Source organism: Ammodytes marinus, assembly GCF_949987685.1.
Source record: "Ammodytes marinus genome assembly, chromosome: 19".
In the NCBI taxonomy this organism is placed as follows: Eukaryota; Metazoa; Chordata; class Actinopteri; order Uranoscopiformes; family Ammodytidae; genus Ammodytes; species Ammodytes marinus.
In genome coordinates, this window is record NC_137223.1 from 12,815,246 (window position 1) to 12,887,334 (window position 72,089).

General features: G+C 39.3%; 4 protein-coding genes across 7 annotated transcripts in view; all 4 read left to right on the forward strand.

The window, feature by feature from the left end:
- Window positions 1-2,740: 2,740 nt before the first annotated feature.
- LOC307265603 (dihydropyrimidinase-related protein 5-like) lies at window positions 2,741-18,370 on the forward strand (the record flags this gene model as incomplete). Its single annotated transcript, XM_080047372.1, has 13 exons — window positions 2,741-2,851; window positions 4,577-4,726; window positions 10,488-10,646; window positions 13,005-13,184; window positions 13,321-13,389; window positions 13,863-13,907; window positions 13,995-14,070; window positions 14,176-14,332; window positions 14,859-15,000; window positions 15,917-16,059; window positions 16,667-16,874; window positions 17,895-18,078; window positions 18,184-18,370. The coding sequence occupies 13 exons, from the start codon at window positions 2,741-2,743 to the stop codon at window positions 18,267-18,269; spliced, it is 1,710 nt and encodes a 569-aa protein (XP_079903498.1). The 3' UTR covers window positions 18,270-18,370.
- Window positions 18,371-21,225: 2,855 nt separating this feature from the next.
- Window positions 21,226-37,829, forward strand: LOC307266419 (microtubule-associated protein RP/EB family member 3-like). 2 transcript variants are annotated; one of them, XM_080048436.1, is made up of 8 exons: window positions 21,226-21,315; window positions 26,457-26,524; window positions 27,142-27,269; window positions 27,371-27,516; window positions 29,374-29,533; window positions 31,836-31,972; window positions 32,486-32,638; window positions 36,337-37,829. In XM_080048436.1, exons 3-8 carry the CDS (start codon window positions 27,149-27,151, stop codon window positions 36,403-36,405), a joined length of 786 nt encoding a protein of 261 aa, XP_079904562.1. In that variant the 5' UTR covers window positions 21,226-21,315; window positions 26,457-26,524; window positions 27,142-27,148; the 3' UTR covers window positions 36,406-37,829. The 2 variants fall into 2 exon arrangements, with proteins under 2 accessions (XP_079904562.1, XP_079904563.1); XM_080048437.1 differs by having other exon boundaries at window positions 27,145-27,269.
- A 3,257-nt stretch (window positions 37,830-41,086) lies between these two features.
- Window positions 41,087-59,475, forward strand: tmem214 (transmembrane protein 214). Its single transcript, XM_080047607.1, has 17 exons — window positions 41,087-41,355; window positions 48,095-48,288; window positions 48,708-48,858; window positions 49,412-49,546; window positions 50,303-50,385; window positions 51,121-51,226; window positions 52,629-52,710; window positions 53,078-53,179; window positions 53,831-53,972; window positions 54,584-54,675; window positions 55,428-55,476; window positions 55,647-55,754; window positions 56,226-56,343; window positions 56,495-56,591; window positions 56,682-56,850; window positions 57,481-57,632; window positions 58,238-59,475. The coding sequence occupies exons 1-17, from the start codon at window positions 41,214-41,216 to the stop codon at window positions 58,362-58,364; spliced, it is 2,049 nt and encodes a 682-aa protein (XP_079903733.1). The 5' UTR covers window positions 41,087-41,213; the 3' UTR covers window positions 58,365-59,475.
- A 2,689-nt stretch (window positions 59,476-62,164) lies between these two features.
- Window positions 62,165-72,089, forward strand: part of ncoa7b (nuclear receptor coactivator 7b) — a 17,166-nt gene continuing 7,241 nt past the window's right edge. The window contains exons 1-4 of one of the 3 annotated variants that reach the window (XM_080047605.1): window positions 62,165-62,201; window positions 63,250-63,409; window positions 69,684-69,841; window positions 71,535-71,608. In XM_080047605.1, coding sequence (XP_079903731.1) covers window positions 63,372-63,409; window positions 69,684-69,841; window positions 71,535-71,608 — 270 coding nt within the window. In that variant the 5' untranslated portion in view covers window positions 62,165-62,201; window positions 63,250-63,371. Of the gene's footprint in view, window positions 62,202-62,528; window positions 62,657-62,735; window positions 62,840-63,249; window positions 63,410-69,683; window positions 69,842-71,534; window positions 71,609-72,089 lie in introns of those variants that run through there. The other 2 variants (XM_080047604.1, XM_080047606.1) reach the window with 2 other exon arrangements.

Consider the following 72,089-nt stretch of genomic DNA (forward strand, 5'->3'; position numbering starts at 1 on the left):
CATCCCTCATATTTACCACCATCACTTTATCTTTCATTTCAAAATAATCATCCTCTTATTCTCTTCTCCATTAGTGGATTCCTCTCTTGATTCCCAGTATTTTTTCCCCATCAATCTTCTTTGAGCTTGACATGACTGTGACCTGGTACCAATTGATTTCTGTCAAATGCTGAACCAAAAGGCTCATATGCCTCAGAGCTATTTTTTGTATGAATAACTGCTCTTTAATAATCTTAAATCATCCTGAAATTGAGCTTGACCCACATTTCTGTGTTAAGGCAAGACACTGCAGGCAAAAACTATGCGCTAGAAATTAGATGTTTATATTATTCAAAATCCGACGGACCAGATATACTTCCATAAAAACATGTTTTTTTCAAGCCCTGGTCATAACATGTCTTTCATCGTAGGCCTAAATAAAAGGTCCAACATACAGTAGATTAATGTGTTAATTCTACTAAACCTTGTCTGTTTGCGCCTGTATATTTCTGCTATACAATAATCATTTTTGACAGGTGTGTCGGAGGAAGTCGCAGTAAAACTATAGGAAAAATAATGATTTATAGATTTAAATTTTATGATTTATAAGATGGATAAAGATGTGTCCAAAGTCTGCTCTGTAAAAACATAGGACACAAATATGTTGTAAAAATGTAATAAAGATTCTAAACATTTCAGAAAATTTGTAATACAAAATAAAACGATTAAATGTAAATGACCAAGTTTCATGACATCTTTAAGTTAAAAAATGTACCCTATTCACCTTCAGTGTCTCGCATGGTAAATTGAACTGACGAACAGAAAAACTAAAACCTAATGTATTCCTATAGGTGAGAGTTCCTGCCTAATAGTTCTCCAGCTTTTTGGACTAATTGAAGCCTTGTCTGGTTTGGATGTTGTACAGATTCATCTCCTTATTATTCTGCTCACTGCTCTCTTTCCTCCCCCATCCTCCTTCCCCCCTCCATTCTCTCCATCTCTTTGAGTTGATACTGTGTGACTGGGATGCCATTGTGTCCAGCCATCTAACACATTGCATACAGCCATCCATGCAGAATACACACACACACACACACACACACACACAAAGAGGGATGTTTGTAGAGGAAGCTCACAGTTTGATGATTACATTGGATTTACTCAAGCTGTTTTGCTGTTTAATAATCATCTAAAAGGCTCAAGAATTTCCTTGCCCATTAATGCTGCTGGAATTGTTGCGCATATGACAAATACATCATCTTGAATCTTGAAAGTTTCACATATTTGGATAGATACCCAGGTGGCAAAAATATCATACCAACCTATACATTACAGAAATGCCACATCAGTTCCGAATTTTAGAATATTTTTTTAAATTCAGCATTGAGGCCACATTAAATATATTATAACTGGCAAGTAAAAATGTCTCTCATTAAAATGATTAAGATCTGGATCTTTTAAACAAGCTGCTACTGCATTATGTACCTGTGGTGGCAGATATTGAATGTTGGAATGCTTATTAATGTAATAGGAAACATTGTATTTATCTTGTATTACTCCTGTATGTCTAAGGTTAAATTCCTCAAATGTGTATTGAAGAGTACTCTCAGACTTGTGTCGATCAATTGTTTCAGCTCTAGACAAAACGGGCCGATCCATTATGGTGCATCTAACCTGTCCATTAAAACAGAAGTTATACTTGTTATCCTCCATCCCAATCAATCTCTAGTAGCAAAACCAGTGTAGATATATATTGTATAAAAACAGCTCTCTTTCTGTAGCCTGATTCAGTTCATGAACTTAAAATAGGGTTATGGGCTTTGGAAGCGGGCAAAAAACTTTGCCTGCAGTACTTTGTGATATTCTGTCGTATTCATGCAGATACTATAATAGATTTTTAAAATTATAAATCCCCTAGTTGCCTCTTAATATTTCAAAGACGGAGCTAAGCTGATACACTAAAAGGTGGGGGAAACAAAAAATAATGTGTGTTAGAAACTCAGCAGAAAACAGCAGAAGAGACGGTATGTTCTGGCGATCCGATGCAGCGTCTTTACCGATCTGCTTTTTGATGAAACCTTTTCTGACAGGATATACCATGACACACACTGTGAATCACATTCACTGCCACAGGCCCTGACACCACTCAGGATGCTGTGTTCAGCCTTTGGCATTCATTCTGCTTGGCACCGGCTTTAGCTTTGTTGTGGAAAGGTCTATGAAAAGGATCTTTAGAAGGGCACATTCCCTGCAGTTAAAAAGACAGAGATGCAACAAAGCCATGTTTTCAAAAAAATACATCATCTACTTTATTATAGTATTTTGACAAGGTTAATAAAAACAAATCTATACTGATTCAAACGTATTTCTCCAGTATTGGGGGTCGGGTTATACATTTAGATTGATATAGGAAAAAAAACTATTTCCACTTACAATATTTAAGTTACTTACTTATTCAGAAGCGTTTAGCCTTGAATATTTTATTAATCTGTATTAATTTATTATTTCATAGGTCAAGAATACAGGTACATAGAGCCCTTAAAATGTCCTTATTTCTCCCTCTCTCTCATGTCTTGTGTTTAGAACAAACAAGTCATTTACAGTTTTGGCTGCCTCTCAAACATATACGAAATTGGTCGTGCTGCAACTTTTGGTTATTTCAGATTGTACAGAACTCTGTATTCAGTGTCTACATTACGATCTTCTCCTTTGTAATGTCATCTTGATGCTAAATGTCTTTTTCATTCCTTTTGATAGGACTATGTCTGCCAACATGGGGTCGATGCGCATCCTCATCAAGGGAGGAAAGGTGGTCAACGATGACTTCACCCAGGAAGCAGATGTCTACATTGAGAACGGCATCATTCAGCAGGTAGACCACATTCATCAGATACACGTATTAAATGTACCTTTACTCCTACATTCTCTCAAGATAGGCTACCATACATATTCATTTAAAATGTATACTGCATCCTTTTTCTCTTCACATATTCTGCCATGCACACACACACACACACACACACACACACACACACACACACACACACACACACACACACACACACACACACACACACACACACACACACACACACATAACACACACACACTTTGACCTGTCCTACACCCATTGCTTTCCAGTGTATCCCCAGCTGTTGGTGTGACTCATTTCACTGATACAGTTCTAAACCGCTCGGTGAACTTTGTGGCTTTACATGATGAAAGTGGATGCTATAATTAGCTCCCTGATTGTTGTCATGGAAATGAGCTTTGGTTTATGTGTGAAGAGGATGCATTTGACTTAGAAACCTGGAAAGCTACGCTAATCTCAATCACATAAACTGAATAAATAGTCTGTGCCATCATGTTAACAAATAATTTTCATAATTTTTTACAATTTAGCATTAAATGCCTGCAGTATTGGAAGACCCTAAAGAATACACATCCTAGGCTGTTAATTCTGATTTGTCAGTGTTACTATTTTTTTAGGCATTACTTAGAAGTGGCAATCTTCTTCCAGCTCTGTAATACTCCACACAGTTCCAAAGTACTGCGTGTGTAAGTTGGCAAAGTCCTTGTGATTAAATGTGAATTTACAATTCAAACACAGTTAAAGAAGCCACAGCCTGTTCACATCCGAAATGAGTTACCTTAACAGACTCATCCTCTGGAGATGAATGTGTGTGTTGGATTTCATGGCAATTCATAGTTGTCAAGACATTTCACTCAAATGTTGAAGCCTTAACCATGATATCTGTTTCAGCATTAAAAGATGTTGTCACAAGTATGCCTGTAAGTATTCCTGGAAATGAAAACTTGGACTTTCTGGTGGCGCTAAGGGAGTCAGGGAAACATAAGAAGCAGTAGGATATACAGTACTATATCTTCTAGACATCACTTTTTTTTAAAACATTTAATTTCCACTTAAATTTTTGTTTACATCACAAACATCTATATAATGAATTTCCATAAACATTTCAATAGGGAACCAACATAAACAGTTTCAGGGGCATCTCAGGTATATGAGAAGTTTCCTGACATTGAATTTCAAATTATTTAATTAGTTGTTGAGATTTTCAGTCTCAACCACAAAAAATTAAAAAATTGGATTCAACACACAATCACTCCTGGAAGACATATTTTATGTACAGGCAAAATAGAATTATTTGGTTTCAGCATTGGCCTTTTTGAATGATTGAATTTATAAAATGTATTGTATTTATGGATCTTGATGTATAAGGCAAACTGTTTCCATGGATTGAATTATAAACCACTGTGTTGGTTTGTATATTTGTAATGAGCAACACAAAAATATTTATTAGCCTAAAAAAAAAAAAAAAAAAAAAAACAGATTCAGGTTCTCACTGTTGCGATGTTATAATCTGCCATATAAAACCTCTGTAATAACCAAAGCACCCTTTGTTTTGGCCCTATTGAATATTGCCACTGTTCTCAATGTTATGGACTACATTAAGACTACATTAAGGCTACATTGACCCAAACAGTAATATCGTTCATAGTCGTAACATATTCCGTGGTCCAGATGTTATTAGGACATATTGTTAAAGTTGTATAATGTGTGTTCTCTGTGGCCCAGGTTGGTAAGGAGCTGATGATCCCGGGCGGTGCCAAGGTGATCGACGCCTCTGGAAAGCTGGTGATGCCGGGCGGAATAGACACCAGCGTGCACATGCAGCAGACCTTCATGAACGCCAGCATTCAGGAGGACTTCTACACTGGGACCAAGGTACACACACACACACACACACACACACATACATACACACACACACAGGAACGTGCCATGACGTGGCTCGCCAGCATGCCTGTGATTACACACTTTAGGAATCTCTAGACAGCTGTCAAACACACATGCTTTCTCTCTCTTCTTTCTCTCTTTCTCTCTCTGTCTCTCCCTCTCTTTCTCTCTCTCTCTCAAACTATCTGCCCTGTGTTATATTCAAATCTTCACTCTGCTTTCCAAACCATACGTTCATCAAGACTAATTCTCTCACTGATCCAATAGGAATCAAACCCAATCAGCTGTCACGCATGTCTGGTTGAAAGCAAATACTTCTCTTTTTACACTCACGCACGTACGCACGCACACACACACACACACACACACACACACACACACAGACACAGCTGTTCAGGCTTAATTTTTACTAGGTTTATTAGTTGATTGCTTATGGATGTTCTGCATGTTTTCAACTGATCCCATGAGACTTGGAGCTGACGGGATGATTTAATAATTAGGAGATTTATAAATTCAAAAGAGGGGAGTCTAATTGTTGCCTACAGCTGTATTTGTTGTAGGATGTTGTATGCTGTTTTTCTCGTTGTGGCCTGACCTATTTTTATCTGTGGGGGGTTTAAGTATTATTTAGCATCAACTGGGTGTATGAAGGCGTAGCTGTTGTCGCTATACATATCATAAGGTGGGAGCAGGGATCAAACAAATTGACAAGAATCCATTTTATAGCCTTGTCATTGCAACACTAGGTCCACAAGTGCTGGTTAAAACGTTCTTATTATCTTCTTATCATTTTGAGATTTGTATGAGCACATTTTTCTCCACAAGTAGACCTGTGATAGTTGGTTGTATTAGACAGTTCACATTTGTATCAAGCATGAAAACCCTATATCGTTTCATACATAAAGATAACAAAACTACATTTTTCTTTAGCTTTTTGTTGTTTCTTCAAATATGTCAGACGGAGATAGACGGAAGTTCTCTATAAAAAAATTGATTTTGCTCCTAGTGCTGTATTTGACTCAAGCCCCAACCTCAGCGATTTTTACCAGCATCCAATAAGGAAGTGACCAAAATTGTAGTACCTTCCGGTGGCCACAGGGGGTGGTACCAAGACTGACCAATTTTACTTTGACTCACTTGTTAGACAGGCCGTTTTCAAAGTCTTATCAAACCAATTTACAGCCTGGTCCACAAAACCATTCTAGTCTGTATGTTTAGGTCATATCTCCATGACAACACTGAGAGGGGTGAATTTTTTCTAGCAGGCTAGTTTTTATTCTTTTGGAGGTTAAAATGTATTGGCGCGATCTCTTGAGTGACAGCTCTCCGCCCGTTGTCCCTCACTTTGCCTTGGAGGTACCAGGATTATTGGATGCCGTGTGAATAACTGAGGTCAGCACGGCTGATACATCCATATTATATACTATCTATGATTTGACATAAACTATGGTACTTAACAGTAAGAAAAGAAGTGCGGATATTGTAAAAAAATTCACCTTTTTAAACTGCAATTAAAAAACTAACTTATTTTTCAGCCTTTTCATCCAGTGTAATTCACATCAGCTAGGCAATAATTATGTTCTTTATTTGTTTGTTTTTTATTATTATTTTGTATTTATTTGAGTCCTGCATGTTTGTTTTAGATCCAGTATATGATAAAGTAGTGCAATTTAATGTTTGAAACAGCACGTCTACTGTCTTGATTTTATGGGAAATGATATGAACTGCAGGGACTCTGCAGCGCTGTGTCCCTGGGAAGCAAGTCTGATGGAATGCCAAATGAAGTGGGGCGAGAGGAATTTGGGGGGATGAATCCTCCGTATGCCAGCTTTACCCCAGCAACCCCTGAAACGCCAACCCCTACCCACTGACCTGGCTGCCATGGCAACTAACCCCCACTTATAGTGTGGAAAGGGAGCAAGTGTGTGTGGGTGTGTGTGTGTGTGTGTGTGTGTGTGTGTGTGGGTGTGTGTGTGTGTGTGTGTGTGTGTGTGTGTGTGTGTGTGTGTGTGTGTGTGTGTGTGTGTGTGTGTGTGTGTGTGTGTGTGTGTGTGTGTGTGTGTGTGTGCAATAGTGCATGCTTGCATGTGTGCATGTAGGACCATGCCAGTATTGTGCTGTCTCTATGGTGACCGTGGTACTGCAGCAACGGCTAACGTGCAAATGTGATGAACCCCAAAACTATTTGTTGTGGTGGCATCCTCTCCCCTCCCACGGCTTTGTCTCAGCCTGCTCCCTCTCATGCTTCCCTTCCTCCCTTCTCCCCTCTGTTTCCTCTGCTTCACCCTGTACCCCCTCTGGCACAGACTCATAATGACCTACGGTGGGAGGGCCACTGGGCAGTACAGCTCGGTTTGGTACGGCGGTATGGTTTGGTACCGAACGGAGCGGTTACCCTATTGCATTTCAACTGCTGACAGTACCCATACTTGATAAGGGGGGTTTATGCAGGATGGCAATAGTCACGGACAGAGCCGTTGATCTATGTAAGTATTGTGACATCGTAGCAGCAGGACACAGTGTTGCCTGCCAATAAATTCAATGAAGAAGAAGAAGAAGAAGAAGAAGAAGAAGAAGAAGAAGAAGAAGAAGAAGAAGAAGAAGAAGAAGAAGAAGAAGAAGAAGAAGAAGAAGAAGAAGAAGAAGAAGAAGATCAGACACAGTAAATAAAGAGCTGAACACCAACATTTTTCTCAGAACACAAAATTATTCAGAATTTCCTGAGTGACTACACACTGCGGTTTACTCTCCCACTGTTATCCCCATCAGTGCTGTACAAGTCAAGCATATCCTTCAGATTGACTGCACTAGATCAGAGCTGACACATATTTTGCTAAATAATACGTTCAGCCCAGCTCTGTATGTTTCCCAGCTCTGTCACTACGGATATAGTTTGCATGTCTGTGTAGCAGGCAGGAGAGGAGGAGGAGGAGGAGAGAGGTGGAGTGTTGAGCTGTAATGTGAGGTATGAGAGGTGCTGATAGCAGCTGATCACAGAGCTGCAGTGGTAATCGTTTAGACACTTGACAGCCTCTCCCAGAGTCCAGCATGCAGAAATCCTCTCATCCTCTCACGCCAGTCATGTCTCTCTCACACTCTGTTCTATATACAGTAAATGTCACTTTTCCTGTGCTCACTTGATCTAATTTCTTTGTAGCCTTCTTATTGGTCCTTTTTGGAGTAAATTTGAATATTGAACTATAAAAAAAATATGTATTTTCATAGCAGACTGGAGACTATTCTGAATTCTTTCCCTTAACGTTTCGTATCTTGATCATTTTTATAATTAATAATTTACACTGCAACCAATGTTTATTAACAGTACCAATTAGTCTGCTAATATTCTTACATTTTCAATTAATAGTATACAATGTCAGGAAATGGTGAAGAATTGTGAATTTTTGCTTCTTTTGCTTAATAGATTCAACAATTATCAACACAATAGTTATTTTCTTTTGATGGACTAATAGAATATTGAAATAATTATTTGAGCTCAAATACCCCAAAATGTATCAAATTACATTGACATTATACAGAGTGAGCTTATTGTTTGCTTGATAATAACACTTGTAAGTAGTTTTCTGTCCAAACATTGATTTCTAACCGCACACAATCACAACAGAATTTCAGTCTCTCTCCTCCATCTCTCTCCTTCTCTCTTTGTCTGATTTACTTTCTTGTTAAGGGATTGTGTCCCAGTAGGGGGTCGGGGCTCTTGAATAGAGTGGGGGATTCATGGTAAAACACTGTTTGGGGTTTTTGTGTCATAATCCACTTGAGCTGTGCTGTCAAGGATCAGTTATACAGTATGTTTAAGAAACCAAAGAGGGGAGTGCAGTATGCTGAATTTACTGTTGCTTGAAAATAGACCTGTTAGAATAAAACCATGTAGATGATATGATGGTGCAGTGTGTTATAAAAGCTACTCTGTATGTGTAAGCATGTCACATTCTATTTTTACCATCACTGCAGCTGCAAAATAACACGTTCAAATCATATTAAAGAACTATTATAGCTGTTGACATTTATCTCAACTCACATTTGATGTTCATATTAAAATTAAAGTCCAGATGTCTTATGAAATACTATTCTATTGGACATTTGGCATCTTGAATGGAATCAAAAACTAAAGTATTTGGCTATACACATCTTGTCCACTCACAACCCTGTTATGATGGATTTGGGTGAAAGGTCAAAAAAAGGATAAAAAATTTGGATTTACCAGCGAAATCTGCATAACAGATTTTCCCTAATGTTTCACACCAGTCCGGGTAAGTCCGGTTTCTCCAGGTTGTTGGATGAGGGTTTCATCAGAACGATACAGACTGATTGTGTTTCTTGAAACGGTAACTTTTCACTGATTATTTGGTTCTTTATGGATCGATTTAGTTTATTATTTAATTAAGAACAGTCTAAAATTGTTTAGTTAGTTTATTTGAGTTTCAGATGCAGCCTTAAAATAGGGCAGGATGAAAGACATGTCATCCTGCAGACAGTTTTTTTCTTTTTTGCAACACATACACACGGCCCTACAAGGAAGCAATAACCACAAAAAAAAAATTCACACACACACACACACACACACACACAACCACACTCACACACACACACACACACACACACACACAAACACACTCACACACACACACACACACACACACACACACCAATGACCCCACGCTGACAATGATCGATGCCACTACACTCTGTCAGTGCTGACGCTGCAGATGATTCAGACTGGTTACTATGGCAAAATAGGAAACCTGGTATCTCATTGGTTGGTGGAACTGTCACTCAAAAATAAGCCCCATCCCTGTCTGCAACATGTCTGGAGGAATGACTCGACGCTGGAGTGATTCAACATAGTGACATTTCATTCAGGCTTTGCTCCAGAAATGATAGAGAAAAATGCTGGTTTTGGTGCTGAATACTACTGACTCTAGTCTTTATTTTGACTTTAATTAACTGAAAATGAAATTAAACCCTGCGTTGTCCTGGGAAAGGACATGTGACGTGTTTTTATCTCTCTTTCATTTCCTGTTTTAGAAACTATTATTTTCAGTTTTCTGATCACTCCTTGACTGTAATATTCCTATTAGACTCTGATAGAGGATATTGAATGGGCGACTGGATGGAGAGAGGAAGAGGAGGAGGAGGAGGGCGGGGACATGTGACAGGCATGGCTGAGCAGTATCTGTTGTCATGGCTACACACATTTACCATTCAGTCGACTGCAGTCCACTCCCTTCACTTCACCAGTTCCACAGCCTCAGTCATCTTCTTCCTCCATCCGTCCTTTCTCTCATTCTTCTCTGTGTCTCCTGCTCCCTAACTTTCCCTTTTCAACTCTACAATACGTCAAACATCAACATTAATATAAGAAGACATCTTCAAAACACACATTTTATACATTGAACGCAGAACTGCAGGAAAAGACGGAGAATGAATGCTATACAGGCTTAAAGTTGATCCTTTCTCTGAGGTTTTCTGGCTAGCAACGCATCTAACAGAAAATGTTTTATAAGTAAATAGTTTAGTCAGTCTTTGTCTCACATTAGTAACGGACGTAATGATGATGAGATCACAGTCCATTATGAAGGATAAATGCTTGTTGTCACCAGGACAAACAGTGTCTATGTGCTTTACAGTGGCATCATTGTTCTCATGTCTATAATCACTCTCTTTTTCTCTTCCTCTGCCTGCCATTTTCTTCCTCTCCCTACCTCCTCACCTCTCCTCACCCACTCAGGCTGCTCTGATGGGTGGCACCACCATGGTGCTGGCTTTGGCCCTGCCTGAACAACACTGCTCCCTGCTGGAGGCCTACGAGCAGTGCAGAGCCCTGGCCGACGCCAAGGCCTGCTGTGACTACGCTCTGCATGTCGGTGTCACTTGGTGGGGACCAAAGGTAAGAGATGGGGTCAAACATGTGAGATCAGTGAACGACATAGATATATATATATATTAATATATATATATATATATATATATATATAGTTTTAGTTTTTTAGTTTTATTTATTTTGCACAATTAAAAAAAGAAACATACACAAAGAATGGCAAAGAATACAAATAACATACAGTGCAGGGAGAGGCAGAAAACCCGATGGGCTTATTTGAAGCCTCCACCTAAATAATGTTAAAATTTCACAAAGTTATAAGGAAACACAAAATAAACTGACTATATATATATATATAGCCCTTTTCAAGGTATATATATAGCTCTATAGTACTCAAAGACACTTTAAAATACAATTAGTGCACAGGCAAATAAAAAACAGGTGTAGCAATATAGCCAACATACAATAAATAGAAGCAAAGACACGTATATTAAAAGTAAAAAGTGAAACATTAAAATCATCATCTTAAATCCATTCACGTCATCTTAAAGCCCCTATCCTCGCTGCACGGATAATAAAGCATTTGTAGTTTTATGGATGAAATGTGTAATGACCTAGATTAAACCCTTACAAGAACTAGGTTAACGCACATGCTCCCTGGGCTCGTTAGGCAGACTGTAGGAGTCAACATGCTTCATTCAGCCTTTGGCCTTAATGTCTCTGCTACATCATCTGCTCACTGTGTGCACATGCCACATCTCATTACATATCGTCAAATAATTCATTTCAGAGTGGCTTCAAATATTGATCATTGGCATTGTCAATTAAATGTGACTATATTATTCCAATGCAAATGTCTATGTATTCTACTTATTTCATATATTAAAGGTAATATTCTACTTTTCAGTTGCATTAAAAATGATACAACTCTTTCCCACTTTCCATATTTTATATTTAACTATATCTACTCTTGATCGATCAACAATTTTGTTTTTAAAAGGTGAGAAATGCCATTTGAAAATCTGCAGAGCCCACAATGATGTTTTCAAATGTCTCCTTTTACTTGACCAACAGTCTTAAACCCTAATTACATTCATTTCACAAAGATTCAACACATTGTTCCCGCTCTAATGGCACCATGATGCTGTTTCCTAAGTATTTAATAATTGCCATTTTATGGCCTGTGTTATTGATCTTTAATAATCCCCAGCCAATGTTTGAAATAGCTCACACTAAATATACTATTAACTCTTCAGTCAACACTCAATATTACTATATTACATGAGTATTGTTACTGCAACTGTAAAAATATATAAAACCTGCATTCATTTTTTCAGAAAACCCTCTGTGTTACAAAAACTTTAAATATATAACTGAACGGTATTTGGTTAGTCAAATTGATAATGTGCCATGTGTTCAATATGCATGCTTCTCTGATGACAGTGTGGCTTATGTCTGCTCGAAGGTATAATGACCTTTTTAAATAAAGGTACTGCATATACAGTACTACTTAAATATGGATGAAGTGACAAACTACTGTCCTTAATTTGTATTTTTATGACCCATTTTATTACAGTGTAGTTAGAATATGTCTTCTTGTGAGAACCATATGGTTTGTGTTAACTGCATTTTAGTGCATCAAATCATTTTTTTTCTATGTGGTTAATGTCTTTGTGGGATTCACCAGTGTGATCTCATTCTGGCTGCTCTTCAAGCTCATTTCACGCCCCATATCACAAATATACGCACACACAGAGTTTCTCTTTCCCTGCGTGCCCACATTCACACCGGCTAATGCTCTTAACTGTCTGCCTTTGCCAACACAAACCACAACTCCCTCAGTCCTCAAAAATGATTGGCTGACAGTCTAGATCAAGGCTTTGGTTGGTATCTGGTTTTACCAGTCCAGTCTGGTGTACGGGCTTAAACCGGTTTACTTTTATGCAAATCAGCTAAACCGGCAATTGTCATTATGTGAGATCCTGGCAAATTGAAAGCAAATGTGGGTGTGGGTGCTGCTGCGTAAAAAGCATGGCCAGGGCCACTGTAGTTGAAAAGTTCATTTAAAATGTAAAATTGTTGTGAGAAATAAAAACACTTTCTGTCCAATATAAACATGTGTGACAACTAGTGGGGAAAGTCCGGTATGCTGGTCTAGTATTTGGCTTAAAGGTGATGTAAGTGATTCTGGAGAATATTTGTTGACAAAATCACTCTTTGTCAAATCAGTGATTATCTCCTCACAATCTCCTACTTGTCTGTACTGTGTGCACTGAAATAGAAAGCTGATGTGAATGTGATGCTCTGTAAACTGGTGGCAAACATTTTCCAGAATCGTTTACCTCACTTTTAAAAGCGGTTTGAAAAAACCCTCATTAGAACCCATTCAACATCCTTGACCTATGAGCCTTTTTGTCCTGCGATCAGGTGCGTAGTGAGATGGAGACCCTGGTGAGGGAGCATGGAGTCAACTCTTTCCAGATGTACATGGCCTACAAAGACATGATGATGCTGAGGGACTCTGAGCTCTACCAGACACTGCAGACATGTAAGGACATCGGGGCCATCGCACGTGTCCATGCTGAGAACGGAGAGCTGGTGGCAGAGGTCATTAAACATACACATTGTGTCTGATGTTAGCTCATTTGTAATCATCTTTACACGTTTTTATATTAACGGAAAAGTTACGAAATGAAACTTATGTTGAGGTGTATGTGTGATGTGTGTGTGTGTGTGTTGTTAGAGTGCCAAAGAGACTCTGGATCTGGGCATCAAAGGACCGGAGGGGATCGAGATCAGTCGACCAGAGGAGGTACTTTTACATTTACAATTATTTTTCATTGAAAAAGATACATGAAAGGAAGCTCTCTTACTGCTTTTCCCCACGTTTTTTTAAATATGGATAGTAAAACAGTTTAGGATATTAAGGTTATTAATTGTATTATAATAAAAAATGATAAAGAGAAATTGGTAGCCTGATTTCACAAAACGTGTAGAGAACATGATCTCTGATGCTTAACTTAAAAACACTGTCTGACATAATGGAGATTTAGTTTTTTTTAATATGCAAATGTTAAAAAGACTCCTTTGACCATGTTAAATTAAATCATATGGTGCCACAAAGATGTGATACACTAATTAGTCAACAGTGAAATGTTTTCATGAGGATAAACCTGGTGCATTTGAATAGAAATCATGATAAAGACCTGATATACTGTATAAATGTATATCGAGTGCTTTCTAAGGTCTCGTTGTGTGACTATGACTCTTTGTTGTGGTCTACAGCTGGAGTCTGAGGCTACTCACAGAGCCGTCACCATCGCCAACAGGGTAAACAAACACATTTTAAATTCCTGTGTGCGGGCAGGTGTCCTTATTTCAAGGGTTAATGAACGATTGTTACACTTGTGATTGCAGGCTCGCTGCCCGATCTACCTGGTGAATGTGTCCAGTGTGTCTGCTGGAGACATGGTGGCTGCTGCTAAGATGCAAGGTGAGAAAAAGAAAGAAAAAAGACACAAGCATAAAGGTTTGGAAAGTAATGACCAAATAAAGAAAAATAACGACTTTGGTTATCTTTTCTGTTTTGGCTGTGTAGGTAAGGTGGTCCACGCAGAGACCACAGTAGCTCATGCGGTGCTGAATGGGATGCAGTACTACCACCAGGACTGGGCTCATGCTGCCGCCCACGTCATAGTCCCTCCTCTCCGCGCCGACACCAACACACCCGGATACCTCATGGGCCTGCTGGCCAAGTAAGTGTCTCATTACAGACATTCAACCTCCTACAAGGAACTTTTTAAATGTTTATGAAACCTGAAAATCTTTCATCTGATGGTCACACATGACCTGCAACAGCGAAAACAACATTGTTTTTATATTAGTTATGCCTTAGTTTCCGCTGTTTTTTCCCGGGTAACGTACAAAACGATTTGCGGCAGGCAGACCGAAACAACCTGTGTTTCCAGAACAGTACTAAATCAACATTTAATATTTTTCATACATAACATATTCCTATTAATAATATGACATGATCACATATAAATACATTACTTCATGGCCCTGCATCCTGCCGTCTGTCTTTCCCTCGCTTCCTAAACAAATGCAGCACTGCCGGCACATGCTTGGGCGCTGGGGTAGTCAAAACATTACCACTTTTGTCCAAAGGTGCTGCTAGAATCAATAGATATGGAGAGTGCCTCCTAGCTACTTCAATGTGCTGTTCCTGTAAAAAGTTTCCCTAATACCCATGAAAACTTAACATGCGTATCCTGTTGCCAGTGACACTCTGAGTGTTGTGGCATCAGAGCACCGTCCATTTAACACCAAGCAGAGAGCTCTGGGCAAGGAAGACTTCACCAAGATCCCTCACGGAGTGGCTGGAGTCCAGGACAGGATGAGTGTCATCTGGGAGAGGGGAGTGGTACGTACATACATACATATACACACACATATTCAATTCAATTCAATTCAAACTAGGTCAATTCAGTTTGAGTCAACCAGTTGTCATTTAAAAACAGCGACAAAAACAAAGAAAAAAAGAACCACAATCAATAATACATTAAGACACCCTGTCAGTGCAACAGATCAGCATTGAGCTCAATAACTATTCAAATAATCACATGTCATGGTACAGTTTCTTACAATGAATATTATCTAATCTGAGTGTGTCCCTTCAGGGGGAATAAAGGAATTTGCTTATCTGTTCGTTTTCTTTTTGGGGCATGGCAGTGCTGTCTCAAGGGCATAAAACTGAATTTGTTAAAATGTGGTCAAAATGACTAATGACCTGCCTGGCTTTTTGTACCACCAGTTTTTGCAGAGGGAGCTCAGGACTGTCAACTGTACTCCAATGATTTTGGAGCAAAGCTTTACGATGCTGCTGAGGCTATTACTGGCCTTCACAGATATTCCATAAAACCTGCAGACTGAGAAGCGCCCCTGTCCGTTCCACGTCATGGCCTTGGCTCAACATACACATAAACACACACACATATTTTTAATAAACGCATTATTTAATATTTACAGTAACAGGAATGGACCATATCAAACATAATTGCTGGTGGTACCAGTGTCTTAATTTACATTCTATTTCAATTTGTTTTTAAACTGCTGTATATTTACTCTAATACAGTAATAAAATACAAAATATGATATAAAAAATGAATCCAAACTTTTTGCCTAAAACAAGCAGCCAAATCAATAGCCACAAATTATACTGCATTGTATCTTCTGACAATAACTTGAAATCATAGATTAATGATGAACTCTATAACAATTTTGAAATATCTAATTATTATTATTGTTAAAAGTTTTTTTCAATGCTGTAATACCTGCAGGTCACAGGAAAGATGGATGAAAATCGTTTTGTGGCAGTGACGAGCTCTAACGCTGCAAAGATCTACAACCTGTACCCACGCAAGGGCCGCATCATCCCCGGGGCTGACGCTGATGTGGTGGTGTGGGACCCAGATGCAACCAAGTACGCTTTTATATCTACACTATGAAGACATGGCTCGCACACACAGATCAATCCTCATTACTGCTTTTTATGGGCCATGTCCACACATACACGGATATATTCTTTTTTTTATGAGCATTTTTCACCCCTTTGTTTGCAGAAAAATGCCCGTACACACAACAGGGTTTTAGAGTATCTCTCCGTACACATGACAATGCAAAAAATAAATGCAAAAGCTAAATTATCATGCAAGGCCAATAAGTGGCGATATAATGTCACGTCAAACACCATTTAGGAACATTGTGAGCATGTGCATTGAGCATCTCCTTGAGCGAGGTTGGCACATGCTCAGTAGATGATAGCAATTGCCATGAGCAAAATTAGATCATGGCAACAGCGTTTCTCAAAACTTTCGGTTTTCCCTGCCTTCACGAATGTCTAAATAGAGAGTTTCCCAAAATCTCCATTTTGGGCAGAGGGTTAAAAACTATCCTGTTCTAGTTTTGCTGTTGACAAAAGGCCAAAACGCACAGAAAAAGATAGTACCCATGATAAATTTGATAGATGAAATACCAATATATGTGTGGACATGGCTTTAGTGCCTAACAAATGTCTCTTCTGTCTGCAGGACGATCTCTGTGAAAACTCAGGTGCAGGGCGGAGACTTCAACCTGTACGAGGGGTTGCGTTGCCACGGCGTTCCCCTGGTGACCATCAGCCGCGGTCGTTTGGTGTGTGAGAACGGAGTGTTCATGTGTGCTGAGGGCTCTGGAAAGTACTACCCACAACGCACCTTCCCCGACTTCCTCTACAAGAAGATGGTTCAGAGGGAAAAGGTGGGTTCAAGTTAATTCATTCATTCACATCAGTGTATTCCTTTCCTCGGACAGGATTTGATGTGAATGAAATTTATCTTAAAGTAAAAAACACATTTGAAATAAAACATAAAGGTCCATAGAGAAAATAATGATATTACACAAAATGGAAAGCATAACGATATCCATGACATGAATGATAAACACTTGATGATTTGGGTCAAATGTCCCCTGTCATTATTTAATTTTTTTACTCATACAAATGAATAATTTTACTTACTAGGATCACTTTATCTGAATTAAACTGTTAAAGGAAAACTTTCTCAGAAAGTTAGATAATTTTGTTAGCACACCGCATGCTGTGCCATGCCAGCTGACAGCTACCCTACTGCGAACAGAGCCATCATGCTGTGTCTAACTGCCTAGATTTGACGCTCCATATAAAGGCTTGAATGCTCATCCTCCCTCTGTATGCTGACACTGTTTTTCTGCTGAGCTGCTGTCTGCAAAAACCTCCTCCCCCCAAGCCTCTGCAGGACTTGGTTCCGCTCTGTTTTAAGTTTACTGGATGGTTAATATTGCTAACTTATGGTATTTACTCCTCTATGGACTCCTATTGTATATTTATTCTCAGTATCAAGTCATTTTGTTTTGCTTTAAACTTAGGGCTTCAAGAGCAATGTTATGAGTGGAGCTTACAGAGCTTTTCGTTTCAGTAAAAATGAGGCAGTAGCCCATTGTCTGTCTCGCGATAATAGAAAATATATATTGTTTGGCTTTCAATAACGTTTGGCTTATGACTTATCGATACCGGAAGTTCGGGTATCTTTCCAACTTCCCGAAGTTTTTCACTGATCGTGTTGTACTACTGAGCAAAGCATTGGCTGTGGCACCTTTCCCGTTCTAATCAAAGTACTGAACCAATTTAATTTGAACTTTTGATGACTCTCTGGTCTCTGCATTAAAAGGGTTTAAAATCCTGACTCCAAGCTTGTATCCAATGATTGTTCTTTCAATCCACCTCCTCCCTCTGTGCTTCAGACTCAGGCTCACAAAGGTGTGTCCAGGGATCCCTACTCTGGTGATGTGGCCAAGGTTGCAAACAGCATGAAGAAGGAGCTTGGTTTTAGCCCCATGGACGGAGAAGATGTGGCCAGTAAAGGCGGTGTTCCTCGGGCCAACCAGGGAGTCCGAGACCTTCACGAGTCCTCCTTTAGCCTATCAGGTACGACTGGAATAAAACTGCAATGTGGTTGTTTAGTCAAAACCCTCATAACGGTAGTTTTTATTTGGATAAACTGAGGAAAGAATTTGTGTTTTTCTCTCTCAGGGTCTCAGGTTGATGACCATCTCCCCAAAAGGTCCTCAGCTCGGATCCTGGCCCCTCCCGGCGGTCGCTCCAGTGGGATCTGGTAAACACTGGTGCTGGAGCCTCAACTGTCCAACTTTCCTTGTTTTTGTATAATTCTGAGCAACCAGAAAAACTGCACTGATTTTCAATCACATGATTAAACTTAAGAGAAGAAAAACTAATTCAAGCATGTGTCCGTGATTGGTGAAGACTAAAGATCATCGATCTGCCAAAGTGACTTTTACAAATCTAATTTGTGTCTTAATTGGAGTGACTGACCTGATTATTTACACGAGAGTGAAGGGCTACCTATATGAATTTAAAATGTTTTGCGAAATTCAAGCTAATCATTATAACACTTATAAAGTCTGCTCATTACCACTCTACTCGTATCCCATGAGGATACTCTAAACTAAGCTGTGAAAGATCAAAACCAGTACAGTTTTTGATGGTTTGAACTATGGTGATGTCGACTGAATTATTTAAAAAAAGAAGAGTAGAACTGGTTTCAGTGAAATATCTATTATACTCCTGTTACTCAGACAAACGTGCAGCACACTATAGACACCATATAGCTTTAGACTCATATGAATATGTGTATGGATCCTGTTTTGTGACTAAACACCCGCTGGGCTCGGCTTCCTGCTGCACTGTGGGTTCTTTCTCACACTGTTTTAATTTCCAAACGGATGAACTGCGCTGTGTGGTGATGAAATCCAACTGCTTTGAACACCGTGTGATCTTACCAGCGACACTCTCTAGACTTGACCTTATCCATCCTTATGTTTCCACTGCCTCTGACTGAAACAAGTACACTTACATATATCCCACAAACATCCCTGCCACAATGCTATGCAGCAATGCAAAGAGTTACTAGACTGAAAAAGGTCAGTTCAGATTATTAAAGGAAGGATGAAGAATGTGACACAGCTGCTACTGATAATACAGAACATGAGAATAATGCTTGATCTAATTGACAACAATAAAGGAAAATGCAGTGCCTTCTCATTCACCAGAGCGATCACTTCTTAGAGCCTTTAGGAACTGTTGTACTGCTGAAAACACACCTGGGGTCCTCATTTATCAAGATGTGTGCAAAACAAGCTGTAGTTCTCTAGAACTGCTAATAGAAAACAGAAATCAATAGAAAAAGGTTACATTCAATTTCAATTTGCATGAACAGCTAATTTACATAAGGAAAAGTGGTTCAAGAGCAAAAAAGTTGCTACATTTACACAAAACACACCTGAAAAACACTTATGTATAAATTGTGTGATTTATCTGTGACATTTGTTTACCACAATGGGGCTTGTTACACACTCTTGAAAAGTAGTGGTTTTAAATATGTATGCATCATCAAGCATAAGACAACATCTGATTCGCTGCCTGGAAAAATTGTGTTCGCACTTTATGTGCAAAGTTGTCTGTATATTCAGTTGATAAATGAGGCCCCAGATTGTGCACAGATCACTCTGAAATAAATGATATTATGTTGTTGAGTTTCGGTAGCATGGAAGTACATAGGATTGTTATTATGGCAGAGTGTCTCCACAGAGCAGGAAGATTGAGCTGCACAGGCTGAAGAAAACCTTGTCACCTCCTGATGATATCTCATTCCTGCCTAGCAGTATTATATTTATACATGATCATGTATTCTTGTCTGTGTATTATGTATTTAGAATTGTATGTATTTCAATTGAAAGAATAAATGTGCCAATGTGACTCACCCTGTGCCACCCTCACCACACACCCATGCATGAAGAGCACCTCATGGAGTGAAACTGCTCCTTAACGCCACAAGTTCACAACAACTGGTGCTGTTTTTTTTACAATTAGCTACAATGATGTTATTTTCCTGTTGGATGGTTTTGTTGTTTCGAAGGCACTGTGACTGGTCGGTGGCTGTGTGTGTGTTTGTAGATTCTTGTTGTGTTGGACAGTGAACCTGTTGAATCTGTAAGTGGCTGCTTGTTTCTTACCACAAAAGTAACTGCAAAAGAATAAAGTTAGAAAAATAACGTGACTCTTTCTATGTGTCAAAATGTTTGGTCACACTTGTGTTTTGTGAATAAAATAGTCAAATTTAGCTAAATTCAGTAATTAATTAATTAATTAATAGATATAACAATAATATAAAATTAATTAAATGTGCCTGGGATGCTCTGTGTCTAAAGTGACGTAAATATAAAAATGCTACAAATATTAATAGTAACTTCTGCTGTATGTCCAGGTTTTTTTCAAAGCGAGTAGAATCAACAACTGAAAGATTTATTGGGCGCTTCTTGGGAGCTCCTGCACAAGTTTGTAGAGTCTGTCATACAGAAAAATACATACATATAAAATAGAAAGTTTTCATATAAAAGTGTTACAAATGTTACAGATCTCATAAACACTAAAAATTGCGGAAATTTGGGGTTTCTTAACTTTCTTTATCTATATAAAAAACGCAAATCGGTCCTATTTAAATCCATGAAAACCCTTGCATGTAAAAGGTTAACACATCTTAAAGGCTACAAGGGCTCAAGCAAAGATAGAAGCAATTAGCTTCATTTAAGTTGATATAACAGCCTGGTTGACCTGCCTTAAATAATAAAGCAGTCCTAGACAACATTGGACATCGAACTGCAGCTAAGACAGCCATTAGAAAAGTAAAACTTTGCAAATATTATTATTATTATTATGGAAGCCTATAGCATAGCCTACTGTGCTGAATATGACCTCAGTTGGAAGCAAAACAGATATAGGGTTATTCATACGCGAAAATAAATTTTAAAGTTGCAGTAGCAAAATAATAGACAAATAATAAACACATTTTCATTAAAAAAGGTACAAAGATGCAACTTTTTAGAAATTGCGAATCACAATCGTGTTGCGTACTATGGTTGCGTAGGACCACAGGACCCTGTTTCTCCATCATGGCGGCTCACGGGACACCAGTTTCACTGAAAGTAATGAAGAAAGTCTGCAACTCTACTGCGCATGCTCACAGTCAGCGGCTTAGGTCGAGCACACTATCACGCAGCTCGCCGAGGCAACAGTACTACAGTCGTAGCAACGGAGAACAAGCCAAGCCCATCAGCATACACAACGGGAAGACGCTGCCGCACTACAGTGAGTAATATTAACTCAACTTAACTCAAAACGCATTCGTTCACGTTAGTAAACCATTAATTTGACGGGTTGTTTGAGTGATGTCTCACGCCAATACTAGTTTTATCCGGTGCTGAGCCGTTACTCCGTCACTAGTAAAGTGCGTTATCGTAAGGGCCTCATATGGAAGAGGAGGGGCAGTGGGAGGCTTTACCTTACACAAAGTCCCGTATTCAGTTACACATGGACTGATACAACGAGTTCGCTTATGTAATTGAATGGGAATTAAATTAGATTGAACAGCGACAACATTAGCAGCCAGCGTTAGCAGTAGCTCGTAGCTAACAGCGCCACTGCACAGTCACACATTTTGGCACCGACCGACCCGAATGACGAACAGTCAAAACACCAGAGAAAACGACCAAACTCAGCACAACAGCGGCTGTGAGACTCGCTTACAAAGCGTATATAAACAACTGAAGTGTTTAGATGAGTTACTACGCACATTCATATTTATTTTCTTTCTACGTAGCACATAATGTTGGTCATGCCACTGCAGCAACATTTGAATAATAATTATTGCCTCTCCATCGGTGTTTTATTTTAACTCGATTTATTCATTCTGTCCAATAAGAACATGGACTCCGCCCATCGGCTTTAGCATTGCTTCTCAAACTATTTTTCAATAATTTACCCCCTTAGAAATATTTTCTGAGCCCAGTACCCCTTTACCTGCCGAAAATACATTTTTGATAGGATAAAAAAACCTATAGGCCTAAATAATTAAAATACGGGGCTGTGCAATCAGTCTGATTTATTAAACAACAACATTGCACATAAAAAACACTTTCAATAATAAACAAACTATGTAATAATGACATTGCGATGACACTGAAGTCATTGTAGTTTAACTAAACTGCATCTTTTTGAAAACCAAACTTCCAATTTAGTTTATTCTTTCTATGCGTTTCCACCATTCAATTAATATTTGTTACTAAGTGTCTTTTACTATTTATGCTTATGAATGCTTATCTTAACAGTACTCTGTCGTGTTTATACTATAATCAAAATATTCTGAAGTGTTTTATTAAAAAATAACAAAAAACTAAGCAAAGCACACAAACTAACAAAATTGATAAACTTTCTGTTGCCATTTATTTAGCACACACACTGGGCCTCATTTATCAACCGTGAGTAGACCAGAAAAGTGGGTGTACGCACATTTCAACGCAAACCTCCGCATTTATCAAATTAGACGTGACCCTAGGGTACGCTCAAATCCCACGCCAGCTCTCACCTCGTGTACGCAAGTTTGTAAAAAGCCTGGACTTGCAGTGCAGGCTGTGCCGGGTAGCCGATGACTTTGTTGGACAATTGTTTGTAGATAATACTAATGCAGTGCAGCTGATTCAATAGTGCGCACACGGGTCACTTTGGAGCGCTGCATGGGGCTGCGTAAAGGCAGCTCCGCCCGCCCGCCTACTTCAGGCCAAATTTAATTTTCCCTTCGGTAGTAAGTCTGGGTGTACAGTGCATTTCCTTTCGCCGGAGAATCTACAGTCGTCCAATCAGTGAACAGAGCGAGTGGCTGAGAACGATGACGTCGAAGTCTCGCTCCAGTTTCAGTTGAATGCTGCGTTCCTTTATACTCGGAAGAAGGAGATATCCGACTTGGTAGTTCCGAGTTCCGACCTGTCTGTGTTCCAGTGCATCTGCTCGCGAAAGTATGGACGCCTAAAACCGTTCTCGTCCAAATAACTAAACGTTAGGCTCTAACAAGTTACCGTTGCCAGGTACTGGTAGATTCATAGACTACAATATGTAGTGAAGTCGGAAATTTCCGAGTTCCCTGTCCAACTGGAACGCACCGTCAAAAGCCGGCTCATGACACGTACGTGACGACCAAACGTGATGCGATTGTTTGGCTAATCCAGAGTGGCACTGGGCAGATCTAATAGTTTTAAACTTCGACAGACACCCGCCTCCAAGTGAGTGAACGTTTGCCAATTACAGCACTTCCAGACCTTCTGTACAAATGAAATGAAGTACGATGGTCTGGTTGGACCAGGCTAGTAGTACGCTGCTCTTTATGATAAAAATATTATGCACAACATTCAGCTTAAAGGTGCTGTAAGCGGAATGGTTCTTTTAGCTAACTTCCTGTCAGTTACTGCAGATAGCAGTCCCCTCGCTCGTCCCTACGTCACCACATTAATGCACTGCGGTAAGCAGCAAGTTATCTAGCATCATCTCAGATCCATAAGTGTGATAAAACATGATAAAAACCATCAAAACAGACATTGGGAAGCATTTTTACCTGCTCCGCCATTGTAGGCGCATACACATTCATCCATCTCTTGCTCTGGCGTGCACCGGCAGTGAGACCATGGAGTGTATACTATGGCTGTGTCTTGATTCAGGGGTTGCAGCCTTGGTAGGACGCAGTCTCGCGGTCTATGAAGGCTATAGCCTATGAAGGCCGATTTTAAGGCCGGTTTTAAGGCCAACGAGCCTTGTTAAACGGGACGGTCTCCGCAGGTCTCGGTTTACGAGCATTTCCGGTTTACGTAACAAGCCGTTACCTTGCGTGACGACTCGACGCTCCTGTGCTGCCTAGCAACCCTGATTGCTGCCAACGGAGACAGCCCTGTCAACGGAGGAAAAAAGAAAAAGAAGTTGCCTACCAGACGAAAAGAAAAAAAAGTACAAGAAAAAAAGAAAGGAAGATAAAAGTTAAGAAGATGGAGCAACACGTTGCTGTTTTGTTATTTTTTATTTTATTTTATGCCATCTCTGAAAAAAACGCAATGAATCATGGGATATGTTGGGTTGCGAAGGATACATCTGATGCAGCCTTCAAAACCGTGAAATGAAGGCTGCATTTAGGTCCATGATATGAGGAGCCTTGCAAGGAGCCTTGCAAACGGGACAGCCTTTGCGCGCCGCTATGACGCAATCGGTCTTCAAATGCAGCCTTCGTAGGCTGCAATACCCATGCAACCCCTGAATCAAGACACAGCCTATATATGAGTGAGACGAGTGTGGGTTTGTAGCGTTCTCTCTTCTGATTGGATAAAAATTTTGGGATACTCCATTAAGTTTATTTGCCGATTACATGCAAAGCAGCTGACTGAGAGATCGGCTTTATGAAACGCGCACATTATGTAAGTGATCACTGTATGAATAAAGAGCGATTTAACACTTATATTAACATAAATAAACCGCTTACTTCACCTTTAACAATTTATTTATTTGACGCACTTTTGAGATTTGAGTTTTTACTTATTTCATTATTTATTTCTACCCTACAAATTAGATTTCAAAGTAGATTTCTGGGGCTAACAGACAATGTGTCAAACCCGTGTCACCAGCCTCAACCAAATTAGCAGCATTTGCCTGTTGGACAGTGTTTAAGCTGTGAAGCCCTGCAGTCAGGAAATGATTGTCTCTAGCTCAACATCCTGTACCATGTTATCTTTTCCTTATCTGAAACCGTCCGTGTGATGAATCAGAGCTGTGTTGTTGGCACCATGAACTACGATTAGTAACATCATGTTGGACGTGAGCTAAAAGGATTAACAGTAACAGAGATTAGTGAACTAGTGAATGCTAGTTTATAGGTAGTGTCTCTCTTTGGGAAGAGGACACTAAACCGTAGTTCTATATAGACTACACTACAGATCTCAACAGTGTCTCCATAGTGGATTTGATATTTAGCCACAATGTCATAATAACCATCTAAGGTAGACTTCCAACGTGCAACATCAGTGTGAAATTGTGGTGTGTAGGGGCGCTCATAGTGTAGTGGTTAGTGTGACCTTAGAGGCTCAGTCCTGGTCGCAGCAGACCTGGTTAGAATCATGGTCGGTTCTCTGCATGTCCTCCCATCTTTGCCCCATTTCAACTCGGTCTCTCCAAATCTATCCAATAATACCCAGGGGGCAAAGTGATTTTATGGGCTTGGAATGTTGTAAGGTTGTTCACCAGAAATTATATCTAGGACCATAAGATACTTATGCAAAAAAACAATAATAATAATATTCTGAATACTGAATTGAGCTTCGAATACTATCTTACCAAACGAGTATTCAAATATTAGAATAATTCGGGACAGCCCTAATAATGAGTGAAATATGCCAAATTTGCATATAGTATATTAAAAAAAATATTAAATAACTTTAATACAAAAAATCATTGTTTGAATGTCAGAAATCAACTGGCAAAGTTTCATGATGATATCTATAAGTTAAACATTTAAAATGTTACCCTTGCCTTAAACCATGGCTTCGATTTGCTATTTCCGCCCCCTGTAGCTCTTCCAGCAGGTACTTGACTAGTTTGTCCACCCAGGTTGTGATCCTTGAAGGTCCTAGATATCATTTCTGGTGAACAACCAGATACACAAGTTTGTATGATATCAACCTTGTTTAAGAAAAACACAATTTATTTCACAATCTCAGGGGGAATAACACTACCCGCAATCAGTGTCAACCCGCTCTGATTGGTGGAGCCCGCTGTTGCCATCGAAATAAAATGCCCAAGTTTGGCTATCGAGTGGCGGTAATTTTCTTTTTTACTACAGAGAAACAGCGGACTAAAGGCAGTTGCACATCGGACGCGAATCAACGGCAGGAAAAGGCGAATAATTTAGAAGTGAATTTTGACAAGTCTCACTATCGGAAGCAACGTTCTAGAAAAATCGAACTCTGTTCGAAAAAATAAAAGCCTCAATTTCGTGAAGCAAAATTATGGCGCTGATGTGGAAGCTTGTATTGACTATGTAAGTAATTATTAATAACGCGCAAATTAATTGCACGAATAAAACATGCCCGGTGTGCAGAGGCCTTGTATTGTACCTTTTGAGTTTTCCAACCGTCTTTTGGCTAATCATTTTTTAAACTTATGAATGTTCCAGTAGCTGCTTGGCTTGGTTCCATGGAATTGTTGATATGTCAATGGAGGTTTTGAATGGGGAGATTTCAGAACTGCTTAAAAAATAGGTGTTTCCTGTTGAGCTCTATTGAACAGAAACTCAGGTACTGAGGAAGTTATGTTTTATATAAGATGTAAAATATACAGTAAGCACAAAGTCTGATGGTCGTCACAGTGCTGTTGTAAATATAGCAGGACCGATCTCACATGATTCTGGTTTCTGTCTCCAGGTTTTTCTACAAAGTGGTCAACCACAACCCCATTTGAAGAGTTAACATCGAAAATATACACAGCACAGGTGAGTGAAAAAAAAATTTGACTGGCCATGAAGCAGGGAAGAAGGGCCAATATGAAACAATTGACATTATTTATTGTAAATGGGTAGCAAATAATGTAACCTGAGAAATCTGAATTTCTCCGACTTTTTCCGTTGCCTTGCTATAACATCTAGTACATTTATTTCTATGAGAAGCAACCGGTTCAGATTTTTGCATTCCTGACCATAGACTGCTGTTCTTGAGCGTGGCATGGCTCTAAAATATACTTTAGATTGAAAAAGAATAGACTGTCATTAAAAAGTTTAAAAATGATGTTGCTGGGGGCGCCCTTAGCTCAGTTGGTAGGGCGTCCCCCCCCCAAACCCCCCAGGCCGGGCCCAGCAGCAGACCTGGGTTTGATTCCCGCCCGCGGTCGTTCTCTGCATGTCACTCCTCTCTCTGCCCCATTTCACCTCTGTCTCTCTGCACTATCAATAAAGCATAAAAATGCACAAAAAATATCAAAAAATATAAATAAAAAAAATATATATATGTTGCTTACATTATTCAAAAAAATACTTATGTAGATGTGTATAGATGAAACAATTTATATATATACATATAGCTATATATAATAATCTATGTTTTTTTTGTGAAGTAGGAGGATGGCGGTTAATGTCTACTCCACCGCTACAAGCGTAGAGAACCTGAGTCGTCATGAAATGTTGGCGTGGGTCAACGACTCTCTACAGCTCAATGTCACAAAGATCGAGCAGCTCGGTTCAGGTAAACAACACGTGTTTCTTTTCTTTTAAGATTGTAATCAAACTCAAATCGTACAATAAGCTCTAAAAGTAAATGTTTGTGTGTGTGATCTGTTTTCCTAGGTGTTGCTTACTGTCAGTTCATGGACATGCTGTTTCCAGGGTGCATATTGTTGAAGAAAGTAAAGTTCCAAGCCAAATTGGAACACGAATATATCAACAATTTCAAGATCTTACAGGGTGCATTCAAGAAGACAAATGTGGACAGGGTAAGAACACACAGACACACACACACACACACACACACACACACACACAGATTTGATTAAACAAATCGTCATCCAGGGTTAACAGTTATTCAAATATGTTCATTGACATATGAGCACCAGCGGAATTCAGATTCTACCGATGGACTAATCGAAAGCACTTTGTTTGCTCCCACCATGAAAAACTGTTTCAAAGTGGTTCTAATTGTACAATAAGTTTAAACAGGGATAATTATCTCTATACAGTTTCAGTTATTTTCCTATAATTTTTTGTTTGTTGATATTTAAAAACATGTTATTAATACACTTTAAGGCAAAGGCAACGATACACAGTTAAAGCCAAGGGTTTAAACTTTCAAATGGTTTTCATTTGATATTTATATGCACCAGAGGCTGAGAAATTTGATACATTTTTGATTAATTTTAGGGTTAAGGCAGTGATTTAAAGTTAAAGCCAAGGTTTTAAGCTTTTAAATGGTTTCATTCTATGTCTCCATATGCCAAAGTAAACGATAAAACATTTAGTAAACGTTTACATTCTGTGAAGTTATTCAATGTTTACTAAATGTTAAGAGGGTGTTTTTTTAGGCCGATTTACCCATTGATGACTATGGCACTCTAGGATACGTGTTCTTATCTCCTGAGGGTTTTCTAAAAAAATCCTATGAATTGTCAACGTCTACCAAAACCTTAATATCTAAGCCTGTGTAGCACATAGAAACATGAAATACAAGACATTTAACAGGTAAGGGTCACAGGTTTTATTAAAACATGCTCCCTTAGCACTTAGGGGAGAACGGGGTAAGTAGGCACACTTTTTACTCTAGTGAGAATTGCTCATCACCTAAACATCTTTCAATAGTCATTCCTACATTAAATTGAAGCTTAAGGTGTTGGCTTGAAATGTGTACCCCTCACTTTTTCTATCTTATTGTAATAAAGAAGAAATTAATCATCAAAGACACCCTTACACATTGTGACAACCGACCCCATCAAGGGGTCGGTTGTCAAACACTATGGGGTTGTTTGTCACAATGTTATCTTAATGGGAATAATCTTAAAAAGAAGGCAAGAAAGTAGAACTAAATTTTAAAGTTTAATTGCATTGTCAAGCTGACAAATAGGCCTACATAACTTACTGTAGCCTTGGCAGCTGGTCTAGTTTGGGATGCACTGGGTTGTTTTGATTTTGTTGCCCTTTTTTCTTTTGCATGCTAGCTGCCTTTTCCTGCTCTATTCTTTCCTTCTCTGGGGTGTCAGTGAGGATACAGCTTGACGATTTATTTCGTTATTGGGTTCCTTTTCTGGCTGCAGCCTTGAGATAACATGTGACAACCAACCCCCCAAAAAATGTGATGACCAACCCCAACTTGAATTTCTTGCTAGCATCAAGGCCAACAACCATCTGACAACTAATTAGCTTGCTAACCACAATCTAAACTATAGTTTACCCTTCACACTTTCTGAGGGTAACAAGTGTTTTGTTATAAACCCATTGTGTAAAAGCCTAAAAGACAAATACTGAGGAGCTAAATATTTTCAATTTGACATGAAAACCACAAACAGTCGTCTCACCTCAAATTCAGCTGTCTAACTCCAAGGAAGACTATGTAGGTGACCTCTGATCCCAATTCTGGATATTTACATACCAAAATTTCACAGACAGCGCCTTCTGGTTCCGAGATATAACGATTGTGACAACCAACCCGTGTGACAAATTGCCCCGTTCTCCCCTACATACCAACACATTTTTCTAAAAATCGTCAAAATTAGATGGGGGGGTGGGGAATAAATAATACATGCAACAATGGTCACTGGCTGGACTCAAACATTTTCTCTCACTCTCTCTCTCTGTCTCAGATTATCCCTGTGGAGAGGTTGGTGAAGGGGAAGTTCCAGGACAACTTTGAGTTCCTTCAGTGGTTTAAGAAGTTTTTTGACGCCAACTACGACGGAAAGGAGTATGACCCTTTACTGATACGACAGGGCCACGAGGGAACCCCAACTCCACCTAACCAAGGTACATTACACACACACACACACACACACACACACAACGAAGATACCACACACACACACACACACACACACACAGACAATTGACTGTGTGTGAACCCAACGGGCTTCATTTCATTGCTTTCACCTCTTCATGCAACCGCATCCCCACCTCTTAACCCAGGTGAACCCATTCTGCACAAAGCTAAAAGACCCTCTCGCTCAGGTAACAACATCCCCTGTATTGAGCATGTGTGTGAGTATGTTTGCGCTTGTCAATGAGTGCCTCGACAACATTGAAACTGCAAGTTACTTTGTATCTGTGTGGTCGTATAACACTTCAAAATCCTGATCAAGTTGAATATTTTAAAACAACCTCAAAGTCTTGTGGACATCAACACTCTTGCACACTTCACAAGATATTCCCTCCTCTTTTCTCCAAGTCGTTGCTCAGACTCAGAGAATAAAGCATTTGGATTTGCTGTGTGTAAATCAAAAGAGGAATCAACCGTCTTAAGCAGAAGGCTCTATACCTAAAGTGTCTAGTCATTGTCAAGGTTTCAGTTGCAGAAAATGCAAAAATCTATCGAATCTAAGACACGCGTCACTCAAAATTTGATATGCTTATTAAATGAGTAGGGCTGTCAAACAATAAATAAATCACGATTAATCGCTGAATTTCCAGAGTTAAACGCAATTAAACAGATTTTACATTGCATGTTCAAAATTGTATTCTTTTGCATTTCACAGCAGCTTTTAAGTCCATATTAACAATGTAAAGCAATTTAAACAGTGTATCTCTTCTGGGAATCGAATAAATGCAATGAAAGTTACTTTATGAATTTGAATTTTTAAATTTATTTAAAATCAAAGTGCAGTGAGTCTGATGTAACACAATGTCTACTTCAAAATATAATTTGCCTTAAACAGAAAAGAAATGCTACAACAAGGTCATAAGGCGATTTGCACTCCCCAAAATAATGCTTTGCCTGTGCCCGTTAGCATCCGTCTGATTAGCTGTACTTGTATGCTTAGCTCGTAGGTGATATTTGTTTTCCGTTTACACAAGGTGCATATTACCTTTGGGTTAGACAAGGCCTTTTGGGATTTTTTTAAATTAGAACAAGACATTCAGAATCTTATTGTTGTCGTTCTTCTCCATGACAGTGGCTGGATGAAGCAGGAAGGTGCTACGGTGGCTTGACAACAAGTAAGGGTGCGTCGAAGGGGGAAAAAAGCAGCACGCGATTAAAAAAAATCTACGTCTAATGCTCTGACTTTAATCTAATCTCTATTAACGCGTTAACGGTGACAGCCTTAGAAATAATACATCCTTTGTGAGATGAATCTGTGTGTGTTTGTGCATGAGCGTGTGTTGTCGAGTCTTTATAAAATGTGTTTTAGGCCTAATAGTAGAGGAAACCGTTGCAAAGTGAGGATATTTTGACCAACCATCATGTCTGGCAGTGGCTTGTTGACAGTTAGGACATGGCTTTAAGGTATGAAAGTTAAAAGTAGGTTAACCTTAAAATCAGAGTCAACAAGGTAGTGTTGTCTGCGCTCTATGTGCTGGTCACATCAGCAGCACAACAACAACAGCTGTAAGCCCTTTGTTGGATTCAACAGTGCTTCTGTTCAGCCTCAGTCTTTTTTTGCACTCCGAAATGTTTGACCGAGCTCATGGCCAAATATGCAGCCATTTACTTAAACACCAATACAAAAGTGAGACTTTATACATAAGATTTACATTTGGTCATATTTACACATTTAATCCCACTAAAGCATGAGCTATTACAATCCAAGTGTAGACAGCTGTATTTGTGTAAAGGTGAAATTTATTTGTATTGATTTTGCATTGAAACTTCACAAAATTCCATAACCAGATATATATATTTTCCAGTTGTGTACTGAACGCATCACAAATGTTTCCATACATTTTTAAAATCAGAGTAATGATCACTCATCATTCACTAGTCACAGTCACTCTACAACCGTGCCAAAAAAGGAAATGGAGATGTAGCAGCTCCATAGCATTGCATTGCATTGTTGTTTGTTCTATTGTAGATTTTGATGGAACGCGGTTATGCATTGCCCTGCGCTGCGTATTCACTCGCCAAAGCTGTTTCCATGATCCATGACATCATCAAACTCCCATCTTTGGTTATTGTACTGATCGTTTGCCCCTTAGCAGCGGATTGTTACATATTGTGTGTTTAGATTAAGAAAATATGTTTCACACAATCAATCGACCAAAAACAACACAGCCTAAACCTATCCATTCAGACAATTGTAGATATATCAACATTTGTAATGTCTCTGTCCTCCAGGTCCCATGAGAACGTCTCCCACAGCACCAAAGATTGCTCCTAACGCCCAGAGGCAGATCAACTCAGCAGTGAGCCGCAAGAATGCTCCCGTGAGCCGAAATGGCTGTGATGCTGAGCTTGTAGAACTCAACCAGCAGGTACAAAAATAAATCTGTTCTCCTGCTTTGACACCCCACCAAGGTACCAGCTTCCTGTGGGGGACTCACATTACATTGCATAATTGTAGGTTTATGTTCAGCAAGGTGTTGTTTGTTCAGACTTTTCCCAAAATTGCATGTGTGTTACATCTATTTGGAACAAGCAATGTCATGCTGAGAAAATCGAATTAAGACTTATAATGAAAAACCAAAATGGACACTGTTCCATGGTATTAATTAAAACATTTATTACTGTGTTCTGAACTCATTAAGTCTTGTAGTAGAATAACTTCAATAGCTTATTTCCTTTCTAAAGATTCCATAAAATATTCTGCTGTGCTGGTTTGATCAGTACCCATCATATAAATCATACTATATTTTTCTTAAATGTTTTTCTACATACAGTATATTAGTTACAGTATCAACCGCTCTGCTGTGTATCTGGTTTATATATTACCCACAAGATGTTTGATCCCTTAGTCATTTTTCTCTGCGGCATGTCTTTGCTCGTAGCTGCTGGACCTGAAGCTGACTGTGGACGGGCTGGAGAAGGAGAGGGACTTCTATTTTGGAAAGCTGAGAGACATCGAGCTCATCTGCCAGGAACACGAAGGCGAAAGCAGCCCGGTCCTGGCAAAAATCATGGCAACACTGTACGCTACAGAGGTAAATACAATCAAGCCACACACACGGAGCACACGCAACCAGACGGACAATTTGACACTCCTGCAGGGTTTAATTATATGCAATGAGAGCAACATAGATCGCATATATAAAGTGTGTGAATTTAACTTTAGTATTGGCTTAGTCATTGATGACATCACCTACTCGTTATTTAGTACAAAATACATTGGAATATATTTAACAGTTTTTGGGATACTTCGGGATACACTCTACAAAGCAATAAGTTGAACGAATGTATGTGCCTTTACAACGCATTATCCCTGTACCTAATACAAATTCAGCGAAGGTCATAATCAGTACAAGAAAGCAGGGTTACCCAGACACGTCAGGAGTAGCAGGTAATCTGAGAAACACGTTTAACATGCTCCGTGGTTACCTGGTTACTGTGAATATGCAGGAGATCAGTAATTTGATTTTTTGTCCCCTACCTGTAACCTTATGTTAGAATTGAAGCACTTTTCACTCCGCCACGCGTTAACCGGCCCTGAAAAGCGCCTCCCTGCTGGAGGATTCCACAGGAGAGCCAGGCTTTTTTAAAGTGCGGCTGCTATCGCTTCGGACCGAAGGCAGCAATGACGTGGAGGTGCCTCAGTGGACGTCCGTTCAGTGGACAGCCCGCCCTAAAGCACACCACACATTTTTTTCCCTCCCACAACATGTATCCGTAATATCTGATTATAGTATGTAATTTAGCATGTATGTAAAATAAAATTGGAGAAGAAAATATGGTTCCGTCTGAATAATAATTCCCTTAGAAAATGGGCTATAAAAATCATGGTTCCACTATTTTATGTTCAAGTAGAATATACGTATATATAATTGTTTAAATATAGATATAGATGACAGAACCTTTTACATTCAACTGATAATCAAAATGCATTTAATTTGTGTTTTTGATGTATATTTCTGTTTAAAATTAGGCTATAACGCATTAAATATTCCATATTGAATTTGTTAAACAAGAGTAGTTATATACATTGTCAATAACTCTTGTGTTCGTAGCAAAAAACACTTTTTGGAGGGAAAGAAAGAAAAAAAATGTTTGGGAGGGAAAATATGTATTTTTTTTCTTCAGTTCAGCTACTGTATGTAAGAGGATAAGAAAGCATTGTTGTGTCTATCTCTGATCTACAATGGTAGAATAAAAGAAAAGGAGAGACAAAAAACGAGGAGAGTATTGTTATATAAACTTCTGAAAAATAGAGAGCAGCAAGGGGAGTTCAAGTTATTGATACAACAATAAAGGATCACGAGGACATGTTCAAGACCTACATCAGGCCGTCTCCATCACAGATTGACAGTCGCCTGCAACGGCTTCCCGCTTTGATTATGAAGATGGACACCAACTGCTTGAGGTGAGAATTATTTGATAAATCCTGCGTGCACATAGATTTTATTCTGCAAATAATAACAGAGACAATATACTTTAGGAAACAGTAAATCCACTTCAGAAATAGGTGGCTAAAACAAAATATTGTAAAAAATATATTATTTTAACAAAGAACATTTGTTAGAAAGAAAAGTGCATATGAAAAGCTTTCACACAATGCCCAATGCACAGTCCATTTAATTTTAACAAGGCACCTTTCTTAAAATTGTGCAAAAATCAAACGTAAAGTAAACTGCTAACTTGAACCTGAAATATTCTCATCCTGGCTTGCACTGATATATGAGCATCAAGACGTCTCAGAACTGAAAGGATGCTTAGCACAAAGTGGTGGTGCTCAATGTTGGGCACGAGCTTGGTCTGAATTGGCAGCAGCTATTATTTTCATTGTTGGCCTTTCTGTACGGCTTGTGGAGGCAGGTTTAGGGGTCTGTCTCAGTTGTGTCTCCTCTTGCTGTGTCTCCTCTGTCTCTTCTATATTATATACAGTTGGCCAATCTAGCACCTGCTACTGTTATCACTAGCTGCAGTTCCACTCTTAGTGCCCTTCTGTAGTCTAATTTCTTTGCAGGATCGACCAATTCTTCTATTTGGTTCTCACCTCTTCTTCAGTTAGGAAATAACATTAATTTCGGATTAATAACATGTTATATTGACATAGGTTTTTTCTTTATATTACTATCAATAATTACTGAATATTTTAAATGGTTTAAATACTAAATTTTTTAGAAGTGTTGATACTCCATTAATTAATCGTAAATTAACTTGTTGTTCTTGTTCTAGGTTTTTGACAACAAGAGACGCGTACACCAACTATAACTACAGAGAGGGGGTGTCGACACTGAGCAAACTTGTGGTGGAAGTGGGCTCAGGCTTTCCAGGACTTTGTTGTGAATGAGCAGATGAGACCTCCCACCAATGCAGGACTGGAGGGAGATAGCATAGGGTTTTAAGTAGAAGTGGAATGTTCCAAATGGTGTTGGTGCCGTATTTGATATTAATGGGAAATGTGTTGTAAAAAAGGCTTCGGCATCATGTGGTTGATAAACTCTATTACAACTACAAACACTGTTTCTTCATCGTACTGTTAGCTCTGGCTGATGCTGACTTACCTGTTCAGGGCGGTAGATGTTGGTGGCTATGGAGAAACAGTAATGGAGGAACACTACAAGATTCAATATTTAAGAAGGCTCTCAGAGAGTGGAAACTTTACCTGCCAAATGGACTCCCTTCTACCTCAAGTAGACCACCTATGGGGGCCTGTCCCTCATGTGTCGGCGACGCAGCATTTCCCCTACAAACTGACCAGATGAGACCCCACCTATGATGGGAACTGACTTACCGCCTGTCAAGAGCAAGACGCATTGTGGAGACCGGTTTTGGGATCATGGCCTCCCATAGGGCTTTCACACCGGCAAGGCTCCGTGCTGGTTTTCAGACCTAGTTTTGAATCGACCAGCGTGTTAGGACCTTAAAACAAATTGATTCGGAACCTGAAAAAATTGTTGATTTTCTATTTCAAACTGGACATCCTGAATGGGCTTGTCTAAGCTGCGAAAACGAGAAGAAGTAAGAAAATGAAGGCAGCGTTAATATCCGCAGCTGCAGAAAAGAAAAAAGTTGCAGTGTTCTGCCATGGAAATTAAATGCTTGGTGGTGATTTGGGTTTCATCCGACATCCAGGAGAAGCTAGAGAGCAGCACAAGTAAAAGCAATACCATAATATAGGGGGGTTAAACTTTGGTTTCGCTTAAACTGGTATGAACGTAGTAGGCTGGTTGAAAGCAGCACCAGTGGCATTTATACATGCCCCTGCTTGGAATCGAGCAGCAGAGATAATTGTGAAGGCTACACTTGTTTTAATAATCTGCTCCGCCGAGTGGCCATTCTGAAGGAAGCCACTTGAGCCAGAATACCACCAGAACAGTCAAGTCTGGGAGGGGTTTTCAGTCACTATATATTACAGGAACACACAACTCAGCCATGAAAGTGAGAGAGACCTGGACTGAATATCTCTGCAGCTGGGGAGGTTCAGTGGCAATACAATTCTTTTTCGAGTAGAAAACTTGTGTTTTGTGTGATAGTAAATAAACAAAAATAACACATAATGTGCTAAATTCTGTATGGAGTTAAATTAAATAAAATTCAATAAAATCCAATACTTTTTTCTTTGTGAATATTTTGTGAATAAAAAATAAAGTATTTGTTATAACGTTATCACCAACACCAACTTGTTGTGAGGCTGTTATGACTTCTCATCCTGCCACACACTAACCTGAGCCTTCTTTTGCAGGATGGATTTTCACCACCAGAAGATGACGAAATCAACGATGGAGGACAGGGAGACCAGGAGGAGTTTTGAACTCTATTCATCACCTTCATCAAGCGTCCTGTCTCCAACTCTCACTCTTTAACCTACCCTACGTTTTCCCTTTTTATTTATTTTTTTACAATCCTCCATTACTTGTCCCATCCTGTCTGTAGCTCTCCATGTCCATTTCAACTTTGTTGCACTTCCTCACTTCCCAAACTCTTACTAGGAAAAGACACTTGGCCCAACTGCCTGGCTTTGCTTACTCGACTTGTACTCTAACCTGTTACCAGAGGGGACAGCTGCACTTCAGGGCTACTGCAACCCGCTGGTCTTTGACTTTGGTTTAAGGTTAATAGCAATGAGATTACAGGCATCTGGCACTGAGACCCTGGAGATAGCAGTGCAACCTGTTATGAGAGGCAGGTCCCTCTCTCTCACAAGACACTTTGATTGGTGACCTCGCACAAACACAAATGTATCACACTTTGTGCAGAGTTTATATATGAAACCACCCAATGTTTTTTTCACACATCGTGATCAGTTTAAGGATATTTTGGCTCAAGAATGTCACAAGTCGAGATTATAAATGATTTTATTAAACCCCTTTAAGAGGGACCTGCACATATATTTTAAAGTTTTTGCTTATGATGACAGATGTGAGCGTATATTTAGCCTGCAGACATATCACAGACTTTGAACTGCTCACGTTTACATGCTTAAAGTGGTCGTCTTTCACAAACCAAAACAGAGGATGTTCATATTCATCAAGTTGTCCAACCACAGAGGGTTTTATCATAAGCTTGTTTATGAGTCGACATGATATATTTATGTTTTTATTTATTTATTTTTTCATAATCTGCTCTATACATTTTCTGAAAAAAATAAAATAAATATGTGGTTTTGGATTTGGGGACATTGAGGATCTTGCACTAAATGTAGCGAAACGAAAACCAACTGAAATGATCTAAAATGCCAACATGCAGTGACTGGCTGCAGCCAGAAAGATTAAGGAAGATGCTATTTTATATTTCCTAGATTTCTTTTTATGAGGTTTGTTTTTTATTTGCATTGAATTCCTCAAAGGCTATTAAGTCAGAGGCATCAGTGTAGGAGTTATTTATCAGACAAAAGTCGGGCTTTGAATTCTATGAATAAACAAATGTATGAGAAAAAAAAATAGTAAGACTAAAGACAGACACTACTAAATACTAATGTTTGACTGTGTTGATTGAGTTAAACATTGTAGCTGCTATCATTACTTTTCTGTTGCAATTTAACTCAGTTTTTTTGGCAACGCGTTGTGGCTTGAGTGTGATTGACAGGAGTTGTACCAGTCTGAGAGAAAAAAACATCAAACCCTATCTCACAGTTTGTTTCCATGGACGCCATGTGATTTATTTGCATCATTTGGAGTTACTGTTGAAATGAAATAAAGCTCTGAGGTTCAACAAGAGAAACGAACCTTATCGTTATTTTGCTGTCTGTCATGTTTCTGTTGAACATGCAAATACATTTTACGCTCAGACGGACTGTTTACACGATTTTACAATTATTTAACAAAATTCAAGCACAAGTATTTGACTAATTCCTAAGAAATAAAAAGTTGTTACATTTTGCTGTGAAGATATGTTGATGTCGAGATCACTGATGAATTCTGGCTGTAAGCAGACACCATTTTTAAATATATTCGTTGACTAAACTGATTCATCATACACCTTTCACTCAGTAATTCAATTCAAGTTTGACATCAACTTAGAGAAAACTGGAATAGATTTTGAAATATTAAAGCGTACTTCAGGCAAAATTTTAGTAGTATTTCGAATTAAATTATTGATTTATACTGGCCTGAACTTGTCCGGATCCCACATTCGATCCGAAATGAATAGTCCTAGTTGTGTGCCATTTCTAAATGTAATAGTCAACAACATATTTCACCTAATCTTAATAATTCAAAGTACAGAGGAAAAATATTGCTGTATTTTAAAATACCAAAGGTTAGTTGAAGTAAATATTACAGGTCTAAAACAAACTTGTCCGGATGCCATTTTTTATTTTTATTTTGCATTTTCAAGCTTTATTTGACAGTACAGAGATGAAATGGGGAGACAAAGAGAGACCTGTAGTAAAGGTCCACGGGTCGGACTCGACCCCGCGACCACTGCAACGAAGGCCGGAGCCAATATGGTACGCGCTCTATCCACTACGCCAGGGGTGGCCAAACAGTCAGAGACAAAGAGCCACATTTTTTACTGTGTTACTGCAAAGAGCCACATCGTACACACGGGTACACACAGTGGCGATTCCAGGAAATTTTGACTGGGGGTGGCCAAGGTGGGCCACAGAGTTAGAGTGGGGTGGCCATCGCACACCTGAATGAATAGCATGTGATGTGCTGTACAACCAATTCAAAGATGATTTATAATCCCAAATGCCCAAATCATGTTAGTATCCATTGTAATGTTTGTCAGAAAACTAAACTCCTGAAGGGAGGTCTGGGGGTATCCCCCCCAGAAGATTTTTTTGTGTTTTTAACATGTAATCTAAGCATTCTGGTGCATTCTGGCGAAGATAATAAAGGAAAAAGTCAATATTTATTTCAGCTCAGATGAATAGTAAAATTAGCAAGACAACATAACTTGCTAGCAGCCAGATGCCTAACAACTGCACAGAGGGACGGATGACCACTAGCTTTTGACCAAATATCTTGCTAAAAAAATAAACCTTTATTTATGAAAGTCTGCCCTTGCTAAGAACATGTTACACTCGCTAACTACAAACTTTAATTTTTTTATTCAGATTTCAAAAATCTGCTGGGACACGTGCCTATACACGTGCATGGGTGGCACGCATGTCACAAGCACACTTATGCTGTTTTCAAGACCTTTGCTGACCAGAGACCAGTTCTAGTGGCCACAGTCCGACCATTAATTTAGTAATTGAAAATTGCAAACTGATCTCATATCAGTGGATTGGAGTGTTTGTGTGATGAACTTGGCAACTACCTATCAAAAAAAGTTAAGAAAGAAAAAAAAATACATATCATCTCTGAACTAGGATACATATCATAAAAAAAATAAAATGAAAATAAAAAATAACATTTGAACTGGGGGGGGGGGGGGGGGGCACTGGAGTGGCCAGTAAGATTTCAGGGGGGGGGGGGGCGTTTTTATTTTCGCGGGGAGCTTGCACATGCATGCACAAGCATTATTTATTAAAAAAAAACAAAAAAAACAGGGGGCCCCACACTAGGACTTGAAACGGGCCCCCAGATCGTTAAGGCCGCCCCTGTGATAATGACAGGACTGAACTAAAGACGACAGGGCAGTCATTTTCAACAATGAACATTGTGTGCACTGCCTCACACACAAACTCTCAGTTCAACCAAGTCCACAAACAAAAATATAACAATTTAAAATAGCATTTTTCTCTTACTATGCATGTTGCTTTGTGGGACTTACTTTTAGCATGGAGAGAGCTGAAGTGGCGCTGAAGATTTGAAGCCTTGAAATGCGCAAATGACACCTGGCATATAAGGCAGAATGGCCTGCCATAACGTTCAACAAAAAATATGAACTCTCCCACTCTGTTTCGGAGCGAACTTGACACAAATAGTTTACTCACGGAAAACCTCCCTCCAAGCTGAGCGGGCAGTTTTATGTTGCGTCCGCACCAAACGTTTGCGAACGTTATGTTGCGTCCTCAATTAAACATTTGCGAACAGGCACATAGGGCTTACACATTAATAAAAAAAATGAAATAATAGACAACATGTAAAACGAACGTAAGAGCCGCATGAAACGTTTGCGAACATGCACACACATAGGCCCACACAAAAAAAAGTATAAAAAAAAAAAAAAAAATTATTATCACATAATTTGATATGAACTGAAGAGCCGCACGAAGCTGGGCAAAGAGCCGCATGCGGCTCGCGAGCCGCGGGTTGGCCACCCCTGTCACTACGCCAAAATAATTAAAGGTGCAGTGTGTAGTATTGGAATACATAGTGGAATAAAGTGGTGAAAGGTCTACATTGCAACACTCCCTTGGATGCCCTTCCTTTTCCAATAATTACACTAGCTAATGTGGCCTTCAAGGACAGGAAGCTAATTACTCGATGGCATCATTCACCACTGCCTGAAGTCTTTCCACAATATCAAGTGATGAGGAGATGTATATTTATTTAAACAATTATTCTATAGTACTTATTCGTCTACCAACCTGTGCATTTTCCCAGGAGGCCCGTTATAAAACCACATAGGCTATGGCCATTAAGTTTGTCCATTATGTAGGCCTCTGTAGAAATATGGCGGTGCAACATGGCAGCCTGTGTTGACCCGCTCCTATGTAGACATAAAAGGCTTATTCTATAAATAAAATAAACAACAACTTTTAATTCCAAGCCATTATTCACCAACTTACACATAGGCCTACTCCTGAATGTTAAATTCCATTTCTCCCAAGTACCTGTTCTGAAAAATGCCACACTACACCTTTAAGGTTACTTGAGAACATTATAACTGTTTTAGATGTTTTCATTAAATACCTGCCTGAATTCTTTATAGGTCCATGGCCTGAACTTGCCTGCCCACCCCAGTTGATCTGAAACCATAGATAGATAGTAGTCTGAAACTAACGGTCCATACAACCGACGCATCACTTTGACGTCATACCGACAAAGAGACGTGGCACGCGGACGATTAAACGATCCCAGCCGTTGGGTTGAGCTGAGTTGAGTGTGCGCGCGGCGACGTAGTCCGGTCCGTGCGGGTCCGTGTATGTCATTCAGCTGTGAGGAAGTAAGCCAGGAGAGTCACATTTCCTCCCCGAGCTAAAGAAGAAATAACAGCAAGAAAAACATGGCTTCAAATAACGGCTCGGTCGGCAAATGGGAGGTGGTGAAGAAGGGGAAGAAAAATAACAATCCGAGCGTAGGAGGAGGAAAGAAACCCGGCAGTGGGGCACGAAAAGCCCTCGGTGAATCCAACCAGCCTTCCAGACGTGAGTGAACCAACACGGCCCCGTTTCCATCCGCTACCTGACCCATTTACCTATCTGCAAAGAGCACACATGAAAATATGAAAAGTCTGGTTTTTGTGCAGCTAAATAGACTATTTTAACATTTACTTTCTGTTTTAACGATAATACTAATAGGAAATATAGAAGGCTTAGCTACCGTAGCATAGCATCGCGCAGTAACGCTACTTCCGCCTACGATATGTTTGTATTGTCCCATTTAGGGGTTCACCTGTTACACTGTTAAGCCCCCCTATTTATAAATGTAATTCTAAAATAATATCTAACTGTCCTTTCTCGGCTACGTAAATACAGCAAGTAGGAAATGATGCTAGTTAGCCTGCTAGCAATGTGTCAACACAGGCAACGTCATCACTGAGGAGCTGCATCTGTATGAAGCATGTGTTGGCAGATTTATGATTATTTCATCTTTCTGCTGCTGTTGCACGTTTTAAAAAGCATCTCCAGAGTGTTTGCGCCATTATAGTTAAGCAATAGAACGCTGGTATTATGAATTAGGCATCAACTTTATCACTTTTTCAGGGTTCAGAGATCCTTAAAAAGGCATTGACTAAGGTAATCAAAAAAATAAGGCCCTGATTGGTATAACATCTCTTTAATCAATATTTGAATTGTCCCTAACCCAGAGTCATTCATGTAATTTTTCTCTCCAGTTTAACTTGTTTTAAAATTTGTCTTCAATTTTGTACAGAGTGGTATTAGAAACGTCTGAATCTAACTTGCCTTAAGCTGTAGGAATCCTGTTATTTGCGCTTGGACGAAAGATACAGCTTCCACTGTTCAGAGTGATCATTTATTAATATGGTAACTCAAATCATGTGCCTGAGTTATAGAGTATACAGTTGGATACATTAGTTAAAGGTTTTACTTAATTATGATGAACATGGGACACTCACTATTCGCTTAAAGATAGTACACAAAATTTGTATACATCTGTTACCAAAATTTTTTTTTCCAAACAAATACACTTTGTACCCCTTTTTGAGTAAAAACAAGTAAGTAAGATTTCATTTGTGACCCACGTTGAAGCTTTACTTCCTCTGTTGTAATGATAGGCTTAGGGCTAAGTGCCACAGAAAGGGAAAGCTGGGAGGTACAAGAGGCTCACTAGGTGTTTCTAGTTTGGTTTAAAAAGACTATGGAATTTGGATCAGTGGTGTGAGTCTAATATCCAAGGAGTGGATTGTAGTCATATCGGACCCGATTTTGGATTGAATCGATCCCATCCCTAATGTGAAGTAGATGGAAGCAAATGCACATGAAATTTGCATTTTACAATTTTTGGTTTTGTTTGTTCATCCCTTAAATTAAAGTGAAACTACAAAAACCTGCACAGTAATGGGACAAACCAGGAAATGGAGAAACCTCAAAGCTGATGAACCAACCGTCCTGAGGTCCCAGCAACCAAACTTTCCAAAAGCCCCAGGCTTAATTGTCTTTCAGTCGCTCTGAGCCAAATGTTTCACCACTAACCAATCAGCTGACATGACAAAGGCCCAAAGGAGTGGTCTCGTTTATGACCTTATTTTGAAGATCGGACCATTTTCAGTTTTGTGCTTTCATGTTGCACATTCCTTCATTCATTTGTGTTTAATCAAATTACCATACAGCAATGATGACGAGTAGAATTGGTAGATCAGAAAATCAGATCAGCTTTTTCTTGCCCCAGTGAACCCAAAATGATTTCTGCCCCATGGAAAGCATCACAGTAACCTTATTATAGCTGTCAGTGTACTTTGTGTTGATTCCTTATTGTCTCAATCCAGTTGAACATAATTACACAGCTTTTATATTAATTTTTTGACATATTGTGAACAGCACTTACCGCACCCTCTCCACAGGTTAGGATGTGACCTTAATAATGGGCGACAGAAATGATAAGACCTCACTTTGCCTCTGCTATTTGTTTATGCACCAGTTTTATCAGCCAGTCCAAGGTCTTTCTATGCGATCACACTGACCTGATCTATTTCATGTGTAAACTTTAAAACCAACATAGTATTTCATCTAACTTGCCTTTTACACAGTGTGACAGCCAGGCACATGCATTATTGAGGACCACAAGGGTCATATAAATTGTAATAATAAAGCATGTATTTATATCATAGAGAGTATATAATATGGATGTAGCATCCGCCGGGCTGACCTCAGTTATTCACACGGCATCCAATAATCCTGGTTTGTGCGCGTCGCCATTTTGTGAGATTTTTACTCCGCCTCACGGGAGGGAGATAGCTGACGTATACCTCCGAGGCAAAGTGAGGGACAACAGGCGGAGAGCTGTCACTCAAGAGATCGCGCCAATACATTTTAACTTCCAAAAGAATAAAAACTAGCGTGGTCCAAAAAAATTCACCCCCCTCAGTGTTGTCATGGAGATATGACCTAAACATACAGACTAGAATGTTTTTTTAATCCAGGCCTGAAATAGGTTTAATAATGCTGTGAAAACGGCATGTTTAACATTGGAGTCAATGAGAAATGGCTGTCTTCTGCATCCAGCCCCCAGTGGCACTTCCGGGTTACTACAGTTGTGGTCACTTCCTTATTGGATGCTAGTAAAAATCGCTGAGGTTGGGGCTTGATTTATATATTTACTGATTTCACAATTAAAACTGGAATGAATAAATTGGTTTACCAATCCATTAACTAATAAAAATATAAATAATGTTACTTATATATTGCTTGATTTCTGTTTTTAACAGGTGAGACAAGACAAAAAGGAAAAATTAGGTTTTCTAAAAAACTTTTGTGTATGCTACGCTCGACCACGCTGCCTTTAGAGTAGTTAATGTCTGTGTGATTGCATTTTAGTGTACTATCTTGACCTTGAAAAGGTCATATTTAAGACTGCTGATATGATCCCTATGTTGGACTTGTTTCCTATTACATGTCCGAACAGGTCATAGGATATCTGACAGCTCGACGTCATTGTAAAAGAGGGTCACCCCTCAATTGATCTTTCGAGGTTAAATAAAGGTTACAAACAAACAAACAGCAGAGGTGATTATCTGAAGTTACTTCATGTTATTTGGCTGACTTACATGCCACATACGTTGGTGGTATCTTCATTTTCAGCAGGGTGAAAAACATGTCTGCTGTATCCCAACTGTTGTTTGTACAATAGTCTATTTTATTTTATGCCCGCTCTCCATAGGCATAAATGACTAAACTCCGCTGAACACTATCTCTTTCGAACTATCTAGGTTTCCATCTTAATGTGAAGAGCATCTTTTGAAAGTCAGAAGAAAAAAGAAATGCGAATAAGTTGCATTTCCATCAAGTGGTTAGGGCAAATAAACTACCCTAGTTTGCTCTAAAGATGGCATATACGAGGTACCGTAAGTAAATGTTACAAACCGGAAGCAACACAAACATAGAGAGAGAGAGGTCTGCAGGACATGGTTTCAATAAGGCAAGTTGTCATTGAAGTTAGTAGACTCCATTTTTACTGCTGTATGCGGTGAAAAATACGGAGATTATGATCCACCCTGCTTTAGCAAAGGCAATACGATGTTGGAACAGCTGATCAGTCACGTGGTCAATATTTGCTACGTCAACATATTTGACAAATGTGTTTCCAGCTCTCATTTAGTGCAATAACAATTTTTCGCATTTGATAAAAAACAACTTGTGAGCATTTTTTGCGAATTAGAGGATTTCAAACGCTTGCTATTGCAATACTTCAAAATGCACACAAGCAGGGTGATGGGAATCCAGCTAGTAAGTACTATCATATTCTTTGACAACATACAGTATGTGTGTCTTAAAGGTGAAGTAAGCGGTTTATTTACATTAATATAACTGTTAAATCGTTCTTTATTCATACAGTAATCACTTACACGATGTGCGCGTTTCATAAAGCCAATCTCTTAGTCAGCTGCTCTGCATGTAATCAGCAATTAAACTTTATGTAGTATCCCGAAATGTTATCCAATCACAAGAGAGAACGCTACAAATCCACACCCGTCCCCACCCGTCTCACTCATGGTCTCACTGCCGGTGCACGCCAGAGCGACACATTGGTGAATGTTTATGCGCCTAAGTTAAGTTAAGTTATCTTTATTTGTCAGTTGTACACGAGGCACATTGAAATTCGTCTTTTCGCATATCCCCTCTCAAGTTACCACACTTCGGAGGGGGTCAGAGCGCAGGGTCAGCCGCAGTACAGCGCCCCTGGAGCAGTTTTGGGGTTAAGTGCTCAAGGACACAATGGTAGAGATGGTGGGCACCGTAGACACAATACCAGCCTCTGCTAGTTTTACAACTAACACCCTCCTGTCCGGTGCCGGGGATCGAACCAGCGACCTCATGGTTACTGGTCGGCCACCTTACCTCTAGGCCATCCTACCACCCCACAATGGCGGAGCAGGTAAAAATCCTTCCCAATGTCTGTTTTGATGGTTTTTATCATGTTTTATCACACTTATGGATCTGAGATGATGCTAGATAACTTGCTGCTCGAAGACCGCAGTGCATTAATGTGGTGACGTAGGGACGAGCGAGGGGACTGCTAACTGCAGTAACTGACAGGAAGTTAGTTAAACTGACCATTCCGCTTACAGCTCCTTTAAATAAAGCCAGACGGCTCGATAAATCTTTGGAGTCTGTTATGGTGGTATACATGGAGAGAAGATAAGCTGATCAGTTAAGCAAGACTAGCCTTGCTGCAGTCTGCTCTGTATCGTTGAGTTGTGTTGATCTGTATCTATATGTGAAACATCCTGTCAGCTATTCTTCTGCTGGTGTGAGAATCCATACCAGTGATTCCGCCCTGTAATAGGGCCACGTTGGGAAATGTAGTTCCACTCACATTACACCCAACACCCCAACAAGACCCTCCGCTGACAGACAACAGGGCTGCATCTGAAAATGACTCCCTCATTCACAACTCCTTCGTAGACACTTAATGGTTTGCTCTACAGAGAAGAGTAGTACTTTTAGTAAGAAGGCTTGTTGATTCTAACTTCCCCTTTGGACGAAAGCGGAAGTGTTTTTACGACGGCAGTGTCTGCTGTCCTAAAGATCTTAGCTAGCGCATGCAGGCGGCACGTGCATTTGTTTAGGAAGCAAGTGAAAGAAAGACGACAGGTTGACCTGCGATGAGGTGATGTATTTATATGTGACTGTCAGATTAATAATGGTAATATGACAATGGTGAAGCAAAGTCAACTATTTCTAATCACTAGTGGAGCTGTGTGAATTGTTATTGCTCTGTTACTGTATTTCACTGTAGCAGATGTCTTGCCATGTCAGGAGCTGCTGCTGGAAGCGACTTGAGTTCCTCACTTTAGTGGATATTTCTTTTTTCTTTTTAGATAATTTATTATTATTATTATTATTATTATTATTATTATTATTGTTATATATGTTTAGTCATTCGATTTTATTAATTGAATAATTTAATTTTGTTAAGTTTTACTTTTGGTATTTTTATTATCGTTATCATTGTCATTATTCTCATAATTATTTGATTTACTGCTATTATATTATCATTAAACTATTAATATTTAATTGCTTAGCGTGCATTTGTCTCTGCAACCACTTTTCTTCCTATGTTGCAATCAATGTAAAGCACTTAGAACTACATCTTATTTTTTTGAAAGGTGCTATATAAATACATTTTGGTTGATTGATTTTTGATTGATAGTCTGTAGAAGTATGACACGTTGTGATGAAACGAGTCTTTGCGTCACAGCACACACACACACACACGCGCGCACGCGCGCGCAACCCCCCCAATATAGATTTAGGTTTGTCAGCAACGTGAACAGTTGGTGACCTCTGTCAACGCCTACTCAAGTTTATTGGCTGGGTTGTACAGGGGTTTTTGAGTGTGGTCAAAACTGGTCATGTGTTGTTACTTACAGTACTAATATTAATGGTATGGAGTTTCTATGAGAGGTTTTTATATTCTAAATTTAAAAACAATAAATGATCCTACAAGTCTGATTCAGCTTATTCTAATGCGCAATTAACCTCTACTGTGTTCCAAAAAACATTAAAACAGCCGTACTGTTCCTTTTTATAACGTTACAAATATGTAATATTTGCAGTAATATGCAACTTACACTGCATATTTCTATCCGTTATATTTTAACCACTGAAAAAAAGCCTACTTAATTCCATTGTATTACGGTATAATGACAATAAAGGTTCATTCATTCAATAAACACTGAAGTGTTTTTTTAGTCAATCACAGATACATTGTCCTCCTGACAGAAATGTTCACTAAAGTACAAAGTGTGTTATTCTGTGGCTAGATATTCCCCAATAAAAGCACAATTTCACAATTTCCATTTTGACTAAAGCTTGCTTCAACAGTTTATTGGTATTGGCCATTTAACATAAAACTGGTCAAGCTAAGATTGAAGTGGATAAAAATGTTTACAAATGTGGTCATAACGAGTAATACCAAGGGGAATACTTTGAATGCTGCTGGAGCTTAATTCCTTTTGGAATTGTAATGAGTGTTGCGTCAATATTGTCTGGGATAATAGCCGCCTATTACACAAGTGTTTAGAGGGAGGGTGGAAGCACTGAATGTGAGGGGAGGGGATAGCCGTGGTTTCACAGATTAGCTGGATTTTCTGGACGAAAGGTTAAGAAATTGTTACAAACGACAAGAAGAGGTTGCATTAAAAAGAAAATATCTGCACAGACGGAGCGACGTTTGTAACCCCGGCTGCCTTGTTTCCCTCAGTGCCCCTTGTGATGTCAGAGACTGTGTACGACAACTTTGAGAAGATGGCAAAGAAACAGAACAAGGAGCAGGTTCCACCACCAGCTGAGACGGAAACTAAGAAGCCCGCATCGAGTAAAGCTTCCAAGAAACCAAGCTCCAGCAATACAGCCCCCCCTCCAACACGCAAGACGCTCGAGGAGGCCTTCAAAACCGTGAGTAATGCACACACAGGCCTTTTGGTTGGACTTCAACGTTTGGGAGTCATCTCAAAAGCTTAGACACAGCAGAACATTCATATTTCCTGTGATTTTTAAGGAGAAGAGAAACAATAATTAGATTATTTTTAATATTCCGTCTGTGCTTTTTGCTCTAATACACTTGATTATTCCAAATACATTTTGATCAAAACTAATAATTAATCATCCTTAATAGAAGTGGTTTAAGAAGTTGGCATTAGGCTTTTCTAAAAACCTCTTACAGCCATAAATACTTTCATAGAAACACAGAGAATCAAAGCTGCATTGTGGCATCTTCAGAGCAAGCTGTCACATGCTGAATCACGGCCTCCTCTTTGCATAATGGACGTGTTTGTTTTTGCGCATACAGCCATATTTGTTTGTTGTTTTTTAAGCTGGATGTCGGGGACCTGAAGCAGCAGTTGGCTCGCAGTCAGGCACTGTTCCCAGAGAACCCATCAGTGTGGGTCAAAGACCTGGCCGGATACCTCAACCTAAACCTGAATGCGCCTGAGACTGAGCCCACACTCAGCAGCTATGCTCACGGTCGGTCCAACACACACTTTATTTTACATTAATTAGGGATAAGACTGATCTGATTCAATATCGGTATGAGGTCTGATATGGCTGCAATTAACTTATCTAATAACACACCATTCGACGCTCTTATCCAAATTCCATTACAGTATTTTAACTGTGAAAGAACATTCCATTTTAAGACCATAACCTTGTGATATAGCACAAGCTGAAAATAATTTAGTGATTAAAAAGATCCGCAAATAAGTTCTGATATACTGTACTTCTTTATTGAAACCATTCAAAAATTGGTTGGATTACATTACTTTTAAATTAGAATTGCTTTGTTGCTTAACCCTTAATAATGTGACACATAATATCACCACCAACAAAAAAAGTATAACAATTATGATATCGGAATCAGAACAGAAAAATTAAGAATTGAGCATCTCTAGTTTTAAAGCAAGATTGAGAAGGAAAGGTTGTGCGCATAAAAAATTAAACTGTATGGTATTAAATTATACAGACACAATTATTTAAAGACAGCGTTTATTTAATATATTGTATATCATTTTGTCTCCAGATTACCCATACTGCCTTTCAGGAAAAGAGCTGAAGGGCGTGATTAAAGGCCTCATCGGACGTTGCAGTGACATCCTGCCAGATTTCTTCGACCACTGTGTTTATACTATGCTCAGGGAGCTTGACAGACAGTCAGGTAGGTGTAGGAGCTAGCACGGACAACCGGAAGTAGTTTGAGTAGTTGTGCAAGACATAAGTGATGCACAGTAGAGAGGTTAAATTATTGTATTGCCACACCATTTCTTCTCTTTGCTGTCACCAGTATTTCCTACATATCGAGGCTGTTTCCAGTCTAGAAACAGAGAAATTTACAATTTAAGTGTTGAACAGATTTGAGCTTTACCTTATCACATGGCTCACTTCTAAAACTAATTTTGAACAGACACATATTTAGATGCTGCTCGGTTTAAGAAAAAAAAAAAAAAATTGCTAAACACTGTTAAATCTGTGTATATTCTGAAGGAATGTATGGGACTGAGGTGACAGAAAATGGGTGCAGCAAGGATATATAAAGGGCTTGACATGCATCAAAGGTGTCGCCTGACAAGCTTGCGAGCTTCACATTAATTTCTCTCCCGCAATCAGGGACTGCCTTCCATTAAGGGACAAACGTTCGGTCAGAACGCATCCTCTTATTGGCACGGGTCTTTTTTGACGTAGATCGGAGAAAGAGAAGACTGATCTGCTGGAGAGAAAGAAATCTGAAACTTGCAAAAGCAGCTAGAGACATTCAAATTACATGGTCATCATCTTAAACCCCAAGGATGCTTTAGAGTCGGTATTTTACCTTCATTTGATTGCTCATGGTCAGAAACTATTGAGCTCAGCAGGGTCAAAGACAAAAAACAAACCTTGAAAAACACCCAATAGCTTTTTCTCTCCCTGTTTCCAGGAGAACCTCTGCATGGATACAGAGTTTGCATTCAGGCGATTCTACAGGACAAACCCAGAATAGCTACCCAAAACCTGCCAGAGGTGAGTGAGTGCGTAGTTTGTCCTTGAGTCCTGCATATATGTCACAGATGCGTCACAATTTAGTGATTCTTTGCCCTTGTCTGCTCTGAATGGAAAATTTGTTTCCTTTTCCACAAAATGGCCGTCAAATCAGCAGTATCCTCTAACACTTGCATTGCACACAGTGGATTTACAAGAGCTTAAGCTCTGTAATTATATTAGGAGTACTTTTACTAAAAAAAACATTTTTACATACAGTATAACAGTACTTGCCGGGGCGCCATGGTTGATATCCATATATTTGGAGTTTGCTATTTATTTAATATAGAGTAGTTTTCAACATCAAGGGTTTTTTTTGTCCGGAGAACCTGCAATTTCTCTCAAATCAAAGCTACCTGGCGCTCTCCAAGTTCAGGGTTAAATCTTCTGGTCTACAGCAACACTGACAAAAAACCCTGGTTATTGAAAACAACTCGATATTAATTAAAAAGCAATCCCAGATTATACGGATACCAACCTTGGCGACCCATCAACTATTGTTTTTTGTGATTACTACATATAGGGAAGAGCAGGAGCCTTTAGTAAAAGTCTGTCAAATGACAGATTTGCAGAGGTGAAGTTCTTATCCTCCGCTGTGTTTAACGCAAGCAGAGTTTCTGATCCTTCTACGTCCATTTTACGGGCGATTTGTCTTTTGCAATAACCTTACAGTAGTCTGTTGTAATAATATCTCCTTCCCCTCTTCTTCCTCTGTAGTATTTGGAGTTATTGCGGTCAGTTCAAAATCGTCCAGTGAAGTGTTTGACCATCATGTGGGCTCTCGGCCAAGCTGGATTTCATGACCTCAGCCAGGGACTAAGAGGTAAAACACAATCACACACTCTTACCTTTACCTTACCCTTGTGAGGACATTCATTAACATAATGCATTCCCCAGCGCTTAGACTAACCCTAAACCGAACGTAATTCTTTATCTTAAACACAAATGTGGTCTCACAAAATAGTTACAAGTACATTCACACACACACAGACACAGCAACAACAACAAAGCTGTATTCTCCTGAAACAGTATTTTATCATCATCTGCGTTGTATTTCTGTTAATCTGCCCGTGTCTCCCCTTTCTCCCAGTTTCCCAACAATACGTGGTGACAGAGATTCTGGGTTGGGGGTGAATAAAGCAACAGTGCACATTAGAGCAGTAAAAATTCCACACTGTCAGTGATATGTTAGCTTAAAAACACACTGTAGCTTCAGCAAACCTCTACGACCTGCTTCTTTATTTTTGTTTACGTTTTTGTTAGGGATGGGACGATCCACTTTTTTTAGTTCCGATCCGATTCCGATACCTGGGGTTTGGATATCGGCCGATACCGATACTGACCGATACGATATCATAATTTTTATACATTTTTTCGTTGGTGGTGATGTTGTGTATTAGGCTAGGAAGGCTTAAGCAATTCTAATTTAAAAGAGCAAGAAATATACACAAATGCATATAGGTTTATCTTAAAGGCAGAAATCCTTCTCAATGATCACTTCTGCCCCACTAGAATATGTGGTGGTCTGTTTGTCTAAACAGTGTTTCTCTCTCTGGCTGTATTTTACATAGTAGAATTTGTCACAAGCCTCTCCACTTCCTTGACTTGGATTAGCTTTGGTTAGCTCACTGGCTAACAAACTGATATGTACTGTATGTCAAATTATAAAGTGATGTCCTCTCTCCCTCCACCGAACGTCGGCGCATGCTCGCTCTTACATAGTAAAAAAAAAAAAAAAAAAAAAAATCGGATTTTAATATCGGAGCTGTCAGTCCGATATCCGATACGCAGATTTCGGCCATATCGGACCCGATACCGATACTGGATCGGATCGGCCCCATCCCTAGTTTTTGTATGAGAGCTGAATTACTCATACTTTTTGCACGTGTTTGACATGACATAGAAAATAGTAGATTAGAAATCTCTTTATTCGTCCCGCAACAGAGTTACAAAGTTCTGATACCTAACAGTTGAGTATGTGAGGGAAAGTGTTTCTCCTCATTAATACACACAGGAAACGCCTGCCAATCTCATTCATCCTGCTTCAGTCTCCACCATTTTATCGAACTTTCTGTTTTTATACTGAAATAATTGCGACGCTCAAAAGCTGTGTCTTGCTGTAACAATTGCTCTGTTATTTTAATTAAAAAGCTGAAAATAAAAACATTTAATGACATAATTGAAAGCTCCTATGAGGTGATTAAAGTTCTATATTTGTGTTTCAGTGTGGCTGGGTATCATGCTTCCTGTGCTGGGAGTGAAGTCCTTGTCTTCATATGCCATCGCATATCTGGAGAGACTTCTTTTGTAAGTATTTTCTTGAAGACATATCTGGCTTTCTTGTGTTATTCTTGTATTTCTTAGGCTAATGTTAAATACGATTACACCCATATACTCATGTGTGTTTAGATGGTCAGGTTTTGTGTCTCTGGTAAAATGTTGCTTGCATTTCTTTTGAAAGCATAGTCCAGAGGTAACAATGACCATTTAAAGTTACTGTTTGAATGAAATGTATACTTGTATGTTATTTGTCCTTTCTTTTAAATAGATTTTGTGAATAGTTACTAAGAATTCTTTAGGCTCTTAAAACAGACCGTCAGTGTTTTACATGTTTGACTAAATAAAATGTAAATATTGGGTCTTAAATGTGTGCTTCATTTCCTTCTCCTAACAGACTTCATGCAAACCTGACAAAGGGATTTGGCATCATGGGCCCTAAAGAGTTCTTCCCTTTACTGGACTTTGCTTTCATGCCCAAGAACGCCCTGTCTTCAACGTAAATATAACGCAGAGCAAACACTGATACCTAGTCATGTTCTCCTTGATTCATTGGACATCCCTGTAAGACTACATACAGTAGAATAGGAATAAGGAGATCTATGAGAATGGATGGTTGAGAATTTTTATAAATTATATGTAATCAAACAACCACAAGACGTGACTTTGGGAGGAGCGGACCAGCAGAATGACTGGCGTTTATTTGCATATGCACTGAAGCCATTTCAGGTCATTTTGGAAGATCTCTCTTTTAGAACATCTTTGTATGACGTTTTGCCTATGGTCCCTTATCCTATTTATTTATCAATTAAATGTTTTCCTATCGTGTCAACCTGAATAGTTACTATTCTTCTGTAAAACATGAAGCTGACATCTGTATTCAGAAATGACACAAACATGTCGCAATCAACGCTGATTAAAGAATAATTTCCCAATTCCCAATAATGATACACTGTTTTGGCAAACGTGTTAATATAGACTTCAAAAAAAGGTAAAATGCAAGATAATAGAATTTTAAACATGCAATAAGATAGGGCATACAATTAATGGTTTGACAGACAGACCTACTTTGTAGATGATATATTTCTGTCACATGAAGTAATCTTTGCCTGTGTAAAAAGTATTAAAGCCATTATTTCTTTGTGTCCAGTCTGCAGGAGCAGCTGAGGCGTCTGTACCCTCGACTGAAGGTTCTGGCGTTTGGAGCCAAACCCGAGAGCACGTTACACACCTATCTGCCATCATTTCTGTCCAGAGCCACCCCACACTGTCCAGATGACATGAAGAGAGAGGTAAGACACACACACAATTGAATATATGTGTGGTACATTAAAACCCTATACTTCTACATTGTAACGCTGCTATAGATATCTGAGTTAAGTGTAGCTCAGTGAAACGGCATGAATAATCTAAAGTATGTAGTTTTGGCCTCCATTTTAGAAACCAGCATCATAAAGTTTGGATAGCTTATTGGCAAATGACTAGGCATGAAGGGAAAGTTCATTCTCAAACTGTACCAAAGTTCATCATAACCAGTAGTCAGCTGCTGCTCACTACATTGGTTAACGAGTATGTCCTGGTCAGCTTTCATGGTATTTAGAACAAGTCAAACGTTTTTTTGTCCCTCTCTAAAGAGCAATGGCTGCTTTTTTTTGCGTTGATGTTTGACAATAATAAGCCAATCGGAGACCATTGTTTTAATCAACGGTAGAACCAGTATTTAAGCAATACAGCTACAACACATATTTTTGAGTAGGATCTGATCTTCTTTTGCTATCACTGTTGATTGATTATCATAAAATCACTACTTAGCTGTACTTTGGAAGCTGAAAAGGGGCATTCTGGAACATTATAGCTTTAGAGAATGACTCTTTTTGTCTTCCTTTCCCTCATTTTGTTGCAGCTGCTCAGCAGTATGACTGAGTGTTTGTGTGTGGATGTACAGAGTCTAGGAGTGTGGAGGCAGCTCTACACCAAACACTTACCCCAGTCTGGGTGAGTTTTATTTATTTATTTATTTATTTATTATTATTCTTCCGGACAATTACACATAATACATAATTTTCTCATTGCATATTCATACATATTACTTTGTGTTATTGTCCGAAGGGTGGCAGGAGAAGCCAAAGGCTTATTGGGTCCCGCCCCCACTGCCATAAGATTCAGATACACAGATACACAGCTACTACAGTTAAAAAAAAAAAGAAGAAGATTCATTCTAATACACAGATCATTTTAGGTCTCTATTTTCCTCTCTGCCTGTGACAATGCAGATAGTGATATGGCCTTGTCCATTTCTTCTCTAGTAGCCTAAACACATCTGCAAAAGTATTCAAAACAGTCAGTGTGTCTGCTGACCTCGGCTACAGTCCCATAACATGCAATGTATTTACAAATTCTTCAGTCAGAGAAAGTCTTCCATTTTTGAATCGGGTGTTCTGAACACACAGCTGATAATTAACATTTATCTTTCATTTGAATTTCAATAGTCACACATTCCATTAGGTTATCAATAGCAGAGCACATTGTATTTACGATTTCAAACCTTATATTTTGACACAAACCAGTTTAAATCCCTTTAGTTCAAAGTCCATGCTATTGCCTTCTTTAATCCAAAAATACACTTAAATAGAGAATTAGAACAGGCAAAACCAGTTGTCACATTTATATTTTCACCTAAATTGAATACAAAAAATGAGTGATAGATGGAGTTGACTGTTATATTTTGTACTTCTTTTCATCTCCAGTCTGCTGTTGAATCATTTATTGAAGTCCTGGAATATCCTGCCACAAAAGGTATGCTTCCTGCCATGAGCCCTACTCTCCTCCTAGTGTAATTCCATTGATAGGACATGTTTGTAAAGACTTATTTATAAATTCAAACTCAGTTTGATAAATCAGGTATAATGGTGTCGTAGTTGGGCCATTTTGTTGTTGACTAGTTGTGCTTTCATTTTCATCTTTAGCTCCGGAAGAACCTTGAAGAAACAATCCAGTCTTTCAAAGTGACCAATGAGGAGATGAGAGACAGCGTGGAATCGCAGGAGCTTAATGAGTGCAATAACCTGTGCCAGGTGAGACAGACAGACAGACAGACAGTCACTGTAAAATATGCTGAATTAAGCCACAAAACAATGAGATGTTTTGAATTCTGACATTTAACGATAATGATAAAAATATATTGTATTTCTTTAGCCCTTTTCTTGAAACTCAAAGTCGCTTTTGATCTAGATGAATGATCAAAGTTAATCAATAAAGCCTTGTTTAATAAAACATTATAATTCACAAGTTAGTCTGTCCATTCCAGGGTGTGATATTAACAGTTTCTTTCAGTAAAGTATCATCACATTCATGCATAGATAGCCTTCTAGTTAAACTGTAAGGGGTTTTATGTTTTTACTAATAACATTAGGTACAACACTTCCATTAACAAAGCATCTCTAGAATATCCAGTATGAATGTTACACTTAAAATGTCAAACAAAAGTAGAAATTGTGATTTCTTCTCAGCGAAGTTTTTCCTCAGTGTGTCCTCTTTGTGTCCAGAATCTGCAGGTGAAGATGCGCGGTCGAGGGTTCCCATGGCCCAAACTGCTCCTGGTTCTGCTGGTGTTTGCTGCCGGCTTCATCGCTCAGGACATCAGATCCCAAGGCTCCTTCGCAGGTCTGTTTGCTCCTCGCAGTTACAGAAAACGTTGTTGTGTAAACTGCCCCTCAATTTTAATGCCACAACTTATAATGCTGTTTCCATGGACTCCTATGTTTGTTTAATTGCGTTTGAGGTCTTAACAATGTGTGGTGTTGTGTGTTTTCAGATTCCACCACAGCCAGGCATCTGCGCAACTCAGGGGTGACAGCAGTTTCTCAGCAGGCCTGGGGCAAAATAACAGTCTACACCAAACAGGGCTTCAGGTACGACACTCTCTGATAGAAGATCATTTGTCTTTGGCTCTTTTCAAGACTTGTTCTCATTTGACTTGTTTGTTTCTGAATCCTCTGTAGCTGGTTGGAGACAAACACTCCTCATTATTACTCGGAGTGCATACGTGTTGTTGGGCCGCTAATGGAACAAGGTTTGGAAAAGACAAAAACAGCAGCCATCTTCGTCTCTGAAAACACCACACAGTTTATTCTCTGGGTCAAAGAAAAGACGCCGCTGGCCATTGAATGGGTAAGGCCTTGAATACGTTGATATAAAAGTCTTTCCTCAAGCTGTTTAACCTGTACATCTAAAAAAAACAAAAACAATAAGAACACATAGAAAATGACACTGTATTACAACAAAGGGTTCTAGCCTGAGGAATAACTGTAATTATGAAGTAAAGATTTGTGAGAATTTAACCAAACTAAAAATCCTCTTCAGAAACAAAATATTGAATGATTATGAGCTGGAACAAAGTCGGTTTTGTTATTTCTTGTTTGTGGACTGTTTGGTGGTATTGGTACATGTTTTGTCCAAAGCGGTTGATTTGTTTAAGCCGACTGAGTTGAATAGCATAGACACTCATTTTATTATCAATGAAAATTGATATAAAATAACAGGTGGTAGGACAAAACAGTTTGTAACTTCTTCTTACCCCCTTTGAACATGAACAATATTATTTTGAGTTGTTTATTCGTTGCTGGATCCCCAGCAACAAATAAACAACACACACACATATAATTTTTTTTTTTTTTTTTTTTTACATTTTCAGTTAGTTGACTATCTATCTACCACGTAACTTGTGTTTTTAATGACAGACTGAACACGTTTACTTTTATAGGAGCTAAAAGGATAATTGTCTGGTGTATCTCTGCCTAGGTAAACACCAACACCCCAGACAGTGTGTTCCAGTTGTTGGAGTATATAAAGGAGTTGCTCCTCCTCCTCCATCAGAACTACATCCTGCCAGCGCTGGCGTACATATCTGAGCTGCTACAACGAGCTTGGACCAGCCTACAAGACTCCTGCAAGTCAGTATACTTAGAAGCATCTATTCCACCTCACCATTACATGTATTAATTATATCAAGCTGTGAGATGGCTGGATTACATTTACAAAAGAGTGTCAGAACAACGCAAACTAGTTGTTACAGAGATATTTAAACTAACTGCCATATTTACCCGTTACGACACACCCTTATAAGAATGCTGTTTTAATAATGTCAAACTGTCAACATTTTTTATTTGTATTTCACAAACTAACACAACAAACAATACTGATAATGAACTAAATACTACTATTACACTTTTCCCCCCTGTAGTTATAACTTTCTTTTGAAAATAATTTTGTCCTGCACCAGCGATATGTGCATAACATTGTTCTTTGGAACATTTTAAGCTTTACAGGTCTCTCTTTGAGAGTTAGTCCCCATGTCTCATAAATCCTTTTGAAAACTAGGCAGTAGTTATTAAAAACATTTGAAGGAGTTTACTCACAAATTCAGTGAGGGGTTTATGAATAGTTGGTGCGTCCGAATCCTCACATAAAAATCAAAAAGCTACATTTTGTGTTGCTTTCTTTTTTTCTTTGAAATAAAAAGTCCTCAAAAACCTGCTTTTCTCTGTCTGTCCTACAGTGGAGAGGTGTCCATATCATGTCTACAGGAACACGCTTTGTCCTTCACCAATTCAACGTGGCAGCTGCTCCAACACACCACCTCGGCCATCAAGACTTGGGCTCAGCAGCTGCTGACACGGCCATGATAACACCACAGATGCTGACTTATTTACACACATAACAGTTATACGAACACAGACACACACACTCGCTGACCCAATCAGAGGCTGCCTTTCAGAGCGTCGGCTCCCCTCAAGCCGTGATTGGACACTGTGGGGGACACATAAACAAACTCTCCCTTCAAAAGGACCCTTCTATCTCTTGTTTTGGCTCAAAATCTTTAAATCTGTTTGCTGTTGTATGAATGTTTTTTTTTCTACCAATCCTTTTTTCACTGCTGGATGCAGAGGTCGTTTCTCTCTCTGTCCCTGAGTTTTCTACTGCAAGTTTCAGCTGTTGCGTTAACCTTTGGGTTAAAACAAATTGTGTAATTTATAGAAACTGTAGGTTTGTAGATGATTTATAAACCATTTTTATTTAAAGATATGTATAAAAATATAAAAATAAAATAAAAATAAAAGTTTTATGTGAAAACTTGGTAAAGGGCAGGGAAAAGAACCCATCAGATTTTCCTTCTCCGAGCCACTGACGAGTCGACCTCATCAGCTAACTTCTTAATTCATCCTCAACACTCTGTCCAGCTCAGGATGTAAAGCCTTTAACAGGAAAAGGGTCAAATCGGCCCATGGATTGACTCTTTTAATAGATTTGAAGTGGGCAGCACCCGATAAGGGGACACAAGGAGTTCTACGTCAGTCCAAAATGTCCAGAAGAATACATCTATCTGCTGTCTTGTCTGTCCTGCACATTTCCTCGTCCTGCTTCATCTTCTGAGAGCTTCATCATGATGCTTTATTTTCATTTTACCATCCGGAGCTAAACACCGGAGCTAAATGCAGCAGTGTAGTCGTGTCGCTCATAGTTGAAGTGTATTCAAGTTTGTGTGTGTGTGTCTGTGATTGAGAGAGAGAGTGTGTGTGCGCGCCTGCCTGGATCAACAAGCTTATTCTCAATAATGGGATCATGATTATACCGTGGGTCCTCCTATACACTGAAATATAAACCCTTTCCTCTGGGCAAAGCAAAACTTTCTGACCAGCTGATTTACTAACCCCTCCTTCACCACAATATGTTTGGATGGATATGGCAATGACTAATGTCTTACTGTGTAATGTAAATGATTTATAATAAAGACTTCTACCCCACTCGCTGTTTTTGTAGATCGTAAGTTGATTATGTTTCTCTTGTAAATTTGGTAATCAATCTCACTAAAGGTTTCCTCTCAGCCAAGTGGAGATTAGGGGGTGACAAAAAATAGGTACGGTACGCATATTTTGTCACCCTCACCAACTTTTGACAGTGGCAATGTCTTAACAGCTATATAACATATACAATTCAGCACAACTCTCTGCTGATGAAGAACATGAGAAATGATAGAAAAGCTCAAGAACAACCACTAAATGGACTTTGCTTTTTTTTTATATACAATAAACACAATGTAACACACAATCATCCTAGATGCATTTATAAAATACAATAAATAAATAAATATCTATTCAAATTCAGATGTATTGCAGAAAATAAAGTATATGAAAAGCTAAGAGACAGCTAATTTTCACTTGTGAAGTTCACTCAGTAACCCATGTCTTTTTATGTAAATTTATTTCTTGTTCAGTTGACCAGTCTGCCACTTGCTGACAAAAACATGCAACAACAGGGCAATACCAATATAAATGCATTATATCTTCCACATCTTCAGCACACAATCTATTCTACAGACACCACTAACATGGTACAGGAAAAGTTAATGAATAACATAACAATACAGCTTTTAAGCAAATAAATTAACAAGTAAAGATTGCATGATCTACACAGAGACATTTTGCATATTATAATGGAGTTTTCACCATTAAAGTACTATAACTTTGTTATTGGATTAACAAATAAATCGGCACCAATTGAAGGCATACTATTTCATTCTGGAGAATGTTTGTTGACAAATCACTTTTTGTTGAAATCAGTCAATATTTCCTATACGTAGCCTATGTAGGCCTACTGTGTGTGCACTGAAAATAAATGATATGCAAATACACAGCCTAGGTAGATATTCACTGATACACACACAGCACTGGAGAAGTTTTACTACAGCAAGGATACCCTAGGGAGAAATCTAGTTTGGGTAACTATAAAGCTACTTAGAAAAAGTAATTGTTGGAAATCTTCAATGGATACAGTCCCCTACAAAAGTATTGGAATGGTGAGGCCAATTCCTTTATTTTTGCTGTAGACTGAAAACATTTGGGTTTGACACCAAAATATGAATATGAGACAATAGATTAACATTTCAGCTTTCAATTCCAGGTATTTACATCTGGATCTGATTCACAACTGAGAAGATATCATTATTTGTAAAGGAACACCACATTATTAGGTGAGCAAAAGTAATGTATTGGAACAGATAGACCTAAAATAAATTAAAATTAATAAGACTTAATATTTTGTCACAAATCCTTCGCTTGCAATGACTGCATCAAGCCTGTGACCCATAGACATCACAAAACATTTGCATTCTTCTTTTGTGATGGTTTTCCAGGCTTTCACCGCAGCCTCATTCAGTTGCTGTTTGTTTTGGAGGGTTTCCACCGAGTAGAGCGGTCTCCTCTTTAGCAGGTAAAATGCATGCTCTATGGTGTTTAAGTATGGAGATTGACTTGGCCAGTCTAAAACCTTCCATTTATTGCCCCTGATGATCTCCTTTGTTGTTTTTGCAGTTTTTTGGATCATTATCTTGCTGCATGATGGAGGATCTTCCTATCAGTTTGGTTGCATATTTCTTTAAATTGGCAGACAGAATGTTTCTGTAGACTTCTAAGTTCATTTTGCTGCTGACCAGCTTGAGAATTGTGAGTTTCTTTGTGAGCCAACTTTTTCCGGTCTGTTGTATTATTTATTTATTTTACAGTCTATGGTTGTATTACACTGTATTAGGCAACTGCTTTGTTATTTTATTGTGCAGCACCAGGCTGCTCACTTGGAACTCGCATTGGGACAGCTAACGCGCCAAATACATCTATAACGTGCTAAAATGCAGTAGAAAAGGGAAAAAACTCACTGTATTCTAGTGTTCGCCGTAGCTGTAACCACTATCTACAGTATGTATGGGGTCTCCTTGCCCTTACCCAATTGGGGAAACAGCGCCCCCAAAATCAGTGGCGAAAAATATATTACGTCCGCAGTGATAAGGACTACCAGAGAGAGAATGAATGGTAAAAGTTAAGAGAGATAGCCTACCACCCGCCGGAAAACAAAGGTGACATGAAGCCTAGCCTACAATTTGTAGCCTTTACCAGGGGTGAGAAGGTGAAAACCCCTGCGATATCATTATAGCCTGTGGAAATGTATTTGAACTGTCATTACCCTTAAAAACGTGTTAGATTTGAACGTAGGGTCGAGTAGGCTTTATCAAACGTCTAGACTCCGGCGTTTTAACAATTAACACAGTTTCGGGCATGTCATCATATCTTGATAACGGAAAGTTGAGTATTAGCAAATGTTTGAAAACAGTAGTTCCCTGACCGGGAATCGAACCCGGGCCGCGGCGGTGAGAGCGCCGAATCCTAACCACTAGACCACCAGGGAACGTTGTGTTGCCAGAAATAAAATAATTATTTTACTTTCTAAAAACACATATGTTGTTGAAAATATGTTACAATAATAGTTACCTCACTGGCATATTACGAACTCCGCTAAATTGAAAGAGCGTCAATCTTACCGACTGATTATCAAACTAATGCAAAGATACTGAGCTTGTGTTTTTTTACTATGTTTTTACAGAGCACATGAGACCACCAGAGGGCGCAGTGAGTGAAGAGGAGGCTTGATTGAACAATTAGCTGTTCATGCACCATAAGGATGCACGCAAGGTATGTCAGATGCAGCTACCTGTTTTTACACGAAATGTAACGTTTGAATACTGCGTCGTTGCTTAGAATCTTTTGGCGTCGGAGTTTGGTCCACGTTGCATTCGCGGGAATACCTCGCTAGCCTCCACACTTCTTTAAATATCCATTGCATCTCTTCCAGGTTGCTATTGTCCTGTAAACAAGGTGGCTAGCTAGCAAGCACGGTTAGCATCAGCTGTTTGGGTCAGCTGGGGGACTGGACGTTGTTTACTGCGCTTGTGTTGCCTGTGTTTGCTTAGACTTTGTGCAGCAGCGCAGACGGTTTTCGCATTAAAGCTGCGGCCGACAGGAAATCTGTGTTTTCTTACTGCTATATCATACCTCCAGGAGAGGCTGGTCCGGGGCATTGGACATTGGAGGAAATCACACCGAGCGTGCTCAGTGCTGACTGCTACACACTGAAGAAATGTAGCTAGGTGGGGTAACGCTTCAAATATAACCCTTTCTTCTGTGCTTTAGCTGCTCATCTGTTATACATACGCATCAATGCTACACGTGGATACAGTCCAGTTGTCTTTATTTTCTCTTCCTTTGGGGATGTGTAACATGCTTGCAATCGATTGCTTGGTTTTCGCCTAATCCACATGCTACTGCTAGCTGTGAGTGTAGCACGCGATGATCTTAATGTTTACTACACCAAACTGGATTCACTAAACTGATGCTGCTAATAATAGACGCTCTGCTGCTGCAAAGAAGCATAACACTCAGATTGAAACGCGTGTTTACTGTGGCGACATTTGAACTCGAAACAGATTTGTCTTTAGAACACATGGATGGTGCATTTGCTCATCCCGTTGATCAGCCTCTGCCAGCTGAAGAGCTGTGGCCTCACTAGCCTGACATGTTTATTATAGGATGCTTTCAGCGCCCTCCACTCAGGGCTGACAAGCCTCCTTCACCATCAGTTATTGGGCTTTTGCTGTTATGGTGAGTGTTGTTGGGTGAATGAGAAGGCAGCCTGCTAACCCCCCCTTCGCCTACCCCCCCCCCCCCCCTTTTTTTTTTGCAGGACAAGAAATAAACTGTGAGAGAGACCATCTTTCCAAATAGTGGTGTCTGCTGGATTGGATGCACTGTGTGGATGTTTGTATGGATGCGTTTGACTGCATGCAGATTTAGGAGCCTGGCCTGATGGAAAAGAGAGACAGGAAGCCGGGATATTTTGCCAGGTAAGGGACTCCGAGTGTCTGTGTGTTTGTCTTTTGTATCACTTGCATTTAATTTGGGTATTTTTTCATGCAGCAAAAAAACATTTTGCTTTTTTGTTTTATGTTTAAGACAAACAGGTTTCATACTTTTTATTGGTAGAAAAACCTCATTCAGAACAACAGAGGATTGTCTGCTTCTGCTATATATTATAGTGATGCACAGAAATCCTGTCACTGCATGTTTTTTTTAATCAATATTGTGAGTCTTGATACACAATGTTTCTTCATTGTTGCAGAGCAAATGCAGTGTCAGTTTTCTGCCCAAATATTTTTTTTAACAATATGTTAAAAAGCCATCTTAAATAACTGCCTAGTTACCAGATATCCCATTACCATGAAGTTCAATCAGTGATGTACGTCGACCTCTCAGTTCAGCGGGAGTTCCTTTAAGCAAACATGTGTTATGGTTGAAAGGAAGTATTTTGGCTGTTGTCATATGTATGTCACATCCTTGTCACTCGGCCCAGGAGTCACATGCTGCAGGGTAAAGTCCAAAATCTTTCTATGAGCAGGTCGTTCTCACTGCACTGCTTGTCAGAAGTGAGTGATGACTTGTTTTTTTCCATTGTGTGGCGCAGTCATTTGCACCTTGACATTCTGCCGTCAAGCTGCATCAACTAATTATTTATTGGAAATAAATAATTAGTGAATCTAAAACCTAAATCCCCTCTGTCAAGTCACCTGTATCTGAGCTGCACCCAGTTGATGTAGACTCCAGGTAATCCCTTTCATGCGTCAGAGTACTTGCCAGAATTGACCCTCAAATTGGATTTTTTTTGCAGCATTGTGAAACTGGATAGCAGGAAATGTGTGGGAAGAGGATCGTCACAGCTACGGTGCATATTTGTCCTTTTCTGACGTCTGCACAGATCATATTTAGTTTCTCTTACAGAGCAGAGTAAATGTAAATGATCAGTAAGTGGATATATGTGAAGGGCTGCTCTACTGTGTAATGTAGCTTGAATGTATCAAAAAATAGACAACCCACACTCCAGAATATAGTTCTTGGTCGCTTTCTTTTTTAGTATCCTTGCCTGACCTGTTACCTTAATAAACAGTACATCCACAGTGTGAGAAATAGGTTACACAACATAGGTTTGGCTTGCTGTATGCCTTAAAGTAAGTAAATGGTTTTAAAAATGAAATTTAATGGCCTAAGCTCAGCTGGAACAGCCACATGTTCCCAACTGGTTGAATGAGTTGATTAAGGGATTAGCAGCAGTCGCGTGATGAGTGTGCTGTCAATATATCAACCTAGTGAGGTACTGCACCTCAGCAGCCTAATGGGCTCTATTCTTTCTTATTATTGTATCAGGTTACTTGTTCAGCTGACAGCCTGGTACAAACCAAATTTGTCTTTGTGCTTTTCAACGATTCCATTTCATGTTGGAAATATAACATTACAGAGACAATGTGTTTTGTCACGGCATCGCGTTTCACTCGCTCTCTAATTATTCTGGGGGAGGGGCATTACATCTTAATGGGTTGAAGCAGGCCTTTAAGTGGAGGCAGAGGCGGCATTTTGTTTTCCTGCTAAAACAGTAGGAAAAACCAAAACAAAATGTGTGAGCATCAAATACAGTACGACGTGTGCACACCTCCGCTTATGTAGAGACCTATAGCCATACTGTGCCTGCATGAACAGTCGGTGACGGAAAATGTCAGGAAGTAAAATCATCCTTATCTCCCAAAACCCGCTACTGCTGTTACAACATGCAGCTCTCCTGCTAGTTGAATCATATGCTAGCTCGCTTCCTGACAAACCGAGCAAAGGCCACTGTGCAGTGTACACATGTCCAGTGCACTGCCAATAGCAGTTATTAACCCCTTACATGTGGTTACATTATTTTGACAACGGACAATAGCAAAGGTTCTCTCTAATAAAATTAAAATATGTATCAATAAATGTATCAAAATCAAGTAGAATACACAAAATAAATGCACGTAAGTATTCACTCCCCTGATAGGGCATGGGAAAATATATATCTAGAATATTAGTAGGAAAGGTTGACAAGTTAAAAGTTAAATATCTGGAGGATTTAGCTGCTGGTTAGGTAATTTCCTGCAATGTTTTGATGAAGAAAGCAATGTTCAAAACAAATCTACTACAAGGCTTCTGACAATTCCAAGACTGAATAAAGTGTGTACAACAGGATCAGGTAAAAAACATTGGAAAGTATGATTACAGCTCTTTTACCTGTAGATTTGTTGGTAAAATGTTTGTTGCAGTCCAGAACAATCTTGAAGGAAAACCTACCAGTGTCTCGTCTCCTATAAGTGAGATTAAGGAGATTGGTTTTCATGCAAAAAGGCCCGCAAACAACATATAAGTAAAACAGGAACATCCTCCAAACAACAATATTAATGAGTAAGACCTTATTGTTTACTGCGATACTGATTATCTGTTGCCTAGGCAACAGCCTCTCCTCCTCGGGCCCAAGCTCAAATAGGATACATATATTAATCTAGAATGTTTGTACATTAACATTGCACAATAAGCAAATTAAACCAAAACCATACACATACAACAGATGAAAACCACAAGGTAAAATAGAAAAAGAATGGTGCATATCTGAGTTTATGAATAAGAAAAAAAGATCAGCTATTGTTTAAAAAAAGCTTAATTATATACCTTTGGTTCATAGAGAGAAATTGTTGATTGGTATAAATCATGTGCTTAAATCAGCCAACTTTCTCATATAATTGAATGTCAGTTACATTCAAGCCATTGCCAAACGAGTTGACACATAGTTGATTAAGCCTATCAGCTTCACATAACTCTCTGTATTTCTCAGTATGGCAGTGTTTACTGGCGCAGGAGCTCAGAAAAATCTGAAGAATCTATGCATGGTCACCGAAGGCTTATCTCATGTAGATGTACTGACAATGTTGTTGTAATAACTTAGAATTATTCATAGGGCCAACAGAAGTCTTCCACTATAGCTTTAAGTCTCTGTTCACGAGCAGCGTCGGTTGTTGGCAATGTGAAAGCACAAATAAGCCTTGAAATAGAAGAGTAGGGGAGAGTGGCCTAAGTTGTGCATTTTGGAAGTTGTGCTACCCCTTGTTTCTAGAAAACCGTCGAAGAAATTGGAAATGTGACCACTGTAATGGGAAAATTAGGCAATCGTGATACGTTAATAGTAGCATTAGGTTTTATTTCAATCATACAGCAAGGATCTCCGCGGAGAGGTCACTAATACAGACACAGAGATTGTATGAGCAAGAGTGACCAATTCTTCCTTAAAACGTCATGTATTTAAGGAACATCTGCCCCCCAGGGGGGGAGGCGTCTAACAATGGTTCGAAGGGGAGACAGGTAGAGAGGCAGACAGTTCTAATGTACATAACTTAACCATGGGAGGAGTTTGGGCATAGGACAATAGAAGAACAGACAGAGTAATTGTGCATAAGTTAACCATAGGCGTGGCTGTCCGAGTGGTCGTTGGGCAATCTACATCTCAGTTTCAGTCACAAACAACATGCAATATATCCAATTACACTTATAAGTCTATATAAAACAATGGCTAAGTAAGCATTCCAATATCAGAGTCCAGATATATATTATATGCAAAATCTCCCACTACACCACATATTTAAGAAGAGCCATCCATTTGACTCATCCTGTAAAGAAGGGAGACACAAGGAATAAGATTTAAGCACATTTAAGCTCAAAAAACTGTGTTTTGCCTTTCAAAGTAAAATTTCCATGATCAAGGTTTTTTGATTACACGTGTCTGAACAATTATAGACAAGTTTGAAAACATTTGAGACATGTTTTAGTGCTTTGGTATGCTACATTTTGAGTCTATACAGTTAGCACGATGTCAGCCCTAAATTGCTGCATCATGCTTATTATCCAAATTTCTGGGATTGGGGTGACTTGTGCCAAAGGGCTTGGGTGAGTTATAAGTAAGTAAGTAAGTAAAATGTATTTATAAAAGCACATTTATGACAGTTTGCACTGTCCAAAGTGCTGTACATAGTGCATTCAGTAGGTAAGCAATGAAGGTAAAATAACAATAACCGAAATAAAAGACGTAAAGCCCATACATTCACATAAACACAGATAGTAGTGCAGAGGTAAGATAGTTAATGGGGAGGAAACACCAGGGTGTACATATGGGTTTTGAGCCTTGATTTAAAAGGCAGAAATGTAGGGGAATCACATTTGTCAGGTGGCAGTTGGTTCCACAAGCACGGAGCAACTAGTGCAAAGTACATTTCTGAGAGTTGTGCCAGTGGCATGGCTGTATACGCTGGTCACCAAAAGAAAGTGATTGTCTACAGTAGCTCAGAAGAGAGTGACATCTCAATTCCACTTAACGACACCACTGATGAGAGTTCAGATGGCCAGAAAGATGATGATGGTGACTTTGTCATTGTGAGCTTTGCAGGTAAAACCATTAGATCTGCTAGGCCTTGTTTAAGAAAATTGTCCTTCAATCTTTGTCAACTATTTACTTTATTTACTTTAAATACACCTTAAATAAGTGATTGTCTAATGGATTTGTCTTGCATTACAGTTTATGAGATATATATCAATGGCACAATTCACCCCATGGTATTCTCTCCAATCGCACAACTTACACCACATCGGGGGCAAGTTGTGCATCAAGACAACTTTTTTTCCGAAAGCTATATTTTTTCAACAGTTTATTCCAGATTCAAAGTTTTTATTGCCAGGGATGCACAACACCCTGAAATATATGTACATATTTGAGTTGGAGACTTTACTGTCAATGCCTTACTTTAAAGTCACTTTGAGTGAAAAGTTGCACAACTTAGGCCACTCTCCCCTATAGGATATTGTTTTTGTTATTTTTCTTGTATTTTATTCTATACATACTCAGTATGTGCTGGGAGTGGATAAACTGGTTACAAACTGAAAGCTAGAGACGAGAGGGGTAGGATAAAAATGACAAGACGAGTGTGAGAGTGATTAGCATATTCTGCAGAATGCCCCTGGCGAAACGGACAGTGCAGTTGAGAGCGTGTCTGCAAATTCTTGAGTTCACTATACCAGCTGTGTGTGCATCAGTTTAGAGTGGTAGAGTGACTCGAGGCTGTGAGACAGGTCTGAACTCTGTCTGTCTGCAGCCTTATCGACCCGCTCTTATCTTTCCATTAAGGCACTTGAACACTTAAAGCGCTTGCCTTCTCGTTTTTTTATTTATTCTTCATTTCCGAGGGGCTCTGCAGGGCAAATCTACCCTATCACTCAATGCCCATGATAACCCAATTTGGTCTTATCTTTTCTTAATGTACTGATATCCTCACTGAAAGTTTCAGCGGGGTGTCTTTAAGTGCACCGCTAACCCTTGGGGGGTTTTCTGCACTGCAGCGTCCCTCCCCCTTACTGAACCCCAACAGGGCCTGGAGATGCCATTACAGCATTCCCGGGCCGTACCTATAAATGATTAAACGGGGGGAACGGTATGTAAGAGAGGAAAGAACAGCAAGTAAACATAAAGACACACTTAAAGCTCAGCTGATCTTTTAAAGCAGTAAACGACTGAGCAAGTGGCTTAGAGGATGTGACGTGATTTCAGATATGTGGCCCAGACTTCGCTGGTTATGAAGGAATTCAAAAAGTTTATCTAGAGAAAGTTGATGAGGAGGATTATTAACTTGTCTCTTAACACTTTGAAGGCCAATCCACCACCATCATTTACCTCATAAATTATTGTCTCATTTCAACTTGAACCCTGGCACTGTTGGATGGGTTTAGGCTTTCCTGATTGGACAGATCCCAGTGTTTCAGGGTAAATGGAGCCATGTCTGTCTGACAGGTTGTTCTAGTTCTGGATCGCTGCTGGTCTATGTCCTCTTTCACTGCTTTTATACATACTGCTGCACAATAAAAACGGTAGAAGTTCCAATCCTAGACGGCCTCTGAAGTTTTCAAATGACTCGGCCATAGTGAGCCTGAAAACTGCCATTGTGAAACTAATCATAACCAAGGCTTAAAATAACAGTATGTGTGTATATTCTAGAATGAAGCCCTACATTTATCATTGGCCATTGTGAAGGGGTTAGTTACATTATTTTAAATGTTTGTTTTCAATAAATGTTTTATCCTGAAAAGGTCGTCAGGTATGGCATTAAAATGTTTCAACTATATGGCTGTGGACATAGAGAGTTGAGTTGAGTCTGTTAGAACAAAGGTGACCATATTTTACTTAATTAGTAGATGTGAATAATTTGTGCGTCTCCCCCGGCTCAATCCCAATAGGCTGAAGAGGCGGAGACAGCTCAAGCAGAGCCAATCAGACAAGGCTGTGAACGAGCAGAACCCGGTCATCATCTCCTGTCCAGACATCCCTAATGATGGCGACCCCAAAGAGAAGACAGACCCGCAGATAATAGCGGCAACGCCATCTGCAGGCTCAGGTAAAGCCTGCATTAGGACCTCACAGAGGAGTGAAAGAGCTGGCTTTTTCAGCCTTATCTCATACTTAAGATAAACAATCATTTAAACGCATATAATTCAGAGATTTTGCACCATTAAATAGCATTCATGTATGTTATTTAATGCAATCTGCATTTTTCAGTTTATCATCAATGCCACCTCCAGAACTGGTACCACTCTGTGCTGGGTACTTCTGGTGTAAATAGTATTTGTTGGTAATCTGACTATTTTGAGTTTTAAACTAAAGGCACACCAGGGCAAAATCAAGTTTATTGTTTTTGTAAACATTAACTGTTGCTTCCCTCTGTATATTCCCAAGCAATATGTCAACAGAGTGGTATTACTGTCAATGTCAATTTGTATTCCCCTTCCTCTGTGATTTGAAATGACAATTACCCAACGGATGTGCTGCACAAGGGTCTTCTGTTTTGGCAAACCTCAGCAGTTTTAAACGGGAAGTTGCATAACCTTTATCCTGTACTGTTTTACAGTTTGAGATTACTTTCAAGGCGCTGTATTTGCAAAACTTGGGACCACTAGGAGTTGATGGTACTTTTAAAATCGCAATGGAAATACTATGATGCCCTTAAACTTAAAATCCTAGTTGAGAAAGTAGCATTTCTGCCAATGGTATGACTCTGAAAGTTTGAAAAATAAATATATATATTTTTTTTAAATATCGTAAAAAAAGTGCTGAAATTAAATGATAATAATTTGATGTCAACTTTTTGTAATATTAGGCTTCATATTAATCCAACAATAAAGTTAATCTAACCGACAATAAAAATGTAAGGTATTACTAATAAGACTCCCGAGTGATGTGCAGTTTTAATACGTGCTTTAAAATTGGTGTTCTACCGTTTGCCTTCATTGAATGCCGCAATATGAGCATTGTTTCTCGCTATCATCAGGACTGGGTTTGCATGTAGCGTAAATCATCAACTCCTTTATATTGAACTTGATAATGGACTCTTGTCACATGTATACAGTCTATGGTTGCAGTGTAGCAGCCAGCTGTGTAAACTCTGCAACTGTACAGCATTGTTAACTGGAGCCTTTCAAATCAAATATGACATATCAACCATCCCTTACCAACCCCCTTAAGGTTATATGTCCAAAGCCTGCAATGCTTCATAGAATATTACCTTATGACCAGTATTAATCCGGTGAATAAACAACAGTGTTCACAAAGAGCAGATGCAGTCGGGGTTTGGCCCTCCAATGCTTAGTCATACTCTCTGTTTACCACGGAGGAGGCAGTGGTGTAACGCCTCAGCCAGGGAGTGCTACGCTAATAGCTTCTGTGTTCTTGGCCAGGAGAAAGTGCTGACTGTGGGCCTGTGTCTACTACAATGGTCAGATTGTTTGTGTAGTTTAACTGCTTCAGCATGTACAGGGCAGTGCTTTAAAGCCTGGATAATGACAAACCAGTACTGGTACTACTGACTGAAGAGGCCATTGACCACAGGATATTTAGAAGATCATCTTTGTACATCCGATGCTGTTTTCATTTCCACTGTTTGTTGGGAGGGACTTAAAGTTGCTGGGTTATTTGCAATATTTTCTATATGGATAGCATGTTAACATATATTAATCTCTACCAAGAATAACTGTTTTGTTTTCCATTGTCCTCAGTCTGCAAACTCCTTTTGTCATATTCTGTTTTCCTCTTAGATGACAGCTGTAAAAGTGACAATGCTGCGAAGAAGAAGGAGAAGAAGAGGCCACCTGGGACAGTGGAGTTCATTGTGAGCAAAAGTGCAGAGATGACATATTTAAATTAAAGGTGAAGTCATCAACTCTGGAGAATGCTTTTTTTCCAAAATCAGTGAATATCTCCTTGTGATCCGCTACAAAGCCTATAGGCTCTATAAACGGGCATGAGGCAAGCTATGGTGGGACACCTTTTTTTACATGCCAGTTTACAGAGCATTGGATGTAAGTTAAGTTACTTTATTAGTTACTTTATTAAGTTAAGTTAAGTTACTTTATTAGTCAATGGTTGGTTACATTGAAAGTTGTCTTTTCGCATATCCCCTCTCAAGTTACCACACTTCGGAGGGGGTCAGAGCGCAGGGTCAGCCGCAGTACAGCGCCCCTGGAGCAGTTTGGGGTTAAGTGTCTTGCTCAAGTACACAATGGTAGAGATGGTGGGCACCGTAGACGTAATACCAGCCTCTGCTAGTTTTACAACTAACACCCTCCTGTCCGGTGCCGGGGATCGAACCA

What these genes read in the sequence shown, in the direction of transcription:
- LOC307266419 (XM_080048436.1), top strand. Translation starts at nt 27,149, where the DNA reads ATGGCGGTTAATGTCTACTCCACCGCTACAAGCGTAGAGAACCTGAGT. An exon ending in CCCAACTCCACCTAACCAAG is followed by an intron (nt 29,534 to 31,835) that starts GTACATTACACA and finishes TCTGTCCTCCAG; the next exon opens with GTCCCATGAGAACGTCTCCC. An exon ending in TTGTAGAACTCAACCAGCAG is followed by an intron (nt 31,973 to 32,485) that starts GTACAAAAATAA and finishes CTTTGCTCGTAG; the next exon opens with CTGCTGGACCTGAAGCTGAC.
- tmem214 (XM_080047607.1), top strand. Translation starts at nt 41,214, where the DNA reads ATGGCTTCAAATAACGGCTCGGTCGGCAAATGGGAGGTGGTGAAGAAG. An exon ending in AAACACTTACCCCAGTCTGG is followed by an intron (nt 54,676 to 55,427) that starts GTGAGTTTTATT and finishes TTTCATCTCCAG; the next exon opens with TCTGCTGTTGAATCATTTAT. An exon ending in AGCCTACAAGACTCCTGCAA is followed by an intron (nt 57,633 to 58,237) that starts GTCAGTATACTT and finishes TCTGTCCTACAG; the next exon opens with TGGAGAGGTGTCCATATCAT.